The 72,089-nt window shown below is 40.6% G+C and overlaps 2 protein-coding genes across 2 annotated transcripts; both read left to right on the top strand.

Moving 5' to 3' along the window:
* Nucleotides 1-39,558: 39,558 nt before the first annotated feature.
* On the top strand, nt 39,559-46,031 carry LOC123137957 (nuclear matrix constituent protein 1a). The gene is made up of 9 exons (XM_044557849.1): nt 39,559-39,767; nt 40,044-40,252; nt 41,102-41,311; nt 41,675-41,928; nt 42,025-42,295; nt 42,400-42,483; nt 43,065-45,151; nt 45,268-45,451; nt 45,541-46,031. Exons 2-9 carry the CDS (start codon nt 40,106-40,108, stop codon nt 45,736-45,738), a joined length of 3,435 nt encoding a protein of 1,144 aa, XP_044413784.1. The 5' UTR covers nt 39,559-39,767; nt 40,044-40,105; the 3' UTR covers nt 45,739-46,031.
* Nucleotides 46,032-48,463: 2,432 nt separating this feature from the next.
* On the top strand, nt 48,464-57,354 carry LOC123137956 (TBC1 domain family member 15). The gene is made up of 15 exons (XM_044557848.1): nt 48,464-48,771; nt 49,043-49,201; nt 49,544-49,610; nt 49,709-49,816; nt 50,047-50,131; nt 50,628-50,682; nt 51,103-51,504; nt 52,042-52,101; nt 53,038-53,136; nt 53,216-53,326; nt 53,770-53,841; nt 53,946-54,062; nt 54,799-54,948; nt 55,432-55,532; nt 56,845-57,354. The coding sequence occupies exons 1-15, from the start codon at nt 48,637-48,639 to the stop codon at nt 57,170-57,172; spliced, it is 2,049 nt and encodes a 682-aa protein (XP_044413783.1). The 5' UTR covers nt 48,464-48,636; the 3' UTR covers nt 57,173-57,354.
* The last annotated feature ends 14,735 nt before the right edge of the window (nt 57,355-72,089 follow it).

Raw genomic sequence — 72,089 nt, 5'->3', positions numbered from 1 at the left:
AGTCATCATATTTGAGCTAGCCAAACGTTCATAACGTCTGCATATGCTCCTGCAATAGGTCTGTCACCTAGCGGTGCATCAAGGACATAATTCTTCTGTGCAGCAATGAGGATAAATCTCAGATCACAGATCTTGTCCGCATAATTGCTACTATCATCTTTCAACTTAGTTTTCTCTAGGAACATATAAAAACAAAGGGAAGCTACAACGCGAGCTATTGATCTATAACATAACTTGCAAAATATTATCAGGACTAAGTTCATGATAAATTAAAGTTCAATTTAATCATATTACTTAAGAACTCCCACTTAGATAGACATCCCTCTAGTCATCTAAATGATCACGTGATCCATAACAACTAAACCATGTCTGATCATCACGTGAGATGCAGTAGTTTTCAATGGTGAACATCTCCATGTCGATCATATCTACTATATGATTCAAGCTCGACCTTTCGGTCTCCAGTGTTCCGAGGCTATATCTGCATATGCTAGGCTCGTCAAGTTTAACCTGAGTTTTCTGCATGTGCAAAACTGGCTTGCACCCGTTGTATGTGAACATAGAGCTTATCACACCCGATCATCACGTGGTGTCTCAGCACGAAGAACTGTAGCAACGGTGCATACTCGGGGAGAACACTTATACCTTGAAATTTAGTGAGGGATCTTATAATGCTACCATCGTACTAAGCAAAATAAGATGCATAAAAGATAAACATCACATGCAATCAAAATATTGACATGATATGGCCATCATCATCTTGTGCTCATGATCTCCACCACCGAAGCAACGTCATGATCTCCATCGTCACCGGCACGACACCTTGATCTCCATCGTAGCATCATTGTCGTCTCGCCAACTATTGCTTCTACGACTATCGCTACCAGTGATAAGGTAAAACAATTACATGGCAATTGCATTGCATACAATAAAGCGACAACCATATGGCTCCTGCCAGTTGCCGATAACTCTGTTACAAAACATGATCATCTCATACAACAATGGTAATCACGTCATGACTTGACCATATCACATCACAACAAGCTCTGCAAAAACAAGTTAGACGACCTCTACTTCGTTGTTGCAAGTTTCACATGGCTGCTACGGGATTCTAGCAAGAACCGTTCTTACCTACACATCAAAACCACAATGATTTATCGTCAAGTGTGTTGTCTTAACCTTAAACAAGGACCGGTCCTAGTCAAACTTGATTCAACTAAAGTTGGAGAAATAGACACCCGCCAGCCACCTATGTGCAAAAGCATGTCGGTAGAACCACTCTCATGAATGCGGTCATGTAATGTCGGTCCGGGCCGCTTCATCCAACAATACCGCCAAATCAAAGTAAGACGTTGCTGGTAAGCAGTATGACTATTATCGCCCACAACTCTTTGTGTTCTACTCGTACATAAACATCTACGCATAGACCTGGCTCAGATGCCACTGTTGGGGAACAGAGTAATTTCAAAAAAAACTATGATCACGCAAGATCTATCTAGGTGATGCATAGCAAAAAGAGGGGAGAGTGTGTCAACGTACCCTCGTAGACCGAAAGCGGAAGCGTTTCAATAACGTGGTTGATGTAGTCGAACTTCTTCGCCATCCAACCGATCAAGTACCGAACATACGGCACCTCCGCGTTCAGCACACGTTTAGCTCAATGACATCCCTCGTGCTCTTGATCCAGTTGAGTACGAGGGTGAGTTCCGTCATCAGGATGGCGTGGCGACGGTGATGATGATGCTACCGAAGCAGGGCTTCGCCTAAGCTCTATGATGGTATGATTGAGGTGTGTAAGTGTGGAGGAGGGCACCGCACACGGTTAAGAGAAACTTTTGTGTCATCTGGGGTGCCCCCTGCCCACGTATATAAAGGAGGGAGGGAGAGATGCCGGCCCTCCTAGGGGCGCGCCAAGTGTAGGGAGTCATAGTAGGACTCTCAAGTCCTAGTAGGATTCCCTTTCCTTTTCGGAGTAGGAAAGAAGGAAAGGAGGGAGAGGGAGAAGGAAAGGGGGGCCGCGCCCCCACCCCTTGTCCAATTCGGTTTTGGCAGGGGGAAGGCGTGTGCCACCTCGTGCCCTTCTTCCATGTCTCCACTAAAGCCCAATAAGGCCCATTAACTTCCCCCAGCGAATTCTCGTAACTCTCTGGTACTCCGAAAAATACTCGAATCACTTGGAACCATTCCGATGTCCGAATATAGCCTTCCAATATATCGTTTTTTACCTCTCGACCATTTCGAGGCTCCTCGTCATGTCCGTGATCTCATCCATCACTCCGAACAAACTTCGGTCAACAAATCACATAACTCATAATACAAATTGTCATCAAATGTAAAGCGTGCGGACCCTACGGGTTCAAGAACTATGTAGACATGACCGAGACACATCTTCGGTTAATAACCAATAGCGGAACCTGGATACTCATATTGGCTCCTACATATTCTACGAAGATCTTTATCGGTCAAACCGCATAACAACATACGTTGTTTCCTTTGTCGTCGGTATGTTACTTGCCCGAGATTCGGTCGTTGGTATCATCATACCCAGTTCAATCTCATTACCGGCAAGTCTCTTTACTCGTTTCTTAATGCTTCATCCTGCAACTAACTCATTTTTCACATTTCTTTCAAGGCTTATAGTGATGAGCATTACCGAGAGGGCCCAGAGATACCTCTCCGAAACACGGAGTGACAAGTCCTAATCTTGATCTATGCCAACCCAACAAATACCTTTGGAGACACCTGTAAAGCATCTTTATAATCACCTATTTACATTGTGACGTTTGATAGCACATAAGGTGTTCCTCCGATATTCCGGAGTTGCATAATCTCATGGTCTGAGGAACGCGTATAAGTCATGAAGAAAGGAGTAGCAATGAAACCGTAACGATCATAACGCTAAGCTAACGGATGGGTCTTGTCCATCACATCATTCTCCTAATGATGTGATCCCGTTCATCAAATGACAACACATGTCTATGGTTAGGAAACATGACCATATTTGATCAATGAGCTAGTCAAGTAGAGGCATACTAGGGACACTATGTTTTGTCTATGTATTCACACATGTGCTAAGTTTCCGGTTAATACAATTCTAGCATGAACAATAAACATTTATCATGATATAAGGAAATAAATAATAACTTTATTATTGCCTCTAGGGCATATTTCTTTCAGTCTCCCACTTGCACTAGAGTCAATAATCTAGTTCACATCTCCATGTGATTTAACATCAATAGTTCACATTTGTATGTGATTAACACCCATAGTCCACATCGCCATGTGACCAACACCCAAAGGGTTTACTAGAGTCATTAATCTAGTTCACATCGATATGTGACTAACACCCAAAGAGTACTAAGGTGTGATCATGTTTTGCTCGTGAGAGAAGTTTAGTCAACGGTTCTGTCACATTCAGAGCCGTATGTATTTTGCAAATATTCTATGTCTACAATGCTCTGCATGGAGCTACTCTAGCTAATTGCTCCCACTTTCAATATGTATCCAGATTGAGACTTAGAGTCATCTGGATCAGTGTAAAACCTTTGCATCGACATAATCTTTACGACAAACTCTTTATCACCCCCATAACTGAGAAACATTTCGTTAGTCCTCACTAAGGATAATTTTGGATGTTGTCTAGTGATCTACTCCTAGATCACCATTGTACCCCCTTGCCAAACACATGGAAAGGTACACAATAGGTCTGGCACATAGCATAGTATACTTTATAGAACCTATGACTGAGGCATAGGGAATGACTTTCATTCTCTTTCTATCTTCTGTCGTGGTCGGGCTTTCAGTCTTACTCAACTTTACACCTTGTAATACAGACAAGAACTCCTTCTTTGACTGATCCATTTTGAACTCTTTCAAAAAACTTTGTCAAGGTATATACTCATTGGAACATCTTATCAAGCGTCTTGATCTATCTCTATAGATCTTGATGCCCAATATGTAAGTAGCTTCACTGAGGTATTTCTTTGAAAATCTCCTTTCAAACTCTCCTTTATGCTTTCTAGAAAATTCTACATCATTTCCGATCAACAATATGGCATTCACATATACTTATCAAAAAGGTTGTAGTGTTCCCACTCACTTTCTTGTAAACACAGGCTTCATCGCAAGTCTGTATAAAACTATATGTTTTGATCAACTCATCAAAGCGTATATTCCAACTCCGAGATGCTTGCACCAGTCCATAGATGGATCGCTGGAGCTTGCACACCTTGTTAGTACCTTTAGGATCTACAAAACCTTCTGGTTACATCATATACAACTCTTCTTTAAAAATATCCATTTAAGGAATGCAGTTTTGACATCCATTTGTTAGATTTCATAAAATATGACAATTGCTAACTTGAATTAGACGGTTTTAAGCATCGCTATAGTTGACAAAATCTCATTGTAGTCAACACCTTGAACTTTGTTGAAAACCTTTTCTGACAAGTCGAGCTTTGTAGATAGTAACACTACTATCAACGTTCGTCTTCCTCTTGAAAATCCACTTATTTTCTATGGCTTGCCAATCATTGGGCAAGTCCACCAAAGTCCACACTTTGTTCTCATACATGGATCCTATCTCAGATTTCATGGCCTCCAGCCTTTTCACAGAATCTGGGCTCATCATCGCTTCCTCATAGTTCGTAGGTTCATCATGGTCTAGTAACATGACTTACAGAGCAGGATTACCGTACCACTTTGGTGTGGACCATACTTTGGAAGACCTATGAGGTTCAGTAGTAACTTGGTCTGAAGTTTCATGATCATCATCATTAGCTTCCTTACTAATTGGTGTAGGAATCACTGGAACTGATTTTTGTGATGTACTACTTTCCAATAAGGGAGAAGGTACAATTACCTCATCAAGTTCTACTTTCCTCCCACTCACTTCTTTCAAGAGAAACTCGTTCTCTAGAAAGGATCCATTCTTAGCAACAAACTTGCCTTCGGATATGTGATAGAAGGTGTACCCAATAGTTTCCTTTGGGTATCCCATGAAGATGCATTTCTCTGATTTGGGTTCGAGCTTATCATGTTGAAGTTTTTTCACATAAGCATCTGATACGTCTCCAACGTATCTATAATTTTTTATTGCTCCATGCTACTTTATCTACTGTTTTGGACTATATTGGGCTTTATTTTCCACTTTTATATTATTTTTGGGACTAACCTATTAACCGGAGGCCCAGCCCAGAATTGTTGTTTTTTGCCTATTTCAGTATTTCGAAGAAACAGAATATCAAACGGAGTCCAAACGGAATGAAACCTTCGGGAACGTGATTTTCTCACCGAACGTGATCCAGGAGACTTGGACCCTGCTCCAAGGAACAAAAGAAGCGGTCACGAGGGTGGGGGGCGCGCCCCCTGCCTCATGGGCCCCCTGTTGCTCCATCGACGTACTCCTTCCTCCTATATATACCTATGTACCCTCGACAAATCAAATACGGAGCCAAAAACCTAATTCCACCGCCGCAACTTTCTGTATCCGCGAGATCCCATCTTGGGGCCTGTTCCGGAGCTCCGCCGGTGGGGGCATCTACCATGGAGGGCTTCTACATCAACACCATAGCCTCTCCGATGAAGTGTGAGTAGTTTACTTCAGACCTTCGGGTCCATAGCTAGTAGCTAGATGGCTTCTTCTCTCTTTTTGGATCTCAATACAATGTTCTCCCCCTCTCTTGTGGAGATCTATTCGATGTAATCTTCTTTTTGCGGTGTGTTTGTTGAGACCGATGAATTGTGGGTTTATGATCCAGCTTATCTATGAATAATATTTGAATCTTCTCTGAATTCTTTTATGTATGATTGAGTTATCTTTGCAAGTCTCTTCGAATTATCCGTTTGGTTTGGCCAACTAGATTGGTAGTTCTTGCAATGGGAGAAGTGTTTAGCTTTGGGTTCAATCTTGAGGTGTCCTTTCCCAGTGACAGCAGGGGCAGCAAGGCACGTATTGTATTGTTGCCATCGAGGATAACAAGATGGGGTTTTTATCATATTGCATGAATTTATCCCTCTACATCATGTCATCTTGCTTAAGGCGTTACTCTATTTTTAACTTAATACTCTAGATGCATGCTGGATAGCGGTCGATGAGTGGAGTAATAGTAGTAGATGCAGAATCGTTTCGATCTACTTGTCTCGGACGTGATGCCTATATACATGATCATACCTAGATATACTCATAATTATGCTCAATTCTGTCAACTGCTCAATAGTAATTTGTTCACCCACCGTAGAATAGTTATGCTCTTGAGACAAGCCACTAGTGAAACCAATGGCCCCCAGGTCTATTCTCATCATATCAATCTCCATTACTTTATTACTTGCTTTGTTTTTACTTTGCCTTTTACTTTTCACTTTGCATATTTATATCAAAAATAACAAAAATATTATTTATCATCTCTATCAGATCTCACCCTCGTAAGTGACCGTGAAGGGATTGACAACCCCTAATCGCGTTGGTTGCGAGTAGCTATTGTTTTGTGTAGGTACGAGGGACTCGAGCGTGATCTCCTACTGGATTGATACCTTGGTTCTCAAAAACTGAGGGAAATACTTACGCTACTTTACTGCATCATCCTCTCCTCTTCGGGGAAATCCAACGCAGTGCTCAAGAGGTAGCAAGAAGAATTTCTAGCGCCGTTGCCAGGGAGCTTACGCAAAAGTCAACCATACCAAGTACCCATCACAATCCCTATCTCTCGCATTACATTATTTGCCTCTCGTTTTCCTCTCCCCCACTTCACCCTTGCCGTTTTATTCGCCCTCTCTTTCCCAATCTCCTCCTCTCTTTCCCTTTCGCCTTTTTCTCGTTTGCCTTTTTGTTTGCTTGTGTGTTGGATTACTTGTTGCCATGGCGCAAGATAATACCAAATTGTGTGACTTCTCGAATACCAATAATAATGATTTCCTTAGTACTCCGATTGCTCCTCTTAATAATGATGAGTCTTGTGAAATCAATACCGTTTTGCTGAATCTTGTTATGAAAGATCAATTCGCCGGCCTTCCTAGTGAAGATGCCTCTACTCATCTAAACAATTTTGTTGATTTGTGTGATATGCAAAAGAAGAAAGATACGGATAATAATATTGTCAAATTGAAGTTATTTCCGTTTTCACTTAGAGATCGTGCTAAAGTTTGGTTTTCGTCTTTGCCTAAAAATAGTATTGATTCTTGGAACAAGTGCAAAGATGCTTTTATCTCTAAGTATTTTCCTCCCGCTAAGATCATCACTCTTGGGAACGATATCATGAATTTTAAACAACTTGATCATGAGCATGTTGCCCAATCTTGGGAAAGAATGAAATTGATGCTTCGCAATTGCCCTACTCATGGTTTGAATTTATGGATGATCATACAAAATTTTATGCCGGATTGAATTTTGCTTCTAGAAATCTTTTAGATTCGGCCGCGGGAGGCACGTTTATGGAAATTACATTAGGAGATGCTACAAAATTACTTGATAATATTATGGCTAATTATTCTCAATGGCACACCGAAAGATCTTCTAGTAAAAAAGTGCATGCTATAGAAGAAATCAATGTTTTGAGTGAAAAGATGGATGAACTTATGAAGATGTTTGCTACTAAAAATACTTCTCTTGATCCCAATGATATGCCTTTATCTACTTTGATTGAGAATAATAATGAATCTATGGATGTGAATTTTGTTGGTAGGAATAGTTTTGGAAATAACGCGTATAGAGGGAATTTTAATCCTAGGCCTTATCCTAGTAATCCTTCTAATAATTATGGAAATTCCTACAACAACTCTTATGGAAATTTTAATAAGATGCCCTCTGAATTTGAGAGTAGTGTTAAAGAGTTTATGAATTCACAAAAGAATTTTAATGCTTTGCTTAAAGAGAAATTGCTTAAAGTTGATGATTTGGCTAGGAACCTTGATAGAATTTCTCTTGAAATTGATTCTTTAAAGCTTAGATCTATTCCTCCTAAGAATGATATCAATGAGTCCCTCAAAGCCATGAGAATATCCATTGATGAGTGCAAAGAAAGAACTGCTAGGATGTGTGCTTCCAAAGATGCTTTTATTAAAGCGTGTTCTTCCAATTCCTATGGAAATCAAGATGAAGATCTAAAAGTTATTGATGTGTCCCCTATTAAATCTTTGTTTTCAATATGAATCTTGATGAAACTGAATATGATCTTCCTTTACCTAGAAGGCGTACTAAGAATTCAGAGTTTCTAGATCTTGATGATGAAATTGATGAAAGTGGGATTGAAAGAAATAAAAACCTTGATGTTGCTAAACCCACTATTTTGGATCTCAAGGAATTTAATTATGAAAATTGCTCTTTGATTGGTTGTATTTCCTTGTTGCAATCCGTGCTAGATTCTCCTCATGCTTATAGTCAAAATAAGGCCTTTACCGAACACATTGTTGATGCCTTGATGCAATCTTATGAAGAAAAACTTGAGTTGAAAGTTTCTATCCCTAGAAAACTCTATGATGAGTGGGAACCTACTATTAAAATTAAAATTAAAGATTATGAGTTTCATGCTTTGTGTGATTTGGGTGCTAGTGTCTCCACTATTCCCAAAACTTTGTGTGATTTGCTAGATTTCCATGACTTTGAAGATTGCTCTCTAAACTTGCACCTTGCGGATTCCACTATTAAAAAGCCTATGGGAAGAATTAATGATGTTCTTATTGTTGCAAATAGGAATTATGTGCCCGTAGATTTTATTGTTCTTGATATAGATTGCAATCCTTCATGTCCTATTATTCTTGGTAGACCTTTCCTTAGAACGATTGGTGCGATTATTGATATGAAGGAAGGGAATATTAGATTCCAATTTCCCTTGAGAAAGGGTATGTAACACTTCCCTAGAAAGAAAATAAAATTACCATATGAATCTATCATGAGAGCCACTTATGGATTGCCTACCAAAGATGGCAAAACCTAGATCTATCCTTGCTTTTATGCCTAGCTAGGGGCGTTAAACGATAGCGCTTGTTGGGAGGCAACCCAATTTTATTTTTTGTTTTTTGTTTTTGATTCTGTTTAGGAATAAATAATCCATCTAGCCTCTGGTTAGATGTGTTTTTATGTTTTAATTATTGTTTGTGCCAAGTAGAACCTATAGGATAAGCTATGATGATAGTTGATTTGATTCTGCTGAAAAACAGAAACTTTACGCTCACGAGAAAAAATTCAATAAATCACAGAAACGTGATTTTGCATTGATTCTTTTTGCTTCTGATCAATAAACAAATTGTACAGTACGTCCTATTTTGGTAGAATTTTTAGAGTTCCAGAAGTTTGCGTTAGTTACATATTGCTACAGACTGTTCTATTTTTGACAGATTATGTTTTTCGTGTGTTATTTGCTTATTTCAATGCATTTATGGCTAATAAATTAGTTTATAAACCATAAGGAAGTTGGAATACGGTTGTTTAACACCAATATAAATAAAGAATGAGTTCATTACAGTACCTTAAAGTAGTCTTTTGTTTTCTTTCACTAACGGAGCTCATGAGATTTCTATTGAGTTTTGTGTCGTGAAGTTTTCAAGTTTTGGGTGAATTCTTTTGATGGATTATGGAACAAAGAGTGGCAAGAGCCTAATCTTGGGGATTCCCATGGCACCCCCAAGATAACCCAAGGACACCAAAAAGTCAAATCTTGGGGATGCCTCGGAAGGCATCCCCTCTTTCGTCTACTTCCATCGGTAATTTACTTGGAGCTATATTTTTATTCACCAGATGTTATGTGTTTTGCTTGGAGCGTCTTGTATTTTTTGCGTCCTTGATTGTTAGTTTACCACAATAATCCTTGATGTACACACCTTTTGAGAGAGCCATACATGATTTGGAATTTGCTAGAATACTCTATGTGCTTCACTTATATCTTTTGAGCTTGATAGTTTTGCTCATAGTGCTTCACTTATACCTTTTTGAGCGCGATAATTTTTCTCTAGTGCTTCACTTAGATCTTTTAGAGCACGGTGGTGGATTTTTTTTAAAGAAACTATTGATCCCTCATGCTTCACTTAGATTATTTTGAGAGTTGTTAATAGCATGGTAATTTGCTTAAAGATAATATACTTGGTATTCAAGATATGTGAAACTTTCTTTTGAGTGTGTTGAATACTAAGATAAGTTTGATGCTTGATAACTGTTTTGAGATATGGAGGTGATAATATCAAAGCAATGCTAGTTGGGGTGATTATGAATTTAAAGAATGCTTGTGTTGAAGTTTGTGATTCCCGTAGCATGCATGTATGGTGAACCGCTTTGTGATGAAGTCGGAGAACAATTTTATTTATTGATTGTCTTCCTTATGGGTGGCAGTCGGGGACGAGCAATGGTCTTTTCCTACCAATCTTTCCCCCTAGGAGTATGCGTGTAGTGCTTTGGTTTTTGATGACTTCTAAATTTTTGCAACAAGTTCATGAGTTCTTTTGATTAATGTTGAGTCCATGGATTATACGCACTCTCACCCTTCCACCATTGCTAGCCTCTCTAATACCGCGCACTTTTCGCCGGTATCATACACCCACCATATACCTTCCTTAAAACAGCCACCATACCTACCTATCATGGCATTTCCATAGCCATTCCAAGATATATTGTCATGCAACTTTCCACCGTTCTGTTCATATGACACACATTATTTTTGTCATATTGCTTTTTGCATGAACATGTAGTTGACATTGTATTTGTGGCAAAGCCACCGTTCATAATTCTTTCATACATGTCACTCTTGATTCATTACATATCCCGGTCCACCGTCGGAGGCATTCATATAGAGTCATATTTTGTTCTAAGTATCGAGTTGTAATTGTTGAGTTGTAAGAAAAATAAAAGTGTGATGATCATCATTATTAGAGCATTGTCCGAGTGAGGAAAGGATGATGGAGACTATGATTCCCCCATAAGTCGGGATGAGACTCCGGACGAAATATAAAAAAAAAGAGGCCAAAAAGGAGAAAAGGCCCAAATAAAAAAATGAGAGAAAAAGAGAGAAGGGACAATGCTACTATCCTTTTACCACACTTGTGCTTCAAAGTAGCACCATGATCTTCATGATAGAGAGTCTCATATGTTGTCACTTTCATATACTAGTGGGAATTTTTCATTATAGAACTTGGCTTGTATATTCCAATGATGGGCTTTCTCAAAAGTGCCCTAGGTCTTCGTGAGCAAGCAAGTTGGATGCACACCCACTTAGTTTCTTTTGTTGAGCTTTTATATACTTATAGCTCTAGTGCATCCGTTGCATGGCAATCCCTACTCACTCACATCGATATCTATTGATGGGCATCTCCATAGCCGTTGGTACGCCTAGTTGATGTGAGACTATCTTCTCCTTTTTGTCTTCTCCACAACCACCATTCTATTCCACCTATAGTGTTATGTCCATGGCTCACGCTCATGTATTGCGTGAAAGTTGAAAAAAGTTTGAGATTACTAAAGTATGAAACAATTGCTTGGCTCGTCATCGGGGTTGTGCATGATTAAATACTTTGTGTGATGAAGATAGAGCTTAGCCAGATTATATGATTTTGTAGGGATAACTTTCTTTTGGCCAAGCTATTTTGAAAAGACATGATTGCTTTGATTTGTATGCTTGAAGTATTATTACTTTTATGTTAATATGAACTTTTGTCTTGAATCTTTCGGATCTGAATATTCATGCCACAATTAAGAAGATTTACATTGAAATTATGCCAAAGTATCACTCCGCATCAAAGATTCTTTTTTATCATTTACCTACTCGAGGACGAGCAGGAATTAAGCTTGGGGATGCTTGATACGTCTCCAACGTATCTATAATTTTTGATTGCTCCATGCTACTTTATCTACTGTTTTGGACTATATTGGGCTTTATTTTCCACTTTTATATTATGTTTGGGAGTAACCTATTAACCGGAGGCCCAACCCAGAATTGCTGTTTTTTTGCCTATTTCAGTATTTCGAAGAAACAGAATATCAAACGGAGTCCAAACGGAATGAAACCTTCGGGAACGTGATTTTCTCACCGAACGTGATCCAGGAGACTTGGACCCTGCTCCGAGGAACAAAAGAGGCGGTCACGAGGGTGGGGGCGCGCCCCCCTGCCTCGTGGCCCCCCTGTTGCTCCACCGATGTACTCCTTCCTCCTATATATACCTACGTACCCCCGACAGATCAAATATGGAGCCAAAAACCTAATTCCACCACCGCAACTTTCTGTATCCGCGAGATCCCAACTTGGGGCCTGTTCCGGAGCTCCACCAGAGGGGGCATCTACCACGGAGGGCTTCTGCATCAACACCATAGCCTCTCCGATGAAGTGTGAGTAGTTTACTTCAGACCTTCAGGTCCATAGCTAGTAGCTAGATGGCTTCTTCTCTCTTTTTGGATCTCAATACAATGTTCTCCCCCTCTCTTGTGGAGATCTATTCGATGTAATCTTCTTTTTGCGGTGTGTTTGTTGAGACCGATGAATTGTGGGTTTATGATCCAGCTTATCTATGAATAATATTTGAATCTTCTCTGAATTCTTTTATGTATGATTGAGTTATATTTGCAAGTCTCTTCAAATTATCCGTTTGGTTTGGCCAACTAGATTGGTAGTTCTTGCAATGGGAGAAGTGTTTAGCTTTGGGTTCAATCTTGCAGTGTCCTTTCCCAGTGATAGTAGGGGCAGCAAGGCACGTATTGTATTGTTGCCATCGAGGATAACAAGATGGGGTTTCTATCATATTGCATGAATTTATCCCTCTACATCATGTCATCTTGCTTAAGGCGTTACTCTGTTTTTAACTTAATACTCTAGATGCATGCTGGATAGCGGTCGATGAGTGGAGTAATAGTAGTAGATGCAGAATCATTTCGATCTACTTGTCTCGGACGTGATGCCTATATACATGATCATACCTAGATATACTCATAATTATGCTCAATTCTGTCAGTTGCTCAAAAGTAATTTGTTCACCCACCGTAGAATACTTATGCTCTTTAGAGAAGCCACTAGTGAAACCTATGGCCCCCGGGTCTATTCTCATCATATCAATCTCCATTACTTTATTACTTGCTTTGTTTTTACTTTGCCTTTTACTTTTCACTTTGCATCTTTATATCAAAAATACCAAAAATTATATTTATCATCTCTATCAGATCTCACCCTCGTAAGTGACCTTGAAGGGATTGACAACCCCTAATCGCATTGGTTGCGAGTAGCTATCGTTTTGTATAGGTACGAGGGACTCGAGCGTGATCTCCTACTCGATTGATACCTTGGTTCTCAAAAACTGAGGGAAATACATACGCTACTTTACTGCATCATCCTCTCCTCTTCGGGGAAATCCAACGGAGTGCTCAAGAGGTAGCAGCATCGCAGCCCCAAACTTTAAGAAATGACAACTTTGGTTTCTTGCCAAACCATAGTTCATAAGGCATCGTCTCAATGGATTTTGATGGTGCCCTATTTAAAGTGAATGCAACTGTCTCTAATGCATAATCCCAAAACAATAGTGGTTAAACGGGTAAGAGACTTCATAGTTTGCACCATATCTAATAAAGTGCGGTTACGACGTTCAGACACACCATTACGTCGTGGTGTTCCAGGTGGCGTGGGTTGTGAATCTATTCCACATTTATTCAAATGAAGGCCAAACTCGTAACTCAAATATTCAGCACTACGATCAGATCGTAGAAACTTTATTTGCTTGTTATGATGATTCTCCACTTCACTCTGAAATTCTTTGAACTTTTCAAATGTTTCAGACTTGTGTTTCATTAAGTAGATATACCCATATCTGATCAAATCATCTGTGAAGGTCAGAAAATAATGATACCCGCCACGAGCCTCAACACTCATTGGACCGCATACATCGGTATGTATTTCCAATAAGTTAGTAGCTCATTCCATTGTTCCGGAGAACGGAGTTTTAGTCATCTTGCCCATAAGGCATGGTTCGCAAGTATCAAATGATTCATAATCAAGTGATTCCAAAAGTCCATCTTTATGGAATTTCTTCATGCGCTTTACACCGATATGACCCAAATGGCAGTGCCAAAAATAATTTGCACTATCATTATCAACTTTGCATCTTTTGGCATCAATATTATGAATATGTGTATTACCACGATCGAGATTGAATAAACCATCAACATTGGGTGTATACTCATAGAAGGTTTCATTCCTGTAAACAGAATAACAATTATTCTCTGTCTTAAATGAATAACCGTATTGCAATAAACATGATCTAATCATATTCATGTTTTAACGCAAACACCAAATAACATTTATTTAGGTTCAACTCTAATCCCGAAAGTATAGGGGTTGTGCGATGATGATTATATCGATCTTGGAACCACTTCCAACATACATCGTCACTTCAACTTCAACTAGTCTCTGTTTATTTTGCAACTCATGTTTCAAGTTACTAATCTTAGCAACCGAACAAGTATCAAATACCCAGGGGCTACTACGAGCACTAGTAAGGTACACATCAATAACATGTATATTAAACATACCTTTGTTCACTTTTCCATCCTTCTTATCCACCAAATATTTGGGGTAGTTCAGCTTCCAGTGACCATTTCCTTTGCAGTAGAAGCACTCAGTTTTAGGCTTAGGTCTAGCTTTGGGCTTCTTCACGGGAGTGACAACCTACTTGCCATTCTTCTTGAAGATCCCTTTCTTTCCCTTTGCCCTTTTCTTTAAACTAGTGGTCTAGTCAATCATCGACACTTGATGCTCTTTTCTTGATTTCTACCTTCGTCGATTTCAGCATCACGAAGATCTCGGGAATCATTTTCGTCATCCCTTGCATATTATAGTTCATCACGAAGTTCCAGTAACTTGGTGATGGTGACTAGAGAACTTTGTCAATTAGTATCTTATCTGGAAGATTAACTCCCACTTGATTCAAGCAATTGTAGTACCCAGACAATCTGAGCACATGCTCACTAGCTGAGAAATTCTCCCCCCATCTTTTAAGCGAAGTATTTGTCAAAGGTCTCATACCTCTTGACATTTTTAGAGTCCCTGTTCTAAGCCGTAAATCATGGTGCACTAAACTATCAAGTAGTCATCATATTTGAGCTAAACAAACGTTCATAACGTCTGCATATGCTCCTGCAATAGGTCTGTCACCTAGCGGTGCATCAAGGACATAATTCTTCTGTGCAGCAATGAGGATAAACCTCAGATCATAGATCCTGTCCGCATAATTTCTACTATCGTCTTTCAACTTAGTTTTCTCTAGGAACATATAAAAACAAAGGGAAGCTACAACGCGAGCTATTGATCTATAACATAATTTGCAAAATATTATCAGGACTAAGTTCATGATAAATTAAAGTTCAATTTAATCATATTACTTAAGAACTCCCACTTAGATAGACATACCTCTAGTCATCTAAAAGATCACGTGATCCATAACAACTAAACCATGTCTGATCGTCACGTGAGATGGAGTAGTTTTCAATGGTGAACATCTCTATGTCGATCATATCTACTATATGATTCACGCTCGACCTTTCGGTCTCCAGTGTTCCGAGGCTATATCTGCATATGCTAGGCTCGTCAAGTTTAACCTGAGTTTTCTGCATGTGCAAAACTGGCTTGCACCCGTTGTATGTGAACATAGAGCTTATCACACCCGATCATCACGTGGTGTCTCAGCACGAAGAACTGTAGCAACAGTGCATACTCAGTGAGAACACTTATACCTTGAAATTTAGTGAGGGATCTTATAATGCTACCGTCGTACTAAGCAAAATAAGATGCATAAAAGATAAACATCACATGCAATCAAAATATTGACATGATATGGCCATCATCATCTTGTGCTCATGATCTCCATCACCGAAGCAATGTCATGATCTCCATCGTCACCAGCGCGACACCTTGATCTCCATCGTAGCATCGTTGTCGTCTCGCCAAATATTGCTTCTATGACTATCGCTACCGCTTAGTGATAAGGTAAAACAATTACATGGCAATTGCATTGCATACAATAAAGCGACAATCATATGGCTCCTGCCAGTTGCTGATAACTCTGTTACAAAACATGATCATCTCATACAACAATGTTAATCACGTCATGTCTTGACCATAACACATCACAACAAGCTCTGCAAAAACAAGTTAGACGACCTCTCCTTCGTTGTTGCAAGTTTTACGTGGCTGCTACGGGATTCTAGCAAGAACCATTTTTACCAATGCATCAAAACCACAATGATTTAGCATCAAGTGTGTTGTTTTAACCTTAAACAAGGACCGGTCGTAGTCAAACTTGATTCAACTAAAGTTGGAGAAACAGACACCCGCCAGCCACCTATGTGAAAAAGCACGTCGGTAGAACTAGTCTCATGAATGCGGTCATGTAATGTCGGTCCAGGCCACTTCATCCAACAATACCGCCAAATCAAAGTAAGACGTTGGTGGTAAGTGATACGTCTCCAACATATCTATAATTTTTTATTGTTCCATGCTATTATATTACCTGTTTTGAATTATTATGGGCTTTATTATACACTTTTATATTACTTTTGGGACTAACCTATTAACCGGAGGCCCAGCCCATATTGTTGTTTTATTGCATGTTTCAGTATTTCGAGGAAAAGGAATATCAAACGGAGTCCAAATGGAATGAAACCTTCGGCAGCGTTATTTTTGGGAAGAATATCACTCAGGAGACTTGGAGTTCACGTCAGAAGAGCCTCAAGGAGGCCACGAGATAGGAGCCCCCCCCCCCCCGCCTACTGGGCGCGCCCCCTGTCTCGTGGGCCCCTCGAGCACCCCCCGACCGACTTCTTTCGCCTATATAGTCCCATGTACCCTAAAAACATCCACAGAGAAGATAGATCGGAAGTTCCACCGTAGCAAGCCTCTGTAGCCACCAAAAACCTCTCGGGAGCCCTTCCCGGCACCCTACCGGAGGGGGGATCCTTCACCGATGGCCATCTTCATCATCCCGGCGCTCTCCATGACGAGGAGGGAGTAGTTCACCCTCGGGGCTGAGGGTATGTACCAGTAGCTATGTGTTTGATCTCTCTCTCTCGTGTTCTCTCTCGTGTTCCCTCTATGGCACGATCTTGATGTATCCCGAGCTTTTCTATTGTAGTTGGATCTTATGATGTTTCTCCCCCTCTACTCTCTTGTGATGAATTGAGTTTCCCCTTTGAAGTTATCTTATCGGATTGAGTCTTTTATGAGAACACTTGATGTATGTCTTGCCGTGCTTATCTGTGGTGACAATGGGATATCATGTGCCTCTTGATGTATGTTTTGGTGACCAACTTGCGGGTTCCGCCCATGAACCTATGCATAGGGGTTGGCACACGCTCTTGACTCTCTGGTAGAAACTTTGGGGCACTCTTTGAAGTACTTTGTGTTGGTTGAATAGATGAATCTGAGATTGTGTGATGCATATCGTATAATCATGCCCATGGATACTTGAGGTGTCAATGGAGTATCTAGGTGACATTAGGGTTTTGGTTGATTTGTGTCTTAAGGTGTTATTCTAGTACGAACTCTTGAATAGATTGATCTGAAAGAATAACTTTGAGGTGGTTTGGTACCCTACCATAATCTCTACGTTTGTTCTCCGCTATTAGTGGCTTTGGAGTGACTCTTTGTTGCATGTTGAGGGCTTGTCATATGATCTATCTATGTTATTATTGTTGAGAGAACTTGCACTAGTGAAAGTATGAACCCTAGGCCTTGTTTCCTATCATTGCAATACCGTTTACGCTCACTTTTATCATTAGTTATCTTGCTGTTTTTATTATTTCAGATTACAAAAACCTATATCTACTATCTATTTTGCACTTGTATCTTCATCTCTTCGCCGAACTAGTGCACCTATACAATTTACCATTGTATTGGGTGTGTTGGGGACACAAGAGACTCTTTGTTATTTGGTTGCAGGGTTGTTTGAGAGAGACCATCTTCATTCTACGCCTCCTATGGATTGATAAACCTTATGTCATCCACTTGAGGGAAATTTGCTACTGTCCTACAAACATGTGCACTTGCAGGCCCAACAATGTCTACAAGAAGAAGGTTGTGTAGTAGACACCAAGCTCTTTTCAGGCGCCGTTGCCGGGGAGGTTAGCGCTTGAAGTTATATCTTTAGATCTTGCAATCGAGTCTTTTAGTTTCTTGTATTATCACTAGTTTAGTTTATAAAAGAAAACCACAAAAAAATGGAGTTAAATTTATCTCATACGCTTCATCTTTTTAATATCTTTCGTAGTTTGATGGAAAGGAAAATTGTGCTCAAGTGCTAGAAGAAGAGTGCATTAAAATGATTGGTACTAAATCTTTGAATGATGAGCATGATTGCAATGTTGTTAGTATAAACTCCTTGAATATCCGTAGTATTAATGATGGTTGCTCTAATCATGATGAAAATATCTCTTATGAGCATGTCAACTTTTGTGGAGTGCATGTTTGCATGAACACACCAAATAGAGAAGATATTTATTGCAAGAGGCATAAGCATTTAGAAACTAAATGGTTGCATGAAAGGCTAGGTGTGAGTGCTGAAAATTTAAAATTCCTTTGCCGTACTTGTGAACTTCGCAATGAACGTGGTCATTTACATCTCCTATGCAAATTGTTTCATGATCGAATCGTGTCCAAAAATTGTGATGATTTGATCTCCATTGCTCATTACAATGAACTTAGTTTGCTTTTGGGTTATGAAGAATTGAAACGTTTACTTAAGGACCTTCCAGAATTTGCCCATAAGAAATTCCTTGATATTGATCTAGAAAAGATTTATATGTTTTGTGCGGAGAATTGCATTGAAAATCCTTATATTGCCAATTACATAAAGAAAAGAAAGCAAATAGAAGATGATGAGAATACTAATGAAAGGGAAGATACTTCCCAATATCCTCCTATTATTTCTCATGATGAATCACGTAACGAGGAGGAGCTTTCTATTCAACCAATCTCATCAATAAGGAGCTCAAAGAGGAAGGTTGAACCTACACATAATGTGAAGAAGAAAAAGAAAAGAAGGAGCAACAAAGGTAGAAAGGTATCCCTCCCAAATGATGTTGCTCCTACTACTCACTTTGATGATGATAATTGCTTTACTATTGGTGCTATCCATATTTTTAATGATGAGAGTGATTATGCTTATGATATGAAAAAGCCCAAGCTTGGGGAAGCTATGTTTGATGAGGATGAAATATTTGAGAATATATTTGCTGAAATTGATGTTTGTCCCAAGCTTGGGGATGCTATGTTTAATGAAGATGATATTTTTAGCATCCCAAGTTTTGATATGCAAAGTTGTTATGATGATAGCATGCCCCCTACTTATGATGATTATATTGATGAAAGTGGGTTTGGAAGAGTGTCAACTTTAGGAAGTAGTGATCCCACTATTTTGGAGGATGTTGAATTTTATTGTGATGAATATGAAAGTGGATTCGGAAGAGTGTCAACTTTATTTAGTGATTCCACTATCTTGGGAGAGGTTTCAATCGATTATGATGAGAACGAAGTTGCTACTTATGATGATTATTGTGATGAAACTTATGTTATAAAAATTAGTGATGATTATATTTACAAATCTTGTCATGATTATGATTACCCTTTCTCTGAACATTACTCTTTTAATGTGGAAACAATTTTTAGTGTTCAAGTCTCTTATGATACTCCTACTATTCCGAATGAGAAGAATTTTGCTTATGTGGAGAGTAGTAAATTTTCTATGCTTGTAGATCATGAAAAGAATGCTTTAGGTGCTGGTTATATTGTTTAATTCATTCATGATGCTACTGAAAATTATTATGAGGGGGGAACTTATGCTTGTAGGAAGTGCAATAATATCAAGTTTCCTCTCTATGTGCTTAAAATCTTGAAGTTATGCTTGTTGTGCCATCCTATGCTAGTTGATTATTGTTCCCATAAGTTGTTTGCTCACAAAATCCCTATGCATAGGAAGTGGGTTAGGCTTAAATGTGCTAGTCATATACTTCATGATGCTCTCTTTATGTTTCAATTCTTATCTTCTATGTGAGCATCATTGCCATCATCATGCCTAGCTAAAAAGGCATTAAAGAAAAGCGCTTGTTGGGAGACAACCCAATATTTACCCTTACTGTTTTTGTGTGTCCACATGATTATGCTACTGTAGTAATCATGTTTTATAGCTTTTGTTTCAATAAAGTGCCAAGTAGAACCTTTGGGAAGACTTGGGTGAAGTTTATGTGATCTTGCTGTAAAAAACAGAAACTTTTGCGCTCACGAGATTAGCTGCCATTTTTTACTGGAGAGTGCTTTTAGGTTGATTATTTTTGCAGGTGATTAATAGAAAAATTACTCAGGTCCAGCAATTTATTTCATAATTTTTGGGGTTCCAGAGGTATATGTTTGATACAGATTACTACAGACTGTTCTGTTTTTGACAGATTCTATTTTCTGTGTGTTGTTTGCTTATTTTGATCAACCTATGGGTAGTATTAAGTGGTATGAACCATAGAGAAGTTGGAATACAGTAGGTTTTACACCAATATGAATTTAGAATGAGTTCATTACAGTACCTAAGTGGTGGTTTTATTTCTTATACTAACGGAGCTTACGAGTTTTGTTTCGAGTTTTGTGTGGTTGAAGTTTTCAAGTTTTGGGTAAAGATTCGATGGACTATGGAATAAGGAGTGGCAAGAGCCTAAGCTTGGGGATTCCCAAGGCACCCCAAGGTAATATTCAAGGACAACCAAGAGCCTAAGCTTGGGGATGCCCCGGAAGGCATCCCCTCTTTCGTCTTCGTTCATCGGTAACTTTACTTGGAGCTATATTTTTATTCGCCACATGATATGTGTTTTGCTTGGAGCGTCATTTTATCTTGCTAGTTTTTGCTTGCTGTTAGTTAGAATAATGTTTTGCATCTTTATTTTCAATAAAAATGTCAAGGATAGCCTTTGCCATGTTTATTTTGCTAGTATACATGTTGCTGTTTGAAAACAGAAAGTTTACCGCTGTTGCAAAAAATCCCTAGAAAAGTAAGAGAATGGTATAACGTTGAATGTTTTTGCATATTAAGCTCTGATAAATTTATTACAGTGGGAATTTTAGTTCATAATTTTTGGAGTCAGGGAAGTACTGATACTCTTGCATTCTTTACAGACTATACTGTTTTGGCAGATTGCTGTTATGGTTGCATTGTTTGGATATGTTTGCTTGTTTAATGATTCTATTTGAGGATAGGAGTATTAAATATGCAGAGGCATTTAGTATGCAATGTTGAATAATAATTTTAGTGATTTGTTACAGTAGAAAGTGATAAGGTTTTGCATTGGTTTATACTAACCTATCTCACGAGTTCTTGTTGAGTTTGTTGTGAATGAAGTTTTTGATAAAAAGAGAAACCATGATATGAGAGGAATTAAGGAGATACAAAAGTTCAAGCTTGGGATGCCCAAGGCACCCCAAAATAATATTTCAAGAAGTCTCAAGCATCTAAGCTTGGGGATGCCCCGGTAGGCATCCCACCTTTCTTCTTCGGCAATCATCGGTTAGTATCGGTTGAGCCTAGTTTTTGCTTCTTCACATGAGTTGTGCTATCCTTGCAATGTCATTTTGTTTTGCTTTGCTTGCTGTTTGAATAAGATACCAAGATCTGAAATTCTTTAGTGAGAGAGAGTCTTTGCATAGTTGCATAATTATTTAGCTACTCTTTGATCTTCACTTATATCTTTCGGAGTAGTTTGTCGTTTGCTCTAGTACTTCACTTATATCTTTTAGAGCACGGCGGTGGTTATATTTTGAAGAAATTGCTAGACTCTCATTCTTCACTTATATTATTTTGAGAGTCTTAAACAGCATGGTAATTTGAATGAAAACTATCATAGGAAGTGAACTGGATGCTATGATCAATATGTTGCTTGATAATTGTTTTGAGATATAAAGGTAGTAATGTTAGAGTCATGGTAGTGGGTAATTATGAAATTGAGAAATACTTTTGTTGAAGTTCGCAAGTACGGAAGCATGTACGTATGGTAAAAGTTGTGTGAGAAATTTGTTGCATGAGGTACTCTTTTGATTGTCTTCCTTATGAGTGGCAGTTGGGGATGAGCGATGGTCTTTTCCTACCAATCTATCCCTCTTGGGGCATGCGTAGTAGTACTTTGCTTCGAGGGCTAAGTAGACTTTTGCAATAAGTATATGAGTTCTTTATGACTAATGTGAGTCCATGGATGTACACACACTCATCCTTCCACTTTGCTAGCCTCTCTTATACCACGCAACTTTCGCCGGTATCATGAACCCATTATTTACCTTCCTCAAAACAGCCACCATACCTACCTATTATGGCATTTCCATAGCCATTCCGAGATATATTGCCATGCAACTTTCCACCGTTCCATTTATTATGACACGTTTCATCATTGTCATATTGCTCTTTGCATGATCATGTAGTTGATATCGTATTTGTGGCAAGGCCACCTTCATAATTTTCATACATGTCGCTCTTGATTCATTGCATATCTCGGTACACCGCCGGAGGCATTCATATAGAGTCATATCTTGTTCTGTCTTTGAGTTGTAATTCTTGAGTTGTAAATCCATAAAAGTGTGATGATCTTCATTATTAAAGCATTGTCTCAGTGAGGAAAGGATGATGAAGACTATGATTCCCCACAAGTCGGGATGAGACTTCGGACTTTACAAAAAGAAAAAAAGAAGAAGAAGAAAAAAGAAAAAAAAAGAGAGAAAGGCCAAAAAGAAAAAAGGGAAAGGCCAAAGAAAAAAAAGAGAAAAATAAAAAAATGAGAGAAAAAGAGAGAAGGGACAATGTTACTATCTCTTTTTCCACACTTGTGCTTCAAAGTAGCACCATGATCTTCGTGATAGAGAGTCTCCTATGTTGTCACTTTCATACTAAGTGGGAATTTTTCATTATAGAACTTGGCTTGTATATTCCAATGATGGGCTTCCTCAAAATGCCCTAGGTCTTCGTGAGCAAGCGAGTTGGATGCACACCCACTTAGTTCTTTTTGTTGAGCTTTCATACATTTATAGCTCTAGTGCATCCGTTACATGGCAATCCCTACTCACTCACATTGATATCTATTGATGGGCATCTCCATAGCCCGTTGATACGCCTAGTTGATGTGAGACTATCTTCTCCCACTTTTTGTCCTCACAACCACCACCATTCATCACCATAGTGCTATGTCCATGGCTTACGCTCATGTATTGCGTAAGAGTTGAAAAAGCTGAAGCGCGTTAAAAAGTATGAAACAATTGCTCGGCCCGTCATCGGGGTTGTGCATGATGGGAGTATTTTGTGTAATGAAAATGAAGCATGGCCTAACTATATGACTTTGTAGGGATAAGCTTTCTTTAGCTATGTTATTTCATAGGACATGATTATTTGTTAGTATGCTTTGAAGCATTATTATTTTTATGTTTTATAAGCTTTTATCTTGAATCATTTGGATCTGAACATTCATGCCACAATAAAGAAAATTACATTGAGAATCATGCTAGGTAGCATTCCACATCAAAAATTCTGTTTTTATCATTTACCTACTTGAGGACGAGCAGGAATTAAGCTTGGGGATGCTTGATACGTCTCCAACGTATCTATAATTTTTTATTGTTCCATGCTATTATATTACCTGTTTTGAATTATTATGGGCTTTATTATGCACTTTTATATTACTTTTGGGACTAACCTATTAACCGGAGGCCCAGCCCATAATGTTGTTTTATTGCCTCTTTCAGTATTTCGAGGAAAAGGAATATCAAACGGAGTCCAAACGGAATGAAACCTTTGGCAGCGTTATTTTTGGGAAGAATATCACCCAGGAGACTTGGAGTTCACGTCAGAAGAGCCTCGAGGAGGCCATGAGATAGGAGGGCGCCCCCCCCCTACTGGGCGCGCCCCCTGTCTCGTGGGCCCCTCGAGCACCCCCCGACCGACTTCTTTCGCCTATATAGTCCCACGTACCCTAAAACATCCACAGAGAAGATAGATCGGGAGTTCCGCCGCCGCAAGCCTCTGTAGCCACCAAAAAACCTCTCGGGAGCCCTTCCCGGCACCCTGCCGGAGGGGGATCCTTCACCGGTGGCCATCTTCATCATCCCGGCGCTCTCCATGACGAGGAGGGAGTAGTTCACCCTCGGGGATGAGGGTATGTACCAGTAGCTATGTGTTTGATCTCTCTCTCATGTTCCCTCTATGGCACGATCTTGATGTATCCCGAGCTTTGCTATTGTAGTTGGATCTTATGATGTTTCTCCCCCTCTACTCTCTTGTGATGAATTGAGTTTCTCCTTTGAAGTTATCTTATCCAATTGAGTCTTTTATGAGAACACTTGATGTATGTCTTGCCGTGCTTATCTGTGGTGACAATGGGATATCATGTGCCTCTTGATGTATGTTTTGGTGACCAACTTGCGGGTTCCGCCCATGAACCTATGCATAGGGGTTGGCACACGTTCTTGACTCTCCGGTAGAAACTTTGGGGAACTCTTTGAAGTACTTTGTGTTGGTTGAATAGATGAATCTGAGATTGTGTGATGCATATCGTATAATCATGCCCACGGATACTTGAGGTGACAATGGAGTATCTAGGTGACATTAGGGTTTTGGTTGATTTGTGTCTTAAGGTGTTATTCTAGTACGAACTCTTGAATAGATTGATCCGAAAGAATAACTTTGAGGTGGTTTGGTACCCTACCATAATCTCTACGTTTGTTCTCCGCTATTAGTGGCTTTGGAGTGACTCTTTGTTGCATGTTGAGGGCTTGTCATATGATCTATCTATGTTATTATTGTTGAGAGAACTTGCACTAGTGAAAGTATGAACCCTAGGCCTTGTTTCCTATCATTGCAATATTGTTTACACTCACTTTTATCATTAGTTACCTTGCTGTTTTTATTATTTCAGATTACAAAAACCTATATCTACTATCTATTTTGCACTTGTATCTTCATTTCTTCGCCGAACTAGTGCACCTATACAATTTACCATTGTATTGGGTGTGTTGGGGACACAAGAGACTCTTTGTTATTTGGTTGCAGGGTTGTTTGAGAGAGACCATCTTCATCCTACGCCTCCTACGGATTGATAAACCTTAGGTCATCCACTTGAGGGAAATTTGCTACTGTCCTACAAACCTGTGCACTTGCAGGCCCAAAAATGTCTACAAGAAGAAGGTTGTGTAGTAGACACCAGTAAGTAATATGACTATTATCGCCCAGAACTCTTTGTGTTCTACTCGTACATAAACATCTACGCATAGACCTGGCTCAGATGCCACTGTTGGGGAACGCAGTAATTTCAAAAAAAAAACTACGATCACGCAAGATCTATCTAGGTGATGCATAGCAACAAGAGGGGAGAGTGTGTCGACGTACACTCGTAGACCGAAAGCGGAAGCGTTTCAATAACGCGGTTGATGTAGTCGAACTTCTTCGCGATCCAACCGATCAAGTACCGAACATACGACACCTCCGCGTTTAGCACACGTTTAGCTCAATGACATCCCTCGTGCTCTTGATCCAGTTGAGTACGAGGGCGAGTTCCGTCAACACGATAGCGTGGCGACGGTGATGATGATGCTACCGGCGCAGGGCTTCGCCTAAGCTCTATGATGGTATCATTGAGGTGTGTAAGTGTGGAGGGGGGCACCGCACACGGTTAAGAGAAACTTGTGTGTCATCTGGGGTGCCCCCTGCCCACGTATATAAAGGAGGGAGGGAGAGATGCCGGCCCTCCTAGGGGTGCGCCAAGTGTAGGGAGTCCTAGTAGGACTCTCAAGTCCTAGAAGGATTCCCTTTCCTTTTCGGAGTAGGAAAGAAGGAAAGGAGAGAGAGGGAGAAAGAAAGAGCCGCGCCCCCACCCCTTGTCCAATTCGGTTTCGGAAGGGGGAAGGCGCGTGCCACCTCGTGCCCTTCTTCCCTTTCTCCACTAAAGCCCAATAAGGCCCATTAACTTCCCCCGGCGAATTCTCGTAACTCTCCGGTACTTCGAAAAATACTCGAATCACTCGGACTCATTCCGATGTCCGAATATAGCCTTCCAATATATCGATCTTTACCTCTCAACCATTTCGAGACTCCTCGTCATGTCCGTGATCTCATCCGGGACTCCGAACAAACTTCGGTCATCAAATCACATAACTCATAATACAAATTGTCATCGAATGTTAAGCGTGCGGACCCTACGGGTTTGAGAACTATGTAGACATGACCGAGACACATCTTCGGTTAATAACTAATAGCGGAACCTGGATGCTCATATTGGCTCCTACATATTCTACGAAGATCTTTATCGGTCAAACCGCATAACAACATACGTTGTTCCCTTTGTCGTCGGTATGTTACTTGCCTGAGATTCGGTCGTTGGTATCATCATACCTAGTTCAATCTCATTACCGACAAGTCTCTTTACTCGTTCCGTAATGCTTCATCTCGCAACTAACTCATTTGTCACATTTCTTTCAAGGCTTATAGTGATGAGCATTACCGAGAGGGCCCAGAGATACCTCTCCGAAACACGGAGTGACAAGTCCTAATCTTGATCTATGCCAACCCAACAAATACCTTCGGAGACACCTGTAAAGAATCTTTATAATCACCCATTTGCATTGTGACGTTTGATAGCACACAAGGTGTTCCTCCGGTATCCGGGAGTTGCATAATCTCATGGTCTAAGGAACGCGTATAAGTCATGAAGAAAGGAGTAGGAATGAAACTGTAACGATCATAATGCTAAGCTAACGGATGGGTCTTGTCCATCACATCATTCTCCTAGATGTGATCCCGTTCATCAAATGACAACACATGTCTATGGTTAGGAAACATGACCATCTTTGATCAACGAGCTAGTCAAGTAGAGGCATACTAGGGACACTATGTTTTGTCTATGTATTCACACATGTACTAATTTTCCGGTTAATACAATTCTAACATGAATAATAAACATTTATCATGATATAAGGAAATAAATAATAACTTTATTATTGCCTCTAGGGCATATTTCCTTCAGTTTCATTATGTGGTGTTGTTTTGTTATAATATCATCTTTTTTTGTTGTTTACAGACTTGAAAGTATGCATATTTACTTTCCAAGGAGACCAGTAACTAGTTTGTGTCACCTTGTAGAGGGGGTACAATGAAGATAAGATTGAGAATTTCCAAGTGCAAGATGTTAGGAAGGAGCCTTGCAAAAGAAGAAGGAGCAGCGCTGAGCTTGTTCAACTAGTTAAGGTAAGTCACACTGTATTACAATTACCAGGACACCCTATTTGTCTGACATTGTGCTTGCGTAGGGTTCTTCACCTGTAACCCAGTCATTGGGCCATTGGTTAAACCCCCCTCCAGTCACTACTATATGATGTTCTAATTTTTTTGTAACTCAGATGTATGTAAACACATTTTAATGTGTCTGTTCATTCATTATGAATGTAGTCTACTTTTAAATATCTAAAACATCTTATAGGAGTGAACAGTGTGAAACTGCTTCCTGCCATGGTAGAGTTGTCAATGTCATAAATGTCATAACCAAACGCATATTCACATCATTAGCCTCCCTATCATTACTAGGATATTGATTACATACTAGTCAAGATACTTAATGGGGGGCAAACAATATTACATTACTTGTTCCTTTATATAGTAAATGTACATAGGCCATGGATGTTATTGAGGCATGCATGTATGCATGCTGCCAACTCAACAATTCAATTGCTTGTTTGTTTCAGGCATAGTTAAATTGCTCTTTTCAATTGCTTTATTTATCCTCAGTTAATGAGATGCCCAAATAATGATGCCTGATGTTGGGTACTTGTATAACTATTAGTTGATATAATTAAAGGCCTTACCATTTAATTATTCCGGTGAAGTGTGCCTTAAGTTCTGAAGTCTATTAACCAACTATTACTGCATGAGGCTCACAATCTAGTTTATACTAGGCTAATGATTGCATAGTTTTCCTTGTTGTAGTAGGTTTGTATGAATCCCTCTGCCGTTCATTATGCTCCCTAAGACTTTAGTTGAGCTATAGAATGGCCAACTGCTTGCTTATATGCAACGTGCTGTCTAAATTTATAACATGTCTGTGTTTTGGATTTGCCCCAACATCATGCTCCTCTGGTGAGCTAAGAGAGATTTTTGTATGCGGGCTGCACAAACTACCATTTTATAATTTTTGAAATATCACCTGCTTATGCTTCATGACGTGTAACATTATTTTTAGTCCTGTTTTGCCATGTACAAAATAGTCTGTCTTGCTCGATTTACTGTTGTAACTATATTTTTGCCATAGTCATGTGTATTTATAGAAACATTTCAGGATGAAGTGATATCAACACAAAGATCTGCGAGCAGTGCGGCATGGCCGTTACCAAATGATTATGGATTAGAATTGGAATGTGTTGATGTTCTCGAGCATCAACTAGCGGTGGCAAGACAACGTGTACAAGATTCTGAACATGCAATCAACAAGTTGAGACTGGACTTGCAGATATTAGATGCAGGAGTCAAGAAAATGAAACGAGAGACTAGGGTAACCATGAAGGAATTGAAGATTTTGCAGACTGAAATTTGTGCTATCTGAATCCGGCCAATCCTATTTTCTGAAGAGATTATAGTTCAAATGGTAAGTTATGTTGATGTGCGTCCATGATGTATGAGCTATATTTGCCCAGTGTATGTAATTTAATGTTTGTGTATGCTTTATTATCACTGGTGCTGAACCATAATACCAAGTGCGTACAATCGGCTGTAATTTCTTTATTGTATAGTGTAGGATTATTCTACGTTTCCATGCCTTGGTCTCTTTATTGTATAGTGTATGTTTTTTAGAGGTGATAGTATAGAGTAGAATAATTCTTTGAATATGCTATATCGTTTAAATGGGGGCCAACTCGCCCAAACATTGTAGTAACCATGGCCCTCCACGGGCCGTACGATCCATGAGCCATCTACGGGACGTACGATCCGTGGGCCTTCTATGGGCCGTCGGATCCGTGGGCCATCGGAGCCATGGGAGTTCTATGGGCCGACGGATCCATGGGCCTTCTATGGGCCATATAATCGTTTCACCAAACATGGGCCATACCATTCGTGGGCCAATAACGGTCCGCTAAATGGGCCGTAAACGGGCTAGAGTGGAAGTTGTGTGTTTTATGGCCCGACCATAACGGGCCGTTAGTAGGTCGTATTTGATGACGCTATGAAAACAACCCAGTGGGTTAACGAGCCACAAATGGGCTGACTGTAACCACGGGCTGAATTTGGCCTACAAGCGGGACAGGCCAGTAACGGACCGTAAGTAATCGAATTCTGAAAATAAGCCCAAGAATAAATTGGCCTTTAGAAGGCCGAAAATTAACACGAGATGGAAACGGCCGACGGAATAATGGACCGTTAATGGGTATAGAACAATACACTGTTCAGTATGATCCAGTTTCTTCTCGGGCCTTTAGTGGACCCGGAGTTACAAAGGGCCTCCTATGGGCCAAAAGACGTCATGGGTCGTACATGGGCTTACATTGTGACGTTTGATAGCACACAAGGTGTTCCTCCGGTATTCGGGAGTTGCATAATCTCATGGTCTGAGGAACGCGTATAAGTCATGAAGAAAGGAGTAGCAATGAAACTGTAACGATCATAATGCTAAGCTAACGGATGGGTCTTGTCCATCACATCATTCTCCTAATGATGTGATCCCGTTCATCAAATGACAACACATGTCTATGGTTAGGAAACATGACCATCTTTGATCAACGAGCTAGTCAAGTAGAGGCATACTAGGGACACTATGTTTTGTCTATGTATTCACACATGTACTAATTTTCCGGTTAATACAATTCTAACATGAATAATAAACATTTATCATGATATAAGGAAATAAATAATAACTTTATTATTGCCTCTAGGGCATATTTCCTTCAGTTTCATTATGTGGTGTTGTTTTGTTATATAATATCATCTTTTTTTGTTGTTTACAGACTTGAAAGTATGCATATTTGTCTTCCAAGGAGACAAGTAACTAGTTTGTGTCACCTTGTAGAGGGGGTGCAATGAAGATAAGATTGAGAATTTCCAAGTGCAATATGTTAGGAAGGAGCCTTGCAAAAGAAGAAGGAGCAGCGTTGAGCCTGTTCAACTAGTTAAGGTAAGTCACACTGTATTACAATTACCAGGACACCCTATTTGTCTGACATTGTGCTTGCGTAGGGTTCTTCACCTGTAACCCAGTCATTGGGCCATTGGTTAAACCCCCCTCCAGTCACTACTATATGATGTTCTAATTTTTTTGTAACTTAGATGTATGTAAACACATTTTAATGTGTCTGTTCATTCATTATGAATGTAGTCTACTTTTAAATATCTAAAACATCTTATAGGAGTGAACAGTGTGAAACTGCTTCCTGCCATGGTAGAGTTGTCAATGTCATAAATGTCATAACCAAACGCATATTCACATCATTAGCCTCCCTATCATTACTAGGATATTGATTACATACTAGTCAAGATACTTAATGGGGGGCAAACAATATTACATTACTTGTTCCTTTATACAGTAAATGTACATAGGCCATGGATGTTATTGAGGCATGCATGTATGCATGCTGCCAACTCAACAATTCAATTGCTTGTTTGTTTCAGGCATAGTTAAATTGCTCTTTTCAATTGCTTTATTTATCCTCAGTTAATGAGATGCCCAAATAATGATGCCTGATGTTGGGTACTTGTATAACTATTAGTTGACATAATTAAAGGCCTTACCATTTAATTATTTCTTGAAGTCTGCCTTAAGTTCTGAAGTCTATTAACCAACTATTACTGCATGAGGCTCACAATCTAGTTTATACTAGGCTAATGATTGCATAGTTTTGCTTGTTGTAGTAGGTTTGTATGAATCCCTCTGCCGTTCATTATGCTCCCTAAGACTTTAGTTGAGCTACAGAATGGCCAACTGCTTGCTTATATGCAACGTGCTGTTTAAATTTATAACATGTCTGTGTTTTGGATTTGCCCCAACATCATGCTCCTCTGGTGAGCTAAGAGAGATTTTTGTATGCGGGCTGCACAAACTACCATTTTATAATTTTTGAAATATCACCTGCTTATGCTTCATGACGTGTAACATTATTTTTAGTCCTGTTTTGCCATGTACAAAATAGTCTGTCTTGCTCGATTCACTGTTGTAACTATATTTTTGCCATAGTCATGTGTACTTATAGAAACATTTCAGGATGAAGTGATATCAACACAAAGATCTGTGAGCAGTGCGGCATGGCCGTTACCAAATGATTATGGATTAGAATTGGAATGTGTTGATGTTCTCGAGCATCAACTAGAGGTCGCAAGACAATGTGTACAAGATTCTGAACGTGCAATCAACAAGTTGGGACTGGACTTGCAGGTATTAGATGCAGGAGTCAAGAAAATGAAACGAGAGACTGAGATAACCATGAAGGAATTGAAGATTTTGCAGACTGAATTTTGTGCTATCTGAATCCGGCAAATCCTATTTTCTCAAGAGATTATAGTTCAAATGGTAAGTTATGTTGATGTGCGTCCATGATGTATGAGTTGTATTTGCCCAATGTATGTAATTTACTGTTTGTGTATGCTTTATTATCACTGGTGCTGAACCATAATACCAAGTGGGTGCAATCGGCTGTAATTTCTTTATTGTATAGTGTAGGATTATTCTACGTTTCCATGCCTTGGTCTCTTTATTGTATAGTGTATGTTTTTTAGAGGTGATAGTATAGAGTAGAATAATTCTTTGAATATGCTATATCGTTTAAATGGGGGCCAACTCGCCCAAACATTGTAGTAACCATGGCCCTCCACGGGCCGTACGATCCATGAGCCATCTACGGGACGTACGATCCGTGGGCCTTCTATGGGTCGTCGGATCCGTGGGCCATCGGAGCCATGAGAGTTCTATGGGCCGACGGATCCATGGGCCTTCTATGGGCCATATAATCGTTTCACCAAACGTGGGCCATACCATTCGTGGGCCAATAACGGTCCGCCAAATGGGCCGTAAACGGGCTAGAGTGGAAGTTGTGTGTTTTATGGCCCAACCATAACGGGCAGTTAGTAGGTCTTATTTGATGACGCTATAAAAACAACCCAGTGGGTTAACGGGCCACAAATAGGCTGACTGTAACCACGGGCTGAATTTGGCCTACAAGTGGGACAGGCCAGTAACGAACCGTAAGTAATCAAATTCTGAAAATGAGCCAAAGAATAAATTGGCCCTTAGAAGGCCGAAAATTAACACGAGATGGAAACGGCCGACGGAATAATGGACCATTAATGGGTATAGAACAATACACTGTTCAGTATGAGCCAGTTTCTTCTCGGGCCTTTAGTGGACCCGGAGTTACAAAGGGCCTCCTATGGGCCAAAAGACGTCGTGGGCCGTACATGGGCTGGAAGTTATAATGGGCTAGAATCATATTGGACGGCCCAGATGACGCTACTAGGCCAAATTCAGGTAGGCTGCAACAGGCCGTGACTTCGCGGGCTGTAAACGAGATGTATGCGAACATGCCGTTAACATGCTTTCAGTGCACCGGCCTGCTACCTTTTGACCAAGTCAAATGAGCCGGCCTTTTCACCGAAATGAGCCTCTAATTGGGCCGTCCCATGTGTCGACGTATCATAGGCGCCTTCGGTTCAATGAGTGGATGATATTTGTCCCAACGGTGAGCCGACACGTGGTTCCTCTAGCCAATGAGAAATTTACACGTGGAAAATTCCTATTGGTCATGGCTGTTAGCGGGTTATCGGATCCAAAACCGGACCCGATAGCTTAACGGCGACCCGTTATGGTGGATGTCACGTGTCGGTCACCTTTGATGAAAGCACTTTCTTGACGCACGATTTATCGTCATGGAAGTGAACACTTCCGTGATGATAATTTTGATAATGTCATGAAACACTTCTACGATAACACATGTATGATTATTTTGATTCTGTCATAAAATCATCATGAATGTACATGCATGACAAAAAACGTGACCTACCGTGACAAACACGTATCATCACGGAAATGTATTTTTTTGTAGTGCATTCGGGGCCTAGTTGCCCCACCCTCCCATGGGTGCCGCCTATCTTAGTGTTGTTGCCGCTCGCCTATCCCTCTAAACCCTTACATCATGTTCTTCTACAGTGCCAGCATGACCCCCTCCCTTCTACACACAAATCGTCAAGCTCTGACTACTCTCCATTGACGTAGCCGCCGTTGGGCCGTCTCAACTCCCAGTCGCCACCATTAGAGGCCTCATTGATGTTCCTACACCTCGGTGCGCTCATCACCGCTTTTGCTGTTGGGATTGGGCCTCCTATCCTCTCTTAATCGAGTGACCTCAACCCAACAATCATGCATCGTACAAGAAGTTATCGCACCTTTTTTCTCCGCGAAGCATCGACGCTTATCTTAACACAATCGCCTGTTGAGGGAGTCCAAATCTTTTTTCTCACTATTGCATTAGGAACCGCAACAGACCTAAAATTTGAGCACAACACTCGGATTGCCATTGCGGATTTTTCGGAAGACGGCACCTAAATATCACAACTAATCTGCCTCCTTTCCCATCATAAATACCAACAGGCCACCGCAACAAGATTTGCTGATAGAGTTTGTCCTAAAATCAGTACCGCTACATGGTCGTTGGAAGAGCTATCTTTGCATGTTCCGTGCTGCCAGACCTGAAGTTATCACGAATCCAGTGCTTGTCAATCAGTTCAAGGTACTACCCAAACTGCAACCGGCACGGAAGAATAAACGATGGGGGTCCGTGGGCGGCATCAGAGGAGAGGACATAGCAAAGGGCGGGAGATTCCAATCGTCGCCAAACTGTATACAGCCTCCGAGAGACATTCCCGCCCAGCACCGCACCCTGGCTGGCGCGCTGGCGCCTCGTCGCACCACGCTGGAAAGCATGGGGGAAAGGAAAGAAGCCCCGACGCGCGCGCCTCCCGCCTCGCCGCGCATGTGACCAATTAATTTCGGGGCCGCGACACGGTGGTCCACCGGTCAGCCACGGGCGTCGTCGGGAGACAGGTGCATTTAGTATCGGCGCCGTAGGGGCATATTCCAAACCCGCGCCGGAATTAGTCCCGCCCACGACGCCGCAGCGGCCGTGTGCTTTTACGCTGCTGCCCTCGCGTAACGGGAAGCATCATGACATGCGCGGCGTTTCTTTCCCCCCTTTGATGAGAGAATCATCCGCGACAGTTGGATTGGATATGGTGGTGCGTCATCGCTCGTTGGGGCTAGGCTGGTGGCACTACCCTCAAACTGTCATGGTATCTTCTTGATTGATTTGGTTAGGTGAGCCAAGATCACACACAAACGTGCTGCAAAATTGTTTACTGCCAGGAGAAAACTAAGGGCATGTACAATGGTGGCATATGGATACATATGCCTCATGACAAAAAGTAATTTGAGGCACCTACATTTATTTTTTCTCCCCAATGCAAGCTATCACTAGTGGGCCTCATTAAGAAATAGAAAATAAAGACTTTAGTACACATGCATCTCTACTTTTCATTTTAACCTTTTCGGCTTTTGTCATCGGACCACATTTTTTCTCTTCAAGCACCCGCCTCCTGGAGAGGATCCCGCTTCACTATCCGAACCTACTTTACGTCATATCCGATCCTACGTGGCATGCGAGGCATCACCTTGAGGCTATGCATTGTACATGCCCTAACACAAACTGGCTTGCATGTTTGTTCGTCTTGTACCAGGATTGAACAGGTGTCTCTTTCTTTTGTGGACTTCGTTTCTATATTATAGTATATGGTGGTTAGTTGGTTACCTAAATTGTGTGACACAACATTGTTTAGCGGGGTGTCTTACATGGCCATAAAACAACTTTTATCGCGAAGCGATCACAGGGGATTATACAAGTATGTTGAGGTCATTGTCGAACAAAGTCATCTAATCTTTGGTCTTGCCGTCCACTTGTTCATCTATAGATGGTATCAACCTGCTTAAAGTTGCAGATATTTTCGCAAAATCCTTGGGCATATCCACAATCCCTTGCTGTCTTTTATCTTAATCAAGTTATTGCATGCCATTTGGTCTATCTGTCTTTGCATCCTACGTCGCTCATGTCGCTGGCTCTCTCGGTAACATAAAACCTAGTGTTTACCAAGGGTGAAGTGGAACACCATGTGGCCGACGTCATGGAGCAATTTCTACTTTGTATTCCCTCGCTACACAATCGAGGATATCTGGATTAGGCAATAGTTTTCGCTAGCATGCTGAGCCTTCAAGAGCTATCCATAAGAATTGCAGAATGTATAGTTGCAAATGGAGATACTCACATTGATTTATTACATGATCGGTATACACCGTTATGAACGCCTCTATCACGCTCTAGTTCCTGCATACCTATACTAGCTACTCTTTTTTCTACCTGACCTCACCTTGGTAAGTCCATAGCCTACACCGAGCTCGTTGATCCGTGCCCTGGTTTGTTTCGTCTTGTACCATGACTGAATAAGTATCTCTTTCTTTTCGCGACCTTTGTTTCTAAAACATCTGGCGGTTAGTTAGTTGGCTACCTAAGATTGTGGTGACATGACATTGTTTAGTGTGTCGTCTTACATGGGCGCATAAACAACATGTAAATGTCGTCTTACTCTATTGCACAAGATCATTTAGTGTTGGTCTCCTTGCACTAACGCTAAAATCTGCTAGAGTTAAGCGAGGATTTTGTAAAACAATTGGCTTCCTCAATTCCACTCCATCTTCATTCATGCCACAGACTTACACATGTGGGCTACTCCGTATATATATGTTGTTTGTCTTGTACCTCAAGGATTGGACATGTGTTTCTTTCTTTTGTGAACCCCCCTTCTAAAATTACTAGCAAGATGCCCGTGCGTTGCACGAGACATCAAGATGCATTTTCTTACAAACACCTGTTGTGATTGACCCATGTGAGAGTAATCTCATGTTTAAAAACTAATGATGTCTCGAGAAGGAGGAGAGATAAGAACCACCCGGCAAGGGGGGGTAGCGATCTCATCTAAAAAAAGAAAGGAGAGATAAGGTGAGGAGGAGTGGGGTGTGGTGGCGTTGGTGGCCAGACTGAGCGGATGCATGGGAATGGACGACGCCGGCAGCGACCACCATGCCAGATTATTCCAGATGCTTTCTTTTTTAATTGCTCAACAATGAAGTTGTGGGAGATAAGAATGAACGAGTGAAGGTCTTATCTGCAAACATAGAGAGATGTGCGGGTATCTTTTTGCAAAATTAACATGGTTTGCTTTCTATCCGTCAAATATAGATCGGACGGTCTATATTGCAAGATGGCGGGCACACAATCATCACCAACTCGGTTTTTTATAAGAGTAGAGATAGGGTTGTTAGCTGGTTACCCAAGAATATGCCAAACAACATTATTTAGTGTGTCATTTTGCATGGGCATAACAACTTGTACGTGGAGCGAAGAGACCGCAAAGTATTTTTGCAAACATGTTGGGGCAACCATCCAACAAAGTCATCTAATCCTGGTATTGATGTCCACATGCCCATTTATAGGCAGCACCGTCTAAAAATTATAAAACAATTACCTTACATTAACAAACAAACCAGTTAATGGGGTGTTTGGCTAGACTTAACTCATCACTTTTGGCTTTTGGCTTATAAGACAAAAAGCACCTGTTTTTTATGCCTTTTGGCTTTTGTTTTTGGTTGAATGTTGTAACACTACGTTGCAAGCCAGAAGTGAAAAGCCAAGATCACATCTTTTGGCGTGTAGGCCAACAATCAAAATTCACAAGTTAAGCCTAACCAAAACCCCCATGAGTTGTAATGTTTTTCATACAATGATTTAGCATAATTTATTCATCTCCATTTAATGAAGAGAGTTTGACCTCAGTTCTTTACAAAGGCTTTCATCCCCCCCCCCCTTGCTTGTAACTCCATTGCAGGGGCAGCGCCAGAAATTTTTGCCATTGGGTTTACTTGTTGCGACAATTCAATAAATTAGTTAAGTGCAAAGTCTAATTTACACTATCTTACAACAAAAGTATGGAACTCAAAAACAACATAATGAGTATAAATATTACCTTCCGTCTTAAAATATCATATATTGTGCTTTCTAAGAATTGAAGGGTGAGACATAACAATTGGCTGAAACTATATAATTATTGATTTACTTAGCATGAATAAAGTATCAAAATAACTTCATAGCTCCACGTGTAGAGTCTCATCTTCCTCAAAACACTGAAAAAAGTGATAAGTTAGTTTGACAAGCTTAAAATAAGTACCATGAAACAAACGAAGCTTGTACAGGCAGTTACATTTTGTAGTGCCCCTTTCGAATTTTCATCATCTTAAAAATATCAAACATTACATCCTTAATAATGGTAGAAAATATATATTTTTCGAAATAGAAAATTAGATAATCACACATAAATTGATCCAAATATTTTTTTATTGTGCAACTTTTTCTTGATAACATTCATAGTTGAGAAACATCTCTGTTGTTTTCGCAACCAGCAATATCAATGCCAACTTTTAAAAATAATAGACCAAAGGAAAAGCAACATGTTTATTTATCGGCACCATTAGTTTACCAATATCAAAAACTTTATCCAAAATGGCGAACCTTTGATGGTTCGCACATTATTAATGTAAATGCAAAGTTTAGGACCAAGATCATCCAATATTTTGAATCGTTATCCAAACCTGATGATTGATTTCTCTTCAAAAAGTATGGCCCCATAACCTAGATAATCAAAGTTCAGGGAAAAAGTAATTACAAAATTAGGGCAAACACCATCACCGCACTAAACCACTAGGCTAGATTGGATATGCATAACTGCACAATAGATAGAACATATATCTTTTGTACCTTGAGTATGTACTGGGACCTGCCGTTGCTGGCGGCGCATCTAATGATCAAACGACATGCGAATAAACGGAATGGAAGGGATGAGAAGCGAGAGATCGTGGGAGTTGCGTTGGAAGCGATCGAGTCAATTCAGGAGATAGAGAGTCTTGCGGACGATGCGCACATACTTACACAAGAGACTTTTTTTTTCTTTTGAGATTGAGAAATCATACGCAAGATATATGAGAAATGATAAATCAATCCAGGCTATTTTGCGCTTTTACTTGAGCTTCCTAAAGTATTTTCTCATATTAGAATATATTAATTGTCCTAAAAGGCTTGCTTGTGCGTCCGATGGGTTCAGCAAAACAATTTACTGGTTCAAACTACTTTATATACCATGTGTAAGTTCGTGACAGGGAAAAGATTGTTGGATTCGATTGAACCCAACACCTATACGCTGCCTCCACCCCTGCTCCGTTGCCGACGGTAGTTCATTTGATAGATTGAACCCTAATGTTAACTAGAGGTGAAGTGGTACATTGTTTGACTGGCGGAATGGAGCAAATTATGCTTTGCATTTTGTTGCCACACAACTCAAGGGTAGGTAGATTTGACGATACTTTTTCCAGTAGGGTGAACATGCGAGAGATATCCATAAGAACAGTGGAATGTATGAGAAAGGCATTAGCATCATTCTGCTGCACAACCGGTATATACGGGTATGACCCTCTTACCGTAATTACTAGCTCATCTTTTCGTACCCAGTCTTGTTGCTTGCCTTTAAATTGGTATCCTACATATACCTTATAAACTCGCGCCTCGACTGTCTAACCCCACAAAGTCATCACTAAAGTGCTCAAGTGTATTCTTAGAAGTGTGCATTGAGGGTTTGAACTCTCAAATATGAAATCCTACACGAACAGGCTTAAACCATCCCATTTTAATGTTGCATGTGATGTTTGTGAGCACCAATTCTACCCGCAGTAAAACCAGGTATCAAACATGTATTTTGAAGGTGAGGATGAAGACTAAAGATTGGTCATATGTTTCAAATGACTGGGATATACATAAGACCCTCTGACTAGAATACACATGGATGGAAAAAACTGGTAACATGGTGCCATATTAAACTCTATAGGTATTAAAACACACAAAGACGCAACAAAAAATGTGAAATTGCACCTCAAAAAGACCACATGAACGTCTTGAAAAAATCAGGTCCCTATCATAGTTCTTCAAGAGACAATTTGTTTTCTAAGATGCACTAGCTTTTTCTTGAAATTACACATAAAGCAGTGCATAGAAAAAAATAATTTCCAATTATACATATCGAACAAGCTATGTGAGAAAAAAATCTACAAAAAAAAATCCTACAAATTGTATACGACCTTTTCTTCTTCTGAAAATCAGAGAGTCATACCCTTCGACTTTAATCAAAGAATGGTTTGACACTATGGTCAAGGTTTGGTGCTCCAAGCCATTATGGTCAGCACTATGTTTTCCTTTCAAAAATCGGTTCCAAACTGTCAGCCAGCACTGATGCCGTTGTTATGCTAGACGGGTCATCAAATGATTGTCCAATAGGAGGGGGCCAAGTCGGAGTCCCATGATTACATCATCGAAAAGCATCACAAAATGCAAGGGGGCATCGTGGTCATTTGCCGCACCGCACGCTCCCCTCGCGAGCACCGCTTTTTAGCCAGACGCCCCCCTACGAATTTACATCCAGCCCCCCGCCCGCCTCTTCCCCCCTCTTCTCTCTTTCTCTCTCCCCGTCTCCCCGCTCCTTTCCCAAATCTGACCGCAGCCGCACGACGCACCTACCCAACCCCCAGAGCACCAGCAGCCCCGACCTAGCCCAGCCCGGCCCCTCGCGCGCCCGGACAGCCGGCCTCCACCGCGCCGCCGCGCCGCGCCGTGGCCGCCGGGAACCTCCCGGTGAGCGCCCTCCTCGCAGATCCGTTAACCTTCTTTCCGCCGCTTGTTTCTTGGGGGGTTTCTTGGGCTTTCGAGGGTTTGAAATTCGGACTTCTCGGCGGGGGACGCCCGTCCTCGCTTGCTAATGCGGGGCTTTCTCGCGGCTCCGGGGGCGGGATTCCTCTGCGTTTCTTGGCAATTAGGGTTTCCTTTGCCGGGTTTCCTTGGTGGTTAGGGTTTTGTTGGAGGGAGCTTGGTTGGTAACTTTTGTGCCTTTCTTGGCCTCTGGAACTGCAGGTAGGGGAGCGGCGCCTCGTTTCTTTGATGCGCCGCGAAGGAATTGGGAGCAAGGAGACGTGATGTTTACTCCGCAGGGGAAAGGATGGAACGGCTGGTCCACGCCGTCTCCAGGGAACCAGCGGGCCGGTGGTGGTGCTCCGCCCGCATCTGCGCCCCTTGGCAAGGCCAAAGGGACTTCACAGAGAGCTGCCGAGCTCGAGCAGGAGGTTTCGCCCAATCTTTGCCCCCCGTTTTTTCTCTCTAGTCCATGCAACTTTTGAATCTTGTTTCGGGCTATGTCTCCTCGCTTCGACTTGTGTCCCGAATTATTTAAATTATAAGATTCACAAGGCCAACTATGCAGTACTATTATCCTATATAGTATTCTCTTTATCACATGTCATCAGATTTTGAAAAGTAAAAATGACACCATTATTAAAATCAGTCATGCCTCAAACTTTTCGATTTAAACCAGCAAGCCTTTCAGAAGATAGGTTTTTTGAAAATTTCTTGTTAGCACGACGAAACTCTACCCTTTGCTGGTTCTTAAAGAACCAGATTTCCATGTGACCCATGGAAGAACTCATTTTTCTGGCTGTTTTGGCCAGACAGCCAGAAAACTGTCGGCTTATACCATTTTCAACAAAGCAGTGCAGAGTGTTAGATTTGTTCTGCTTATACCATTTAACACTTTTCTCAGTAATATTTTCAACAAAGCAGTGCAGAGTGTTAGATTTGTTCTGCTTATACCATTAACACTTTTCTCAGTAATGCTAGTCATCATTATGATTGGGTTCTCCCTGTAGAAAGAACTGTGGGCTATAGCTAGTGTTTTTTGCCTTCTAAAATCAATAATATGGACAGGTAAAAACTTAGGCAGTGGTGAAAATTATTGTGCGTATTTTTGCATTTTCCTTCTCACTCACCTTGTGTAATTTGGATGTTGCTTCAGAAATTTCCTTTTTCCTCATCACAGTATTTTCTGTCAGGATATTTAACCTTCTGTTTTGTACTTTGTTCATTCCCATAACAGTTACAGTTATTGACATGTGTGTTTTCATGTGTATACCTTACAGTTACATGAATATCAATACAATATGGGGCTGCTCTTGATTGAGAAAAAAGAGTGGGCAGCCAAATTTGACGAAGTCACCCATGTGCTGACACAAAAGGAGGAGATCTTAAAGCGGGAACAAGCTGCACATTTGAATGCTATATCAGAATATGAAAGGCGAGAAGAGAACATGCGGAAATCACTGGGTGTTGAGAAACAATGTGTAGCTGATGTATGTTGGTCTCTATCCCATAATTTTTTGTTCTTGTCATTTATCAGCACCATTCTGACCTGGCTACTCTGCCAGTCGCAGAGAACTAATGAGCATATATATTTTTGCACCACATTTTACATAGATATTTGATTCTTGGAAGTTGTTCAATACTTACAGTTGTGTGCTTTATGTAATTTAACTTTTTAGTATAACCTCTAATAGCCAAAATGAGTTGGTATGAATATTAGAGGCTGCTGCACCCACTGTAGTCATCAGTATTGCTTTTACTGAAAGCACTACTCTCTGTTTTAAACTGATTAAGCACTCCAATTTTTCTTCTTCTGGTTTACCTTGTGACTTTTTGTTTGTCTGTATATGCAGCTTGAAAAGGCACTGCGTGACATTCGATCAGAAATAGCTGAGGTTAAGTTCACATCTCAGAAAAAGATAGCTGATGCTCAATCTCTTGAGGCTAATTTGGAGGAAAAATCTTTGGAGATCGAGGGGAAGCTTCATGCCGCAGATGCGAAGCTTGCGGAGGCAAACCGTAAGAAGTCACAAGCTGACAGAGATTTAGAGGAGGCAGAAGCTCGGCAACGTAGGTTGGAGAAGGAGAAGCTATATTTTGAGACTGAGTATGCCAATTTCCTCTGTCTTCTTTCTCTACTTTATACTGTGCTATGCAGGTGATAATATTGTGTATTGTGTTTCATTGTTTTGGTTACGTTCAGGAGGAAGGCCCGAGAGAAGCAACTCAAGGAGCAGGAGGAATCTCTGCAGGACTGGGAGAAAAAGCTTAAAGAAAGTCAGAACAGACTTGTTGATTTGCAGAGATCTGTAAATGACAGAGAGGAGAGAGCAAATGAGAATGACAAACTTTGTAAGATAAAACAGGAAGAATTGGAGGAGGCAAAGAAGACAGTGGAGTCAACTAAAATCATTTTGAAAAAAAAGGAGGAGGATATTGCCAAAAGGCTAAATGAATTACGCTCACAAGAGAAGGTAACCCAGTGATGGGTCCTGCATTCTTTTCTCCTCATTCTGGGTTATGACGAGTTGATAGTAAAATAAAAAGATATATGTTGTTTATTTCTATTCATTTGCAGGATGCTGACTCAAAGCACAAGATTTTGGAAAAAAGGGAGAAAAAGTTATCTGAGAGGGAAGAAAAAGCTAGTGCAAGAGAAAAAGTAAGTACCGATGAACAGTCTGCTCTCCAGTTGTGGCATTATGAATAAATGGGTACAAGCGATGTTGCTGTTACATTTATTTGGTCATTATGCAGTTCGAGCATTTTACCCTTGGGGAAAATTAATGGCATATTAAATATGTACCCCCTCTGTAAAGAAATATAAGAGCGTTTAGATTATTAAAGTAGTGATCTAAACACTCTTATATTTCTTTATGGAGGGAGTACCGTTGATATTTGATGTTCTCTAGTTTTTTCTGTGGACTTTTCCCCTATATACTATATGCTATTCTGTAACTTTTTACAGGTTGATAAGCTTAGCTTATTATTTTACCCATTGTGCTATTTCACTTGCCCACCTTGTCATGCGTAAATTGCCCTGATTGGCCACTATCCTGTGTTCATCTCATTACTTTTGAGCCATCGAGCTTTTCATACAGATACTCTGTTCTACTCCTTATGCTTATCAGCTACAAATGTTCATGTTCCAAGCATCCTCTTTGGAATATTTGATACACAGAATATTATGTGTAACATGCACCTTTTTCAGTGATCTGATATTGTCGGAGAAATCTGTTTCAGATGGGGCTTCAGAAGCTTATCGAGGATCATGAGGTGAAGCTTGAAGCAAAAAGACGAGATTTTGGATTAGAGCTGGAGAGTGAGAGGAAATCCTTTGATGAAAAGATGAAACATAGGGAAGCTGATTTGGTAAAGAAGGAAAAGGATCTCAGTTCTCGGGAGAACAAAATATCTAAAAGGGAGCAAGCGTTAAATGAAAGCAAGAAAAAGCTGGAAGAATTGCAGAATGACCTTGATACCAAGTCGAAAGCTCTGAAGAAGTGGGATGAGTCACTGAAACTTGAGAAGGGTAAGTTATCTGAAGAAAAGCTGCAACTGGATCATGTACGAAAACAGGCTGAGATGTACAGATCGGATATTGAAAGGCTGAAAGCCACAATTGAAGCTGAAAAGAAGCAAATTTTAGAAGAACAAAACAATTTGAAAGTTACAGAGGAAGAGAGGCAAGAGCATAGCATGCTGACAGCACAACTGAAGAAGGAGATTGATGAGTATAGAATGCGAAGCAATTCCCTCTCGGAAGAAACTGAAGATTTGAGGAAGCAGCGGCAGAAATTTGAAGAAGAGTGGGAGCAGCTTGATGAGAAAAGAGCTCGGCTAGAAGAGGAGGCAAAGGTGCTCAAGAATGAAAAAACAAATCTAGAAAGGTGGCGTCACAATGAAGAGAAGAGATTCAAGGATACACAGGATGAAATGGATGCAAAGTACAAGGAGCAGCAGGATAATCTTGCACTAAAGGAAAAAGCTTTGGCTGATGATATAAAACACCAGCGTGAGGAGATTGATGAATATCTGAAGAGAGAACGTGCTGATCTTCAGCGTAATTTGCAGCTCCATCGACATGAACTGGAGATGGAGATAGCGAATAAAGTAGCAATTAAACAGAAGGAACTGGAACAGAAGGAGGACGAGTTAAATAAGAAAAGGGATTTTGTAGAAAATGAACTAAAGCATGCTGTTGATTTGAATGAGTCCAAGATTCAAAAGATAACATTGGAGAAACAACAGCTGCTGAGGGAAAAAGAAGTTCTAGTGGAGGAGAAGCGAAAATTGGAAACTGACAAGGCAGACATTAGAAGAGACATTGATAGTCTTCATGCACTCAGCAAGAGTCTGAAGGATCGTCGAGAAGCATACAACAGGGACAGGAATAACCTCACTGACATGTTTGAAAAGTATAAGGTGTGCAAAAGCTGTGGGGTTTCTGTTTTTGAGGGCTTTGGTGATCTATCTCTCAAGGATGATGCTGATATTGACCACCCAAGTTTGGCTGTTGAGGGAGATGATTGTTCCCCGAACACTGATACTTTGGCTCAAGACACAGGAACACTTGTTAATTCAGCTGGTCGTTTCTCACTGTTGCAGAAGTGTTCAAGGCTTTTCAAGTTCTCTCCTAGGACAAAGGCCGAGCAGTCATCGGAACAGGAAGCGGAAATAAACATTCCTTTTGGTGCGAGATTAGAGGAAGCATCACCGAGTGAAGTAGATTATGAGCCAACTCCTGTCTATCAGGCAGCAAATAATTCTTTTGATGCTGAGGGTCTCCCTTCTGACAGTGGAGCAAGGGGGAATGAAGAATCCGAAAGGCTTGATATAGCTGATGATATCCAGATCGAGTCTTCTGTTGGAGTCGCAGATAATTGTATAGCTGTTCATGTAACTCAGCCATTTGCTGGTGCTAATGACATGGCAGTTGACACAACAATTGCCTCTGTGGACCAAAATGGGAAGGACTCAACGGCTGCCCCTGAAGTAGATTTGCAACCTGAAGCATCAAATCCTCCAAAACGGAAGGGTAGACCAAGAGGGGTGAAAAAGACAAAGTCGGTTCGTGCAGTGCTTGAAGATGCTAAAGTAATTCTTGGTGAGAATTTTGATGAAAAGAATGATGATCAGGAAGATTCAGTTACTGTTGGTGGTACACGGAAGAGGCGCCTTGCTGGACCAGATATCAGTGATGAAGAAATTAGTGAAGCACAATCTGAAAGTGTTTCCGTTGGTGGGCAGCGTCGCAAGAGGCGGCAGCCAGCCGGCCCGTCAACGCAAGCCCCAGGTGAAAAACGCTACAATTTGAGACGCACTACACTGTAAGTTAAATTGACCTTTCCCTATTTCATTTCTGCTCTGGGTTGTCTTCTCTTGCATTCCTTGGAACCGTGGAGTTAGTAAATGAATAATATTGTCGTTTTGCATCTTGGTATAGTGCAAATGCGCCGTCAGCAGCTCCTCCTCCACCGGAGAAAAAGAAAGGTGGGAGGACAGGGAAAAAGCGGACGGTAGAAACTACTGCTGATGACACGGAAGGAACCTCTAAAGCTGCTGATAGCAAGAGGACGGGGCCTTCTGAATCAGCTGATGGTGCATCGCAGTTGCAAGAGTTCTCCCAGGTAAGAGAGAGAGAGACTCTGATGCGCTATGTCAGGTGCATGTGTGTTTACCTGGGCTAATAAACTGGTAACCATGTCATTGATGTTAGGCTGAAACTGTTGATGCCCATGCTACTGCCGGGGAGGAGTATGGTGATATTTTTGTGGATGGTGAACAAGGTGAAGATGCGATGCCCATGACACCATCAGGAAGTGAGCGTGGGGGCGTCGAAGATGATGATGATGATGATTCAGAGAGGCGAAACAAATCGATTGGGAAAACGCTATGGTCTTTCTTCACGACATAACAAGAGGAAGAATAAGAATTGCATCTGATTAGGTTGTTTCTAGTGTTTCTTGTTTTGAATTGACGATTCTTGGAACTCTAGGTTGTTGGTGTGTTTGGTGATGATGTATCAGTAGATTTACTTGCACTCGTTATGTCAAAGCGTCATGTAATTGGGAATGAGTATATTTTGTAGTCAGACATAGTTTGATGGATGGCGCTCACAGAATTTAGGTGATGCCCCATGTACTCATATTATGGCAGCGATGCCTGTAACAGTCGAGAGTTGTTGAGGTTTGTAATTCTTGTTCCTTATCCCACGCCCAGATTACTTACTTTTTTCACCTTCTCTACAACTTTTTTCACTTTCTCTACACAGTGTGTTGCGGCATCTTGTCATTCATCACGAGTTCTGGTTGCTTCTGGAATCTGGACGCAAATGTGAAAAAAAAAGCAATATAGGCATGTGAATGGTTTTGCCGTGTCAATTGATTTTGGCCAATGCTATTCAGCGAACGTTCCCTGAGTGCATGGCAAAGCGAACATGACAATTTTCACCACAAATCTTTCGTTTGCCAGAATTTGCCATGTGGTTATGAAGAAATTATCATGTGTTTTCAAAGTATTTGTCATAAAAAATGTTTGCAATTGCCGTGCCTCATAGCTAAGCGTTCGCCGGTTATCGGGGTCCTTGATTTTTGTGTGAGAGCAAAGCGCAGCCCTATAGGGAAAAGGGGAGGCTTGATTATTTTTTTTTAGGAAAAAGGGAGGCTTGATGGGTGCAGGGTCTGGTGGCGGTGCACTAGGGTAAATATTCAGTAGACATGTCATCTATAACCAATCTAAAAGCTTATCATACGATAGTTAGTTATAAACATTGACTACTTTTGTCTTCTGCCTCATATTTTTGTCTCACAATTTTTTTGGAGCCCGTGTGCAGCTGGCTACTAATCTACAACCCACTTCTCTTCTCTCTCCTCAAACTCAAAAATTAAAATAATATTTAAATTCTTAAAGCCTACTTAGATCACCATATTGTACTTACCCCGGTGGTCACTAATGTGTAAGTAAGAAGAATTTCTTGGAGCATTTAAATCAAGATTTGATGTTGAAGGGTGATTTGACTAATCGGGTTAATGGTCGGCTGGATCAACGTTAAACAAAAAAGTCATTTTCCCCCTCAACTTTTTCGATCTATTCATAATTTGTCGTGGTAGTACAAAGAATACAAGAAGTATAAAACAAAATGCACTCATGAGTCAGGTCCGTCGACCACCTAGGGCGACTTGGAGCAAGTCGAAGGCACGACATCATCACCCCCCCTCCCAATCAGAATCGGGCAAATCTTGTTGTAGTCGAAAAGTCGTTGTGCTAAGGCCCTAGGGTATCAGCGCATCAGAACATCAACTACTGAAGATGAAAAGAAACGTAGATCGGAATAATCAAACCTGTAAACACAAGGCCGAAGACGATGGTTGGTTGAATCCAGATGGATCCATCGGAGACGGACGAATATCGAAATCCGCCAGAGATACACCTGCACACGCTCTTAAGCAAGGCAAGACACACCACACAACAAGGGCTAGGGGAAAGGACATTATTTCATATTCAAAGTGCCACTGTCGGTCCGCTCATCTTCAATGACCCTATTAGATCACCCATAGTGGGGAGTAACTTAGACTAGTATAGTCCATGTTACCACCTTCATAGTGGGAAGTAACATATGTGTGGTGTTATGCAACACTTCACTTATTAGTTTATAGACTCATTTTGTCTTAATATGTGTGAGGTTATTTATAGTGTTTTAATCATCTTTCTTCTTATTATATCATTGCCGCATAAGCAAATGTGCTGATTTGGATCTTATGTTGCTTCTGAAGTTACTCCCGTTATAGTCTTAGGGCATGTACAATGCATAGCCTCAAGGTGATGCCTCGCATGCCATGTAGGATCGGATATGACGTAAAGTAGGTTCAGATAGAAAGCGGGATCTTCTTCAGGAGGCGGGTGCTTCAAGAGAAAAAGTGTGGTCCGGTGACAAAAGCTGAAAAGGTTGAAGTGAAAAATAGAGATGCATGTGTATTAGAGTCTTTATTTTCTATTTCTTAATTTGGCCCACTAGTAATAGCTTGCATTGAAAAAAATTTGAATATAAATATCTCAAATTACTTTTTGTCATGAGGTATATATATTCATATGCCATCATTGTACATGCCCTTGGGACAACGAAGGCGCGGCCTTGCCGACGGGAGTCTGCCTGCGTAAAGTTGTGATCTAACAGCTGCCGTGATTCTGTGGTTCCGTCCGTGTGACTGCGGGTCCTTGCTCACGCGGCTAAGGTGACGCTGATCTCTTTCTCTGCCTTTGTCTCTAAGGCACGACCAACCTGCTGTTACTATTTCCCAGAATCGAGACCAAGCCTGGAGTAGCTAGCAAAAGCAACTTGGTTGCGGATGTGGTCGCTTTCCGTTGGCACCCCTACCGTATGCCACGCCATTCTTGTTTTTAGTCACCAGCAGTACAAATTACCATATCTGTCCACAGGATGCCCTCCGCCATACGTTGGAGAAAAAACGAAAGCATTTTTTTTGCACATGCACCTCCACCACCAAGCAATGCCAGCAGCACTAAGTAGTCAAGTCTCACCTGCCGTTCCGTTGCTCTTATATTTTTCTCCAGCCCAAAAATGATTTGGCTTGGGGCATTTATTTGTTTTGTTAATTATTATATTATATTGCCGGGGAATTCTTTCGCCGCACTGCAACGCTCTTGCAAAGCAAAGAGAGAGGGCAACTGAGAGACGGGGCCAAGCACTCCAACGCAATATAGCCGATCCCCATTATTGCGACTGACAAAAACCCGAGCGAGATCAGCAGCAAACCCAATCCCAGCGACCGACTCCCCACCCCTCCCTGGATCGATGCGCGGGGAAGCAGAGCCAGCAGCGCGAGCAGGCGCCGCCGACGCGGGCCACCCGCGCTCGCCGGACCCGCACGACCTCTCCGACGACCCCGACTACGCCGACGCCGCCTCCGTCCCCGCCTCCATCCACGCGGTACCGCTCGCCGTCCCGCGCCTCCCCATCTCCCGCTTCCTTCCTAGCTCGGTTTGGGGTTCGGGGCCCGGCGCCGACAAGTCGATCGGTTGGTTAGGTCGCTCGCCGGTTTCATGGGTCCGGAGGACGGATTTGGGGCTTGCTTTTGCTCCTTCATGTTGTTTTAGCATCGGATGGATACCTCTGTTGTTTCACCCGCAATCGATTCTGCGTGTTCCCCCTTTTGGTTCAACTGATGATTACTGATATGGTGTCGTTCTGGTGATCGAAGGCGATGCGGACCGACATGGCGGACATAGGGTCCGAGGAGACGGCGAGGATGGACGTGGTGTACGAGAAGGAGCGCGTCACCATCCACCCCACGCAGTACGGCTCCGGCCGGATCAGCGGCAAGCTGCGCCTCTACCTGCAGCTCGGCTCCCTCTTCCTGGTGAGGGCTATACCCATCACAATCGGCTAATATGAATGTTTGGTTGTTCGTATGTAGTACTACATGATAGGGGTAGAAATTAATATCAGAACTCGTGCGGTCACTTTGTAACTGCTGCGAGGAACCGTGTTATTACGCAGACTGCATGCCCACTGGATTATATTGTACCATCTTCTGCCGCCATTAACGTGACGATGATTGAGAGCAATGACACTTGCTGTTTTCCACTTCATAGTATTATCCTTTGTATACTGGATATTAGACTTGGATGAGTTATAGCTAGTTGCTACCTCAATACAGTTCTGCTTCTTCTGCTAATGCTTCGTCTGATATGTTTGACAGAGTTGGGAGCCAAATGAGGGAGTTAACAGTTTCTCAACCAGTTCAGTCACTGCAGAAATAGAAAAATGTAGGAATCTATAGTTTGCGTCTTTGGTCATACTAAATTTGGCAAGTAAAGCACATCATTGGTGGTACCTGACTCTTTACATACGTGGTTCTGTGCAGATAGAAGTTTGTACACCATTCAGGCCTTGCCTCTAAGTGACGTGCGCTTCATCCGTAGGCACACTCCAACATTTGGGTTGGAGTACATAATCATTGTTCTCTCATCAGGTGAAGTGTTTTTCTTGCTGTTCGTTCCTTTGATCTTGCAGCTGGTTTGAAACTCTGCTTGGTTTTTGTATCTTGGCGGTCGGATTATTAGCTTTCAGATACTGTATTGTTCGCACCTAGTATTTCTGCTTCTGCCAGCTAGATAAAATCATCATTAAATGAGCACAGACAGAAAAATTCATAAGTGGGATCAGGATCAGTCTTATTTATCTATCTGTCAACTTCTGCAGGCTTGGCTTTTCCTCCTTTCTATTTCTACAATGGTGGAATTCGTGAATTGTTCGCAACACTGAAACAGCATGTCTTCATTATCAGGTTTCCTTCTTTGGGACCAATGGTCCTAAATATTTGATCATGTTTGTACACATTTTGTTTATTAATGCCTAAATAATAATTGCTCCTTCCAACAAATGAACTTGAAGCAACTGACAAATGCCTTAAGGGGAAATCGTCATGTAAAGGCTATCAACTATATTCTTAACTACAATTTCTCGATGCATGTCTTGCTTTCCTCCTGTTGTGTTTGATAGCATCTTAGTGCCACATATATCTGAACCCAGGGAGATAACTCCGACTGTTGACCTTGCTATCTACTCTACTAGAGTTCTATTGTGAATCTTAACATCAATTCATCCTATTCAAAAGAAATTGAATGAAGCATCAAAGATTTGACCACAAGATCTACATCTCCATGATGCTGAAACCCATATATAAATGCTACTCCCTCTGTCCCATAATATAAGATGTTACATTACTTCCAATAATATAAGATGTTACATTACGTCCAATAAATGTCTTCTTTATGTTGTAGGTCGGATGACGATCCTAATGTATTTCTTGTCAATGACTTTGAAGATCCTCTTCAGGTTTGTTATACCACTGTAGTTTCTTGAATTGAGCAAAACATTCTCAACCGATAATTTGGAATCTTGCTGTTCTGTTGGTAGTTTATCTAACTGATAATTTGGAACCTTGCTGTTCTGTTGGTAGTTTAATCTGTCATAGTAAAAAGACCCAGCTCCATCAATGGGATTCTTTTTAGTTCCCTGGCCCCCTTCTTTCTGTCCTGCACCAACTGTTGACCTTGTGAATCTGTTAAGTTTGGGCTTTCTAGTATCAGATTTCTGTAAAGTAACCTAGTATTCATTGGTAAAAATATCTTTATCTGACCAAGGTGTTGCCCAAAATTTAACTTATAGTGATTAGTGATTACTGATGCAGTATTTAGGCTTGTTCCTTGTAGAAAGGCCATCATCCTTAATCCAACTCTTTTGATGCCTTTGTAGAAGAGCCTGTCATCTCTAGAGCTTCCAGGGGTTGCCACTGTGGCAAATGCCATGTCACGACAGAATTCCTTCAGCTTCACTGGTTCAGTTAGTGAAGTACGACATGGAGATGATGCCAAATATGGGGGGCCTTCAACCATGTCTGAATATGGCTCAAAGCAAAGGCGCAAATCGAATGATCCAGGTCGTGACATTTCGTTTCAAGTTCTGGAGAAATTCTCACTGGTTACGAAGTTTGCGCGCGAAACAACATCAAGCCTCTTTCGTGAAAATCACAGTAGTGGTTCTCATGCTTATGGACGGCAAAAACAAGAATATGTTTTGGACAACAGAGCAAGTGACAAGTACACAGATCAGCTAATAACGCCGAATGATGCTTCTTTGACCTCCGACTCGGTAGAGGTAACATATGTTACATGATGTTTTGTCTTTGCATCCATTCAGGCACCACAAATTGCGGCACTGAAATATATCTTCCTGAAGTGTTGCTTACCAGATGTCTGGACACACCTCTGAATTTTACTTCCTTTTTAATTTAATTTTACTTATATATTTAAATCAAATTGGCAATACTTCCTAAGGTTAAATTAGGGTCATGGCCCTTATACCAGGCAGATAATTGAAGCTGCGCTACTATTTTTCAGACATTTGTTCAAATGTAATACCATAACCTGTGAATTCACCACCAGTGAAGTGTATTAACTGTAGTTTCTGTAAATTAATGAACTCAAATTTGAAAACATGATTGATAAAAAAACACTGATCTACTTATGAACTCATATTTGAGAACATGGTTAAAAAAAAAGAAAACAATGATCTACTTAGTTTTATGTTCTGAACTGTGATGACGTTGAAAGTTTGAACTTGCTTAACCTTCCATGGTTATGTACTGTGCATACTTCATTTTGTGTAACATCAGTTTCCTTACTCTTTTGGTAGTCTGACGAGTCACTGCTGGTTTGGGGAAAAAAGAGAGGCAAACCATTAAGTGTTGAAGAGGTAACAATTCTTGGATGTTTGATGTATTTTTGTGAGCACTTTATTTCACCATCTATATATTTTTCCTTACAAAAATCCATGTTGCTAGTTCCATAACTGAGTTCGCATAATACATCTCTTGTGTACGTTGTGTAACCAAACAATGGGTATGAGTCAACATTAGATTTCTAGTGTCTTCATCATAAAATATTATCATCCTCAGGACAACCAAGTGCAGTTCAATCATGGGACTTATAATATTGAAGTTGGACATATACACTTCCCAGATTCGCCTAGTCTCTGGTCCAGACTCTACGAACAATCATGTTCAGTTTTGGTTTGTGACCTGGATTTTAAGGAAGCTTTAGGTTAGAGACAAGGGTGCACCCAGGAATGGACCAAGGGAGGGGCTAAGTGGGTTGCTGATCGGCCACAGGGTGCTGGACTACACAGATTCAGATTTTTTTGTCGTTCAATACGACATGTTTCCTTGGCTACTTAGGCTGGACCGGTCTAGCACCGGTCCTAGGCCCGCCCCTGCTAATGGAGGTGTTATCCCATACGTTCCTAACCTTACTCTTCCTGGCTGGCCTACTAACCTTTGGATTAGATACCGGAACCTTTGATATGAATAACACTGTTTCTGAAGGTCAGATAGTTCGTAGGCCATTACCTGTTTTCTCCAGTGCAAACCTGTAGTTATCCACTTATCCTTGGTAATGCCACAAGCTAAGCTGCACTGTGCTGAACACTTTACAAGGATTGCTTTTCCAAAAGCTAGTCCGATATTTTTTTTCAGTCACTAGGAACCCTGTGAATTATAATGAACATCATGTTCTTAGTTTCATGGATCTTTATCACCGACCATCTAACGCTTATTTCTGTATTGATCATGCTGTGTCAGTACTTCTATTTCATCTGAATCCTTAATTTTTTTTAATAAATATCTTTGGACAGTGGAGAGCTTTCTTAGATCCTGAAGGTAGAATTATGGATTCAAAGGCACTGAGGAAGAAGATTTTCTATGGGGGAGTTGATCATGTTCTGAGAAAAGAGGTGTTATAATTAACCTCTGATATGCCATAATTATTCAGCAAGGCAATCTTAACCATATATACTGATATTAAACATGTAGGTCTGGAAATTCCTGTTGGGTTATCATGAATATGATTCAACACAAGCTGAGAGGGAATACCTTGCAGCCATGAAACAAGAAGAATATGAAGCCATAAAATCCCAGTGGAAGGTTAGTCAAGGTTCATAAGTTTAATTTTCTGCAATTCAGTGTGCTCAAATATCCCCTTGCACAGCTGCGCTATGTTGTAGGTATTTATGAATTATGATATAGATATATTTGTTTCGTGTTTTTTAACTCTGAATTTAGCTTATGAGTAAGATAAACACATATTGTTGTCTTAGGCTTATGGTCTGTGAGGCATTTCTGGTTTTGACGAGTAGGAGGATGGTCGGATATTAATGTTTGGACACAGTTTCTGGCGTGGTTACATTGGCTGATATGTATTTTTATGCATACTGCTGCTTGCATAAATAGCAATCCATTCAAAGTATTGTTAGGTCACTTTCAGCTGTTTTAATTTTATCATATACATCGCTTTCAGATCAGGAGATACGCCTATCTCCATTTTACATAAATAATCATGATTATTCTTATACCATGTGGCCTTGCAGAGTATCTCAACCACACAAGCTAAAAGGTTTACCAAGTTTAGGGAAAGAAAAGGCCTTATTGACAAAGACGTGGTATGGATAAGTTTCCTCTTATCCTTTCTACTATATTCTTATATATAATTCTGTACTACTGTACTATTTTCACTTACATTTTGACGCTTGTTTTTTGTATGAAGGTGAGAACAGATAGGTCTGTTCCTTACTATGAAGGAGATGACAATCCAAATGTTGTAGTTCTACGCGACATCTTGTTGACATATTCCTTCTATAATTTTGACCTGGGTTATTGTCAAGTAAGTGTGCCTTGCATATAGCCCTGCATCTGCAATTTCCCGCCATGTAATGAAACTGTCTGGCATTTAACCGGGACAAGCTGTCCACTAGCTGTCTTGGACTACTTATTATTAGTTACCTTCTTTTGGTCTTGATGCTTGAAAGATGCTTCATTCTCATGCTTGTTTAAGACAATAGCATCATAGATAGATGTTGAATTTACTAATCACCTGGCATGCATTCATTTGTTTATCTAATCTCAGGTTTAGATCTAATACAACTCCCAAGAGAGTTAGGCGTGCCATCCTACATCTATGATTGTGGAAATTTCTTGGACATTATTTCCGCTGTGTTCACACACAGCGGCTTCATGTTGGTACATTAGCTGTTTGATAATTGATACTCCCTCTGTAAACTAATATAAGAGCGTTTAGATCACTAAAGTAGTGATCTAATATAAGAGTGTTTAGATCACTAAAGTAGTGATCTAATATAAGAGCGTTTAGATCACTAAAGTAGTGATCTAAACGCTTTAGTACATTACTGTTTGATAATTGATACTTGGTACTGCATACTAACCCAGTAAATCTTTATGTTATTAACTTGTAAACCTATGCAACTTTATTAACTGATTATTTGGGATACCAAGTTGAACTTCAAACCTTACATAAACTTATGTTTCTTTGTGATGCTCATAAAGTTTAGTCTACAATTTTGTTGGAATGATATCATATTCATATATGATCTGTCCTCCAGGGAATGAGTGATTTCTTGGCACCTATCCTTTATGTCATGGAGGATGAGTCAGAAGCATTTTGGTGCTTTGCTTCTTTGATGGAACGACTAGGAGGCAATTTTAATCGTGATCAGAATGGCATGCATGCTCAACTGCTTGGATTATCCAAGGTATATCCGTATATCTGAACTATTGATTATCATGTTGCTCCGTTTCCAGTTTGGCTGTACGCGATAGATATTCTTGTTAGAGGTCAATATTATATCTATTAGAATAGTTTTGTTGGTGTATTTAATGCAAATAAAGGAAAACATTTTCACTTTGGGCATGCATACTTATGGTTTGTGTTCATTAATACGGGTATGATTTCCTCGGTTTCCTTGACAAATGGCAATGCACTCACATCCTTTAAAGCCTTTAAATATCTTCAACTTTTTAAGATGCTGAAATTATAATATATTGTTTTTATAGCTATGCATCAATCCCATGGTTACTGTCTTCTAATCTCTATTATGTTATGGTTATTCATTTCAAGTCTTTGATGAATGCTGTTCAGCTTAGTCTCATAGTAACTGGTTCCATCCATTTTTTACCTTTTTAATCTAATATAAATACAACATACTGAGTTTGTATATATTTTTCCTACCTCATAGCTGGTGGAGCTTCTCGATCCTTCATTACATAACTATTTTAGGCAGAACGACTGTCTAAACTACTTCTTCTGTTTCCGCTGGGTTCTTATACAATTCAAAAGGTACATTCTTCATTTTAAAGTTGCAGCGTTTGCATCTTACAGACTTGTATTTCTTGGAGAGAGCCATTTGTTATACAAATGTAACTCGTTCATTTTACTGAAATCGATATATGCAGAAAATGAGTGTTCTTCAGTAGCCAAATTAAGGGAATCTTAAGTTTTAGAAGTTCTCCAGAAAATGAAACCATATGTAGCTTCTATGTTAGGATGCACGTGGTCGGTTCGGCACTCTGGACTTCCTAACTTTTGGTAGCAAATGGCTCCGTAACATGGAAGGGGTGGGCGCGAGATGGCGAATTCGCTGATGTATTTGGGCCCATTTCCATTCGACGTTTCGGTGGCATCCAAACAACTGAATTGGTAGCTGGGAATACCAAATCCCATTCCAGGAGTCCATTACAGACATCCAAACATAGCCTTTACAGTTTTGAGCAGCCAAGTGGATCAGCAAACAGGGCAAACTGGACTGCACCTTCTGCATCCATATTTCTAACAAGGCCAAATTTCACTAAGTATTACTAGCCAGAAGCATTCTTAATAGTTAATATTTCATGCAAGCAGCTGGGATTACTGTATCATACTGCCCTGCTGTGGCAACTTACATTTGGTACAGCATTATTGGTTGTACAGCAAGTAGGCTGGCGCCTTCTTGGTACTCTACCAGGTCCCATTCCCAGCAAAACATTGACCAGTGGCATCAATCATTTACAAAGGAAAAAAAAGTAATCAGCTGTGACAGGAAAAACCGAATCTATCAATCATGATAGTTACTTTTTGAGTTTGATATAACTTAATTTGGTCTAAAACCTAGGAGTAGGTTTTTGCTGTTGAGTAGGCCCTACCTAAGTCAAGACCTAGTTTAGTTGACTTGGCAGTCAGGGTATGTTTTGTTCTTTTCTGTAACACAATGTTAGCAGAATTAATGATGAGAGATCCGGAGTTGAAGGGCAGAGATGCGGAGTAAGGAAAGAGAGGCACATGCAGGGAGAGCAAAATTAGCTCTCTTTTAGCAAAGACCTAACGAACCAAAAGATGCCAATAAATCAGTGTGCCTGATTTATGTCTGGCTACCACTGTGAAGTTATTTTATAGTCTACCAGTGGTTACTGACCTAGGATAGGAAACACAAACTGTTTTCCCCATTACCAGTTTCATGCCATTTTAAAAATATTTTGATTGTCAGAGATAAATTGTGCAAGAAATACATTCATTCAGTGAGCTTCTGAAGCATTTACTTGAAAATAAAGAAAACACAGTTAGCAGTCATTCTCTCTCTCTCTCTTCCAAGTCACCAATTTCTTATGGATTGCAGGGAGTTCAGTTTTGATCAGGTCATGCTCTTGTGGGAAGTTTTGTGGACTCACTATTTTTCAGAACACTTTCACCTGTACTTGTGCGTTGGTATCTTGAAAAGGTACCGCCTGCGGATAATTGGGGAAGGAATGGACTTCGACACCCTTCTCAAGTTCATCAATGAGCTAAGTGGTCAAATCAATATTGACCGGGCTATTCAGGACGCCGAGGCATTGTGTACCATTGCAGGTGAGGCCGGGGCCGATTGCATTCCACCTGGAACTCCGCCTTCTATGCCCATTGAGACCGATGGTGGTCTGTATTTGCAAGAAGATGATGTCTTGTGAGACGGATGGTGGTCTGTACTTGCAAGAAGATGATGTCTTGTGACTTGTGAGATAGTAGCGTAATGACACTTTACAGAACCTTTGGAAGAACTATGAGATGTTATTGTTGTATATATGTACCTTGACTCTTGCTTTTTCTTACTGGAGATGGATCTTGTATGAGACTCTTTTATTTTGCTTCACTGCCCATTTCTCTCACCTAAATCTTCAGTGCTGATCAACTGGCAGGCTCCAGAGTCCAGAGTCTGATCCCCATTCATGCGGCCCTGCCTATATGACTTTTCAAGATAAATTTAAACTGAAGATAGCATGTGGGCTATCTCATTGTATTCCTCAATTCAGTTTGACTGAGAACTATGGAACTGAAACATCAACTATTTAAGCCAAAATGATTGTCGGCATGAAGAATTGTTGCGAAAGATTATTGTACCGAGTTTATTGTGAACAAGCCAATATCCATTAGCTATACAGCTAACCAAGGATGAGCATACTAAATTTTGCGAGACTCGGTTGACCTCTCAAAATATCTGCTATGATAGCAGGGAAAGATCTTTTGATGTGAACATACCCTTCGCTTGCCACCACATCGGCTATTCTATTTGGAGAAGTGAGAAACTCGAGGCAAGCATTTTTTAGGTGGTTGCAATGATAATGGTCGGCGAGAGCTAAAGTAGTATTTTATTTCATAATGCTGTGCATATAGATTTTTTGATAAGCCAAATTTTGCAAACTTAAACTAAACTTACGGATAAAACTATCTATATCTACAATATCAAAATATATAAAGCAAGAAACTACGTCTTATGGTCAATCTAAGGATATCTGTTTGGCGTTCTAGATGTAAATATTTGTCTCCACAAACTTGGTCAATGTTCATTAGGTTTGACTTTTCAAAAATTAATAAATTTATATGCACTACATTATGGAATAGAGGGAGTAGTAACATTTCGAACATTAAGATTCTTGCAAAGGATGTTCTCACATATCACCTTCATCCTCTTCATGGCATACCTATTCGTTGCCACGACTAAGTGCTTGACCATTTCTTCACCATCATCTCCATCAGATGTCCCCATGGAAGGCAATGAATCCGTGTAGATGAAGTGAAGCAATGCACTGAAAATAGCTGGTTGCATATCTTCTATGGTTATGGTACGCCTTGTCCCGTCGCCCATCGACCCAAAGAGACCCGCTTTGAAGACAGGACACATCGCAAGTACAATCTTGTGTGCAGGAAAACTCTCCCTTCTAACCTTGAACGTGACATCTGTTCCTTCCCCTGCCTTCAACAGTTCTCTGAGATTATCCGACAGGTTTGAGGGAGGCACTTGGATGTTAAAGGGAGGCACAGTTATTGCCGCCAAAACTGTGATATCACATTCAATAACAAGGTTGTCATCCTGCAGATACGCCGATGGTTGCAGGAAGTGCCCACATAGGTTGGCGAATGAGAGCAAAACACTATCAACATCTTCTGGGAGAGCACCACCAACGGCGATAGCTTGTTGGCCTAGTCAACGAGCCTGACCTCGAAGGATGCCCTCGCCTGGTCGCAAGCTCCACGGAAAGGGACACACAGTCCTCATTAGGGTAGTATTATGCGCTAGAAGTAGACGCCGACATCGAAGGCAGCAGACGCACGCCGAGGACCCTTTGAAGGCTATAGCCGGAGATCTTGAACGTGAGCTTGCTTCGGACTCTAGATGGGGTGCACAAAGACGCCGCCGCCTCCATTCTGGGCCTCTAAGGCTCTCCTTCATTGGAGCTTGTGCAAATAAATTCATGGGGAGGGTTTTTGGATGGGGAGAAGTGATCTCAAGACATCAGAGTAGGGAAGGTAGGTGCTGATTGGTTTGGCGAGTTGAGGGTGATGCCTGCGCTCCTGAGCAAAGAGGCACGGCTGCGCTACTCGGCAGGGAAATGAGGCACGACGATGGAGTATACCTACCGTGGTCCAACCCCACCCCTATTTAGGGATTTCGAGTACCAACAGTCGATTCATGGTCAAAACACGCTTCATCCACGAATAAATGTTACATGTTATGCCAAAACACGCTTTAAATGTGAATCAATGTTATCCTAAAATGGACTTTACACCCAACGGTAAGATTCACGGTCGAAATAGGCTTTAGTCCCAACAGTCAGATTCAAGGTCCCTCGAACTCTTGATCCAGGAGAGTGTCGAGGAAGTATATGAGTTCCGTCAACATGATGGCGTGGTGACAGTGATGGTGAAGTTATTCGCGTAGGGCTTCGCCTAAGCACTACGAGAATATGACCAGAGGCATAAACTATGGAGGGGGGGGGGGTGTGTGTGCCGCACACGGCTAACAATCGTTGGTGTGTGTTCTAGGCGTCCCCTCCCCACGTATATATAGGTGGAAGGGGAGAGAGCCAGCCTTGGGGTGCCCAAGTAGGAGGAATCCTACTTGGACTTCCTAGTCCAATTCGCCCCCTCTTTCCTTTTACCGGAAGGGGGAAAAGAGGGAAGGAGGAAGGAAAGGGGGGGGGGGTGCGAATCCCCACCTCCTTCTCCTATTCGGCCTCCTACCATAGGGGGGGGGGGCACCACCCCTTGTGGGCTATGTGCTCCCCTCCTATGGGCCATATGGCCCATTATTCCCCCGGGGGGTTCTGGTAACCCCCCGGTACTCTGATATGTACCCGATACACCCCCGAACACTTTTGGTGTCCGAATACTATCATCCTATATATCAATCCTTACCTCTCAACCATTTCAAGACTCCTCGCGATTTTCGTGATGTCATCCAGGAATCCGAACAACATTCGGTCACCAAATCACATAACTCATATAATACAAAATCATCATCGAACGTTAAGCGTGCGGACCCTACGGGTTCGAGAACTATGTAGACATGACAGAGACACCTCTCCGGTCAATAACAAATAGCGGTACCTGGATGCTCATATTGGCTCCCACATATTCTATGAAGATCTTTACCGGTCGAACCGTTATGATAACATACGTTATTCCCTTTGTCATCGGTATGTTACTTGCCCGAGATTCATCGTCGGTATCTTCGTACCTAGTTCAATCTCGTTACCGGCAAGTCTATTTACTTGTTCCGTAATGCATCATCCTGCAACTAACTCATTAGTTACTTTGCTTGCACGGCTTCTTATGATGTGCATTACCGAGAGGGCCCAGAGATACCTCTCCCATACTCGGAGTGACAAATCCTAATATCGATCCTGTAGAGCATCTTTATAATGACCTAGTTACATTGTGATGTTTGATAGCACATAAAGCATTCCTCCGGTATCCGGGAGTTGCATAATCTCATAGTCGGAGGAATATGTATTTGACATGAAGAAAGCAGTAGCAATAAAACTGGACGATCATTATGCTAAGCTAACGGATGGGTCTTGTTGATCACATCATTCTCCTAAGGATGTGATCCCGTTCATCAAATGACAACACATGTCTATGGCTAGGAAACTTAACCATCTTTGATTAACGAGCTAGTCAAGTAGAGGCATACTAGGGACATGGTGTTTTGTCTATGTATCCACACATGTATCAAGTTTCCGGTTAATACAATTCTAGCATGAATAATAAATATTTATCATGAATAAGGAAATATAAAATAACAACTTTATTATTGCCTCTAAGGTATATTTCCTTCAGTCTCCCACTTGCACTAGAGTCAATAATCTAGATTACATTGTAATGATTCTAACACCCATGGAGTCTTGGTGCTGATCATGTTTTGCTCGTAGAAGAGGCTTAGTTAACAGGTCTGCTACATTCAGATCCGTATGAATTTTGCAAATTTCTATGTCTCCCTCCTTGACTAGATCACAGATGGAGTTGAAGCGTCTCTTGATGTGCTATGGTTGGGTTTTACCTTAATGATCTTTAGTAGTTGCAGATGCTTGCTAGAGTTTCAATCATAAGTGCATATGATCCAAGAAGAAAAAGTATGTTAGCTTATGCCTCTCCCTCATATGAAATTGCAATGACGACTACCGATCTTGTTAACAATTGCCTAGGACAGTTCCGCACACCGACCCATCATTATTCCACACTCGCTATTTATAATACTTAAGTAATATATTCTAACTTTATGATAACATCACCTACTTTTATATTTTAGCTCTCCGATACCATGCAAAGTTATCCTCTTCATACCCACAACATAGTTTTATTTCTTGTTTCTAGTTGGAAGCAAACGTTCAGTGTACGTAGAGTCGTATCAGTGGCAGATAGGACTTGAGAGAATATTGATCTTACCTTTAGCTCCTTGTGGGTTCGACACTCCATACTTATCACTTCCACCTTTTGGAAATTGCTACGATGATTCCCTGCACTTGGGGATTATCAAGCTCTTTTCTGGCGCCGTTGTCGGGGAGCAATAGCATGTGGTTGATATTCTCGTGTATGCTTGTTTGCTATCTTCACTAAGTAGTTTTTATTTTCCCTTTTTGTTTTGCTTTGTTGTGGGTGAAACATACAAACAAATTAAAAAAAAATGAAAATACATTTTTTTACTTGCCTTCTATGCCTAAAAAGTTTTTTTTTCAAAAAGAGAAGTGATTGGAAGGTTATGCATTGGAGAAGTGAGGGTCGACCTTGAACACTTGTGTTCATGCTCATGGAAACAATGTAGAATTTTTCATGCAAGTTTCTAAAAAATAATTACACCCTTGTATATATCCATTGTATTATAAAAATAATGTGCCAAGCTTTGGTTTTAGGATGATTAGATTGCTTGTTTACTATGTGCAGTGCAAAAACAGAAACTTTGGCTGTAGCGTGTGAATTTCCATTTTTTACTGGAAAGTCAAACGGTTCTGAAACTTTTTTGCACTGTACTTATATACAATTTTTTTAGATTGTCCTAAGTTTTTAGAATTTTTGGAGTTACAGAAGTATACAAAGTTTCCAGATTACTACAGACTGTCCTGATTTTGACAGATTCTGTTTTCTATGTGTTGTTCACTTATTTTGATGAGTCTATGGGTAGTATCGAGGGGTATGAACCATAGTGAAGTTGGAATACAATAGATATAATGCTAATATAAAATTGGAATGAGTTCACAACAGTACCTAAAGGTAGTGATTTGCTTTATTATACTAACGGATCTCACAAAGTTTTTGTTAAGTTTTGTGTGGATGAAGTGTTCGAAGATCGAGGAACTATCAATATGAGAAGAATAAAGAGAGGCAAGAGTTCAAGCTTGGGGATGCCCAAGGCACCCCAAGTAAATATTTCAAGGATACTCAAGAATCTAAGCTTGGGGATGCCCTGGTTGGCATCCCATCTTTCTTCTTCAACAATTATCGGTATACCTCGGTTTTTGTTTTGTTCACATGATATGTGTCCTTTGTGTTCATGGATTTATAGAATGCTCTTTGTGCTTCACTTAAATCCTTTGAGTATGGTTTTATAGAATGCTTCGTGTGCTTCACTTATATATTTTGAGCTTGGATATTGGTTAATCTATATTAATTGTAGAATGCTCCATGAACTTCACTTATATCTTTTGGAGTATGAATAATACTATCATCGAAAGTGGGTTTGGAAGAGTGTCAACTTTAGGAAGTAATGATCCCACTATTTTGGAGGATGTTGAATCTTATTGTGATATTTATGAAAGTGGATTTGGAGAGGTCTTGACTTTATTTAGTAAAGATTCCACTATTTCGGAAGAGGTTCCAATTGATTATGAGAACAAAGTTGCTATCTATGATGATTATTGTGATGAAATGTATGCTATAAAGAATAATGTTAACCATGAAACTTGTCATCATGATTTTAATTTTCAATTGGATTATTCCTCACATGATAGTTATTTTGTTGAGTTTGCTCCCACTATTCTGAATGAGAAGAATTTTGCTTATGTGGAGAGTAGTAAAACATCTATGCTTGTAGATCATGAAAAGAATGCTTTATGTGATGGTTATATTATTGAATTCATTCATGATGCAACTGAAAATTATTACGAGGGAGGAATATATGCTTGTTGGAATTGCAATAATACAAGTTTCCTCTCTATGTGCTTAAAGTTTTGAAGTTATGCTTGTTTTGCCTTCCTATGCTAGTTGACTCGTTTTCCCATAAACTGTTTGCTCACAAAATCCCTATGCATAGGAAGTGGGTTAGATTTAAATGTGCTAGTAATATGCTTCATGATGCTCCCGTTATGTTTGCATTCTTATCTTTCTTATGAGCATCATTGACATCATCATGCCTAGCTAGAAAGGCATTAGAGAAAAGCGCTTGTTGGGAGACAACCCAATATTTACCCCCACTATTTTTGTGCATTCACATGATTAAGCTACTGTAGTAATCATGTTTTATAGCTTTTGTCTCAATAAAGTGCCAAGTAAGACCTTTGGGATAGCTTACGGTGATAGTTGATTTCATCTTGCTAAAAAACAGAAACTTTTGCACTCATTGCCAGAATTTAAAAAAAATCACAGAAGCGTGCTTCTGATCTGAAATTTTTACACAAGATTGATAAACAAATTTCGCAGGTTGTCCTAATTTTTCAGAATTTTTGGTGTAGCAGAAGTATGGTTTCTGTTCAGATCATTACAGAGTGTTCTGTTTCTGGCAGGTTCTGTTTTCAATGCATAGTTTGCTTGTTTTCTAGTTTCTATGTCTTATATTGTTCAATATAAATTGTAGAAATGATAGGGTACAGTAGAAATTGTGTGAGAACAATTATGAATCTTTTCTTTGACAGTACCAAAGTGAATGATTTACTCTTTATCATACTAACTCATCTCACGAAGTTCCATTAAGTTTTGTGTGATTGAAGTTCTCAAGTTTTGGGTGAGATATTGATATGAGGAGAATAAGGAGTGGAAAGACCGTAAGCTTGGGGATGCCCAAGGCACCCCAAGGTAATATTCAAGGAAGACTCAAGCGCCTAAGCTTGGGGATGCCCCGAAAGGCATTGATACGTCTCCGTCGTATCTATACTTTTTGATTGTTCCATGCCAATATTCTTCAACTTTTATATACTTTTGGCAACTTTTTATATTATTTTTGGGACTAACATATTGATCCAGTGCCCAGTGCTAGTTCATGTTTGTTGCATGTTTTATGTTTCGCAGAAAACCAATATCAAACGGAGTCCAAACAGGATAAAAACGGACGGAGACTTATTTTGGAATATTTGAGATTTTTCGGAGGAAGAATCAACGTGAAACGGTGTCCGAGGTGGCCAGAAGATAGGGGCGCGCGCCCCAGGGAGGTAGGCGCACCCTAGCCTCTCGTGGGCCACCCGTAAGGCGGTTTATGCCCTTCTTTTGCCGCAAGAAAGCTAATTTTACGAGAAAAATCTGGGCGAAAGATTCACCCCAATCGGAGTTACGGATCTCCAGATATAAAGGAAACGGTGAAGGGGCAGAACCAGGGAACGCAAAAATAGAGAGATAGATCCAATCTCGGAGGGGCTCTCGCCCCTCCCAAGCCATGAGAGCCAAGGACCAGAGGGGAAACCCTTCTCCCATCTAGGGAGGAGGTCAAGGAAGAAGAAGAAGAAGGGGGCCTCTCTCCCCCTTGCTTCCGGTGGCGCCGGAGCGCTACCGGGGGCCATCATCATCACCGCGATCTTCACCAACACCGCCGTCATCTTCACCAACATCTCCATCACCTTCCCCCTTCTGTATTCAGCTGTCCACTCTCCCGCAACCCGCTGTACCCTCTACTTGAACATGGTGCTTTATGCTTCATATTATTTTCCAATGATGTGTTTCCATCCTATGATGTCTCAGTAGATTTTCGTTGTCCTATCGGTGATTGGTGAATTGCTATGATTGGTTTGAGTTGCATGTTTTATTATTGGTGCTGTCCTATGGTGCCCTCCGTGTCGCGCAAGCATGAGGGATTCCCGCTATAGGGTGTTGCAATACATTCATGATTCTTTTATGGTGGGTTGCTTGAGTGACAGAAGCATAAACCCGAGTAAGGGGATTGTTGCGTATGGGATAAAGGGGATTTGATACTTTAATGCTATGGTTGGGTTTTACCTTAATGAATCTTTAGTAGTTGCGGATGCTTGCTAGAGTTCCAATCATAAGTGCATATGATCCAAGAAGAGAAAGTATGTTAGCTTATGCTTCTCCCTCAAATAGAATTGCAATAGTGATTACCGGTCTAGTAACATAGTCAATTGCTTAGGGACAATTTCACAACTCCTACCACCACTTTTCCACACTCGCTGTATTTACTTTCTTGCATCTTTATTTAAACAGCCCCTAGTTTATATTTACATGCTCTTTATTAGCTTGCAAACCTATCCTATCACACTTACAAAGTACTTCTAGTTTCATACTTGTTCTAGGTAAAGCGAATGTCAAGCGTGCATAGAGTTGTATTGGTGGTCGATAGGACTTGAGGGAATATTTATTCTACCTTTAGCTCCTCGTTGGGTTCGACACTCTTACTTATCGAAAACTGTTGCGATCCCCTACACTTGTGGGTTATCAAGACCTTTTTCTGGCGCCGTTGCTGGGGAGCAATAGCGTGGGGTTGATATTCTCGTGTGTGCTTGTTTGCTTTATCACTAAGTAATTTTTATTTGCTGTTCTTAGTTGTTCTCTATCTTTAGTTATGGATATGGAACACAAAATACCAAAAAATTAGAGGTACTTGCTACTCATGTAGATGGGGTAACTCCTAAAACCCCCGATGCTCATTATGTGAAAGATATTAAGTACTACTTTGATAATCCTGAGAAAACCCCATTCAACTTTATAATGGGAGACACGTTGGATCAACGTGAATACTTTAGGGATTATCACTCGACACAAAAAGGGAAACTATTATGGGATCAATTTATTATGTTGCGTTGGTATGCCTGGAATCTATGCTTGAGATATGATATTACTTGCTGCTCTAGGATGGAGGCTCCACACCTTCCCTACCAATGCTTGTTTAGCGATAATGGAATTGTATCTTCATATGCTAAGGGTGTTTATAATTACTATGATGTTCAACAAATTGAAGAATTTGTTGCTTTTAAGGGTGCTTTTGAAATTGCTTCTTTGATTGAAAAGTATGATGCTACTCTCTACAAATCTGAAAATTTGGCCATACTTGAATATTGCTATGATAATTATGCTTCTAATGCCCATGTTAAACTATATATTGAGGCCTACCCCGCTGTCCGAGAAGAGACTAATATTTTGCAGGAAGCTATGGAAGAAGAAATTGATGAAACTGTGAGCTCATTGGATGAAAAAGATGATGAGGAGAGCGAAGAACAAGGAGGAAGATCGGATTAGCTACCCGTGCCCACCTTCTAACGAGAGTAACTCTTCAACTCATAATTGTTTAATTCCCCTTCGTGCTTACCGAAGGATGATTTCTATGATGATTGCTATGATCCCTTGAATTTGTTTGAAATATCCCTTTTTGATGATGCTTGCTATACTTGTGGCCAAGATGCCAATATGAATTATGCTTATGGAGATGAACTTGCTATAGTTCCTTATGTTAAACATAAAATTGTTGCTATTGCACCCACGCATGATAGTCCTATTATCTTTTTGAATTCTCCAAACTACACTATATCGGAGAAGTTTGTGCTTATTAAGGATTATATTGATGGGTTGCCTTTTACCGTTGCACATGAGGATTTTGATGAATATAATATGCATGTGTTTGCTGCTCCTACTTGCAATTATTATGAGAGAGGAACTACATCTCCGCCTCTTTATGTTTCCAACACGATTGAATTGCAAGAAACTACTTATACTATGCATTGGCCTTTACTTGGTGTGCATGAATTGTTCTTTTATGACATGCCGATGCATAGGAAGAGAGTTAGACTTCGTTGTTGCATGATATATTTTACTTTGTGCTCACTACTAAATTACAAATAATTGCTAATTAAAATTGGCTTTGATATACCTTGGGATCCGGGTGGATCCATTACTTGAGCACTATATGCCTAGCTTAATGACTTTAAAGAAAGCGCTGCCAGCGAGACAACACAGAAGTTTTAGAGAGTCATTTAAGAGTCATTTATTTCTGTTGAGTGCTTTTATATAGTTTAAAAACAAAAATAAATAAAGAGGGGAACCCAAAAACTTTTCAAAAAGGAAAGTGAAAGTGAGAGAGACAAGCATTGTTGAAGTGAGAGCTAGCCTTGAACTTTGTTCATGCTCACGGAAACTTTGTGAATCTTGATTACAGAAACTTTTCATCAAAAATAATTATCCCCTTGTACAATTCCATTGTATTATAAAAATAATGTGCCAAGGTTTGCCTTTAGGATGTTTACAATGCTTGTTGGTTTGTACGGTGCAGGACAGAAACTTTGGCTGTAGTGCGCGATTTTACATTTTAAACTGGAACGTCAATTGGTTCTGATTCCTTTTGCACTGTTATTCTGTACAACTTGTTTATTTTTCCTAATTTTGGTAGAATTGTTGGGGTACCATAAGTATGGTTATTGCTCAGATTGCTACAGACTGTTCTGTTTTTGACAAATTCTGTTTTTGATGCATAGTTTACTTGTTTTGATGAAACTATAAATTTATATCAGTGGATTAAGCCATGGAAAAGCTATATTACAGTAGACACAATGCAAAAATAAGATATGAATTGGTTTGCTACAGTACTTAGAGTGGTGATTTGCTTTATTATACTAACGGATCTTACCGAGTTTTCTGTTGAAGTTTCGTGTGGATGAAGTGTCTAATCGAGGATGTCTCGATATGAGGAAAAGGAAGGGAGGCAAGAGCTCAAGCTTGGGGATGCCCGAGGGACCCCAAGTAAATATTCAAGGAGACTCAAGCGTCTAAGCTTGGGGATGCCCCGGAAGGCAACCCCTCTTTCTTCAACAAGTATCGGTATTTTTTCGGATTCGTTTCGTTCGTGCATTATGTGCAAGTCTTGGAGCGTCTTTTGCATTTAGTTTTACTTTTATTTTATGCACCATGATGGTATGAGAGAGTCCTTGGTTGATTTATAGAATGCTCATTGCACTTCACTTAAATCTTTTGAGTATGGCTTTATAGAATGCTTCATGTGCTTCACTTATATCATTTGAAGTCTGGATTGCCTATTTCTCTTCACATAGAAAACCGCCATTTGTAGAATGCTCTTTTGCTTCACTTATATTTGTTAGAGCGGGGGCATATCTTTTGTAGAAAGAATTAAACTCTCTTGCTTCACTTATATCTATTTAGAGAGATGACATGAATTGGTCATTCACACGGTTAGTCATAAAATCCTACATAAAACTTGTAGATCGCTGAATATGATATGTTTGATTCCTTGTAATAGTTTTGTGATATAAAGATGGTGATATTAGAGTCATGCTAGTGGGTGGTTGTGGATTGTAAAGACACTTGTGTTGAGGTTTGCAAGTCCCGTAGCATGCACGTATGGTAACCGTTGTGTGACAAATTTGAAGCATGGGGTGTTTCTTTGATTGTCTTCCTTATGAGTGGCAGTCGGGGACGAGCGATGGTCTTTTCCTACCAATCTATCCCCCTAGGGGCATGCGTAGTAGTACTTTGCTTCAAGGGCTAATAAACTTTTGCAATAAGTATATGAGTTCTTTATGACTAATGTGAGTCCATGGATTATACGCACTTTTACCTTTCCATCATTGCTAGCCTCTTCGGTACCGTGCATTGCCCTTTCTCACCTCGAGAGTTGGTGCAAACTTCGCCGGTGCATCCAAACCCCATGATACGATACACTCTATCACACATAAGCCTCATTATATCTTCCTCAAAACAACCACCATACCTACCTATCATGGCATTTCCATAGCCATTCCGAGATATATTGCCATGCAACTTCCATCATCATCATATACATGACTTGAGCATTTATTGTCATATTGCTTTGCATGATTGTAAGATAGCTAGAATGATGTTTACATGGCTTGTCCGTTTTTTGATGTCATTGCTACGCTAGATCATTGCACATCCTGGTACACCGCCGGAAGCATTCATATAGAGTCATATTGTTGTTCTAGTATCGAGTTGTAAGTAAATAAAAGTGTGATGATCATCATTATAGAGCATTGCCCCATAAAAAAATAAAAAAAATAAAAAAGGAAAGGCCAAAGAAGCCTAAATAAAAAAGGGGGCCAAAGAAGCCCACCCAAAAAGAAAAAAAGAAAAAAAAAGAAAAAGAAAAGGGGCAATGTTACTATCCTTTTTCCACACTTGTGCTTCAAAGTAGCACCATGTTCTTCATATAGAGAGTCTCTTATGTTGTCACTTTCATATACTAGTTGGAATTTTTCATTACAGAACTTGGCTTGTATATTCCAATGATGGGCTTCCTCAAATGCCCTAGGTCTTCATGAGCAAGCAAGTTGGATGCACACCCACTTAGTTTCTTTTGTTGAGCTTTCATACACTTATAGCTCTTAGTGCATCCGTTGCATGGCAATCCCTACTCCTCACATTGATATCAATTGATGGGCATCTCCATAGCCCGTTGATTAGCCGCGTCGATGTGAGACTTTCTCCCTTTTTGTCTTCTCCACATAACCTCCATCATTATATTCTATTCCACCTATAGTGCTATATCCATGGCTTGCGCTCATGTATTGCGTGAGGGTTGAAAAAGCTGAAGCGCATTAAAAAGTATGAACCAATTACTCGGCTCGTCATCGGGGTTGTGCATGATGGGAGCATTTTGTGTGACGAAGATGAAGCATGGCCAAACTGTATGATTTTTTAGGGATAAGCTTGCTTTGGCCTTGTTGTTTTGAAAAGACATGATTGCTTTATTGGTACGCTCGAAGTATTATCGTTTTTATGTCAAATGATAGACTATTGCTTTGAATCACTCGTGTCTTAATATTCATGCCATGATTGGACATATGATCAACATTATGCTAGGTAGCATTCCACATCAAAAATTATCTTTTTTATCATTTACCTACTCGAGGACGAGTAGGAATTAAGCTCGGGGATGCTGATACGTCTCCGTCGTATCTATAATTTTTGATTGTTCCATGCCAATATTCTTCAACTGTCATATACTTTTGGCAACTTTTTATATTATTTTTGGGACTAACATATTGATCCAGTGCCCAGTGCCAGTTCCTGTTTGTTGCATGTTTTATGTTTCACAGAAAACCAATATCAAACGGAGTCCAAACGGGATAAAAACGGGCGGAGAATTATTTTGTAATATTTGGGATTTTCCGGAGGAATAATCAACGCGAAACGGTGTCCGAGGTGGCCACGAGATAGGGGGGCACGCCCCAGGGAGGCAGGCGCGCCCTGGCCTCTCGTGGGCCACCCGTAAGGCGGTTGATGCCCTTCTTTTGTCGCAGGAAAGCTAATTTTACGAGAAAAATCTGGGCGAAAGATTCACCCCAATCGGAGTTACGGATCTCCAGATATAAAGGAAACAGTGAAGGGGCAGAACCAGGGAACGCAAAAACAGAGAGATAGATCCAATCTCGGAGGGGCTCTCACCCCTCCCAAGCCATGGGAGACAAGGACCAGAGGGGAAACCCTTCTCCCATCTAGGGAGGAGGTCAAGGAAGAAGAAGAAGAAGGGGGCCTCTCTCCCCCTTGCTTCCGGTGGCGCCGGAGCGCTGCCGGGGGCCATCATCATCACTGCGATCTTCACCAACACTGCCGTCATCTTCATCAACATCTCCATCACCTTCCCCCTTCTATATTCAGCGGTCCACTCTCCCGCAACCCGCTATACCCTCTACTTGAACATGGTGCTTTATGCTTCATATTATTTTCCAATGATGTGTTGCCATCGTATGATGTCTGAGTAGATTTTTGTTGTCCTATCGGTGATTGGTGAATTGCTATGATTGGTTTGAGTTGCATGTTTTATTATTGGTGCTATCCTATGGTGCCCTCCGTGTCGCACAAGCGTGAGGGATTCCCGCTGTAGGGTGTTGCAATACATTCATGATTCTTTTATGGTGGGTTGCTTGAGTGACAGAAGCATAAACCCGAGTAAGGGGATTGTTGCGTATGGGATAAAGGAGACTTGATACTTTAATGCTATGGTTGGGTTTTACCTTAATGAATATTTAGTAGTTGCAGATGCTTGCTAGAGTTCCAACCATAAGTGCATATGATCCAAGAAGAGAAAGTATGTTAGCTTATGCCTCTCCCTCAAATAGAATTGCAATAGTGACTACCGGTCTAGTAACATAGTCAATTGCTTAGGGACAATTTCACAACTCCTACCACCACTTTTCCACACTCGCTATATTTACTTTCTTGCATCTTTATTTAAACAGCCCCTAGTTTATATTTACATGCTCTTTATCATCTTGCAAACCTATCCTATCACACCTACAAAGTACTTCTAGTTTCATACTTGTTCTAGGTAAAGCGAACGTCAAGCGTGCGTAGAGTTGTATCGATGGTCGATAGAACTTGAGGGAATATTTATTCTACCTTTAGCTCCTCTTGGGTTCGACACTCTTACTTATCGAAAACTGTTGCGATCCCCTACACTTGTGGGTTATCAGGCATCCCCTCTTTCATCTTCAAAACCATCGGTATACCTTACTCGGAGCTATATTTTTAACCATCACATGACATGTGTTTTTCTTGGAGCTTATTTTCATTTTACTTGATGTTTGAATAAAATCATTGGATCTAAAATCTTGAATGAGAGAGAGTCCTCCCATGGCTAGTTAATTGCTTCACTACTCATTATTCTTCACTTATATCTTTTCGGAGTACTTTGTCATTTACTCACGTGCTTCACTCTTATCCTATGAGTAAATGGTTGAATGAATTGAATATCATAAATCTGAATTTATATATGTTTCATATGCTTATACCATGAGGAGTAATGACTTCACATATAATAAGTATAGGTGGTAAATTTATTGAAAGTTAGCAAACTCAACATTGGTCACTTGAACAATTCATGAAAGAATATTGAAGGAAGAGAGATTTCACATATAAATATACTAT

Source organism: Triticum aestivum, chromosome 6B (assembly GCF_018294505.1).
Source record: "Triticum aestivum cultivar Chinese Spring chromosome 6B, IWGSC CS RefSeq v2.1, whole genome shotgun sequence".
NCBI classification, from domain to species: Eukaryota; Viridiplantae; Streptophyta; class Magnoliopsida; order Poales; family Poaceae; genus Triticum; species Triticum aestivum.
This window is presented reverse-complemented; position numbering and strand designations above follow the sequence as displayed.

Excerpts from the sequence above, each read along its gene's own strand:
- LOC123137957 (XM_044557849.1), top strand. The coding sequence starts at position 40,106 with ATGTTTACTCCGCAGGGGAAAGGATGGAACGGCTGGTCCACGCCGTCT. Across the intron at positions 40,253-41,101 it reads CTGCCGAGCTCGAGCAGGAG|TTACATGAATATCAATACAA; the intron begins GTTTCGCCCAAT and ends TATACCTTACAG. Across the intron at positions 42,296-42,399 it reads AATTACGCTCACAAGAGAAG|GATGCTGACTCAAAGCACAA; the intron begins GTAACCCAGTGA and ends ATTCATTTGCAG.
- LOC123137956 (XM_044557848.1), top strand. The coding sequence starts at position 48,637 with ATGCGCGGGGAAGCAGAGCCAGCAGCGCGAGCAGGCGCCGCCGACGCG. Across the intron at positions 49,817-50,046 it reads AATCATTGTTCTCTCATCAG|GCTTGGCTTTTCCTCCTTTC; the intron begins GTGAAGTGTTTT and ends CAACTTCTGCAG. Across the intron at positions 53,137-53,215 it reads ATCATGTTCTGAGAAAAGAG|GTCTGGAAATTCCTGTTGGG; the intron begins GTGTTATAATTA and ends TTAAACATGTAG.